Source organism: Manacus vitellinus, unplaced genomic scaffold (genome assembly GCF_001715985.3).
Source record: "Manacus vitellinus isolate BGI_N305 unplaced genomic scaffold, ASM171598v3 scaffold_18_pilon, whole genome shotgun sequence".
Lineage (NCBI taxonomy): Eukaryota > Metazoa > Chordata > Aves > Passeriformes > Pipridae > Manacus > Manacus vitellinus.
Genome location: NW_021939324.1, coordinates 10,475,000 through 10,544,881, shown reverse-complemented (window position 1 = coordinate 10,544,881; position 69,882 = coordinate 10,475,000). Strand labels below are relative to the sequence as shown.

The window sequence follows — 69,882 nt, the reverse complement described above, 5'->3', positions numbered from 1 at the left end:
GGCAGCGTCTTACGAAGCGTCTGCGGCCACCGAGTCTGCACCCAGTCAGGGGGGAAGAGGAGGGGGAGGAGGACGGGGAGGAGGAGAAGCATCGCCATCGGCGATGCAGCCTTCTCGCGACCCGGGGAGAGAGTCTACTTTCAAGCCTTGGGTATGTACGACATTTCTCTCTCTCTCTCTCTCTCTCTCTCTCTCTCTCTCTCTCTCTCTCTCTCTCTCAAAACTTATTTTGACAGTCAAAATGTGCCTTAGTCATGGGTGAGCAAATGTCAGTTGGTTGGGGGTACTGCAGGGAGCAGTTTGGAGCCACATAGCACTCACTGCAAGTTAGGAAAAAAGGCCACAATTGTTCTACAACTCTTAATGCTGTTTTTCAATTAAGCCAATATTCAGTGACACAAGTTGCCATTTTACCCTAGATGTCTGATAGCTGCCAATCCCTGTTTTCAGTCCCTGGGGAGATAATCAAGCAAAATATTTAATGCTGCAGAGACTTACACACCTTCTTAGCTTTCCACAGTGAATAGTTTCATTGACCTCAGTGAAACTATGTAGGAGGTGTAAATCTAAACATGTGGGGTTTAAGTCTTTGCAAGATTTTAGTTTAAATCTCTCTGTTTTCAATGGCACATAATAAATCCTTCAGGAATTGGTAATGTCATCCAAGCAGTACGCTGCCTGCCTAAGAAAGTATTTTATCTAACACTCGGTTACCAATGAACACTTGTGTATACACCTTTTCTTCCTCTTGGAGTGTTAGCTGATGTGTGATTGCTGTTTCTCCACCTCGTTTTTAATGAGTGATGTAAAAATACTAGAAATGTGAAGCATGGTTGGTGCAAGGTTTGTAATGTTGAATGACAAAGTGGTTTGAACATGTTATTTGTGCTCCTAATGCTCCTGAAGTGCTTTCATGGATTAGATATGAGTTTATTCAGAAGTTTCACAGCTAAAATGCCTCAGTTTAGAGAGACTTTAAGCATTTACACTGTCTCTGCTGATCTAGTTCATGGGTCATTGCAATTATGGAAATATAGACTGGCACTCAGCCATTAAGAAACTAGACTGAGATCACCAACCTGTTTGACATAGTATTTTACCTTTTCCAGTTACCACAGAGAGCCCCTGTTGCCCTGGTAATCAAATTTCTCTAAGTAATTATTTTCCCTGCTAGTTGTCAATGTTCACAAATCAAGTTGTGGCTCACATCCTGCACGTGTTTGCATGTTTGCCTGCTGCCACACTGCTCTGCTGGTGGCTGTCTTTGAGGACCACTTTGAAGGCAGGCTCAGTGTAAGTAAAATGAAGCAGACTGTGCTTCATCACCCAACCATGCAGCCTTTCTTGCTGCTCAGTCTGCAGTTCTGGATGAGACCTCACAGTCTCTCAGAGCATAATGCACCTAGTTGGAGATGAATGTGTCCTAAAAGCTCATTTAATAACAAAGACACTTGTGTGTATTCCTTGCAATATTTTCAAGTCTCTCTTCTTTTCTACTACTGGTTGGGAAATTAAAGTTAGGGATTTGAGTTACCTGCTGAAGACTACATCTGAGATTTGCACCGGAATGCCACTCAAACCCCATACGCTAGTGTAAAAAATGTTCCCCAAAAGATATCTAAGAGTTGTTGACTATATAGTTTGAGACTTTGTTCATGGGAATTTAACCACCCTGGGAATCAACAGCATTTAGAATTTTAGTAAAGGATGTGAACATAAATCATATTTTGACTTTGCAGACAGAGCTTGGTGAAAATGTTGTCACACCCTAAACTGTGTTGCTGGCTATTCACAGCCCATTTTTCTGAACTGATATCAGTTATCAGATATTTCATCAGTCACTCCATACCCAGGTTTCCTCAACATCCCAGTATTCCAGTTTCTGCCCTGTTCCTACTGAATTCTGTGACAACTTTGCAATTGATTTCAGACAGCATTGCAGGTATCTGCCCATTCTCACATGCATTTCCCTTGCTTAGGTATAACATTTGAGTTGATGTCAGAAAATAAGTTGTAGGAATAAGAAGTCACAACTCTGGAGAAGCTTTGCTAAATGCAGTCCTCAAGTAGCTCTCCCTGTACTGTTTGTTTTAGGGTAATGGGCATCACTAAAGAAGATGAGCTTGCCTGTGCAAAGTGCCAGAGCGCTTGAGAAGGCTGCAGGATGGGGAACTGTGCAGACTGCTGAAAAGCAACAGAAGAGTGGGTAGAGTAACAATGCTTTGCCTGACATCAGAATCACAGGATGGCTGAGTTTGGAAGGGTTATCCAGCCCAACTCTCACTGCACAAGAAGGGCCACCTCAATTGTTTTGCTCGGGATGGGCATATCTGGATGTTTTTTTAATATCTCCAAGGATGAAGACCACCCCTCTGGACTAACTATTCCAGTGCTCAGTCACCTTCACAGTTCCCTGATGATGTTCAGAGAAAACCTCCCATGTTCCAAATTGTTCCATGTCCATTGCCTCTGGACCTCTCACTCGGCACCACTGAAAAAAAGGCTGGCTCTGTCCTCTTTGCACCTTTCCTTCAGTTAAACATTGATGAGATATGCTCTGAGTCTTCTCCAGGCTGAGCAATCCCAACTCTCCCAGTCTCTCCTCAGAAACAGGGGGCTCAGAAGGAGCTTAGAGAGACAGAACAAACAAGTGACTGACGATTAGTGTGAGCAGAAACAGAAGTGGAACTGAGTGAGTGGGTGCAGAGGAGAAGGATGGCTGTCTCTTGCTGAAGTAGGAACTGAAGAAATGGAAAGTTAAAGATTATTTTTCCTAACATTAGTACTCTTCCTGCATCTTGCCTGTGAGAAGACAACCATGAACTTACTGAACAAGGAGAAAGAGGAAATATTTAAAACACATGCATGCACACTTGCACCGCCTCTTGTAGCACACTCAAGTCATGCTCCTGCAGTCATCTTGCTGCAGGATGCTTTGACAGATGTCCACTAAAGCAGAAGGCTTTACTGTGAGCAGCACGTGCTAATTCAACCAATGACTTACACAAGGAACAGTTGATGTAGTGCCCTCAGAAATGCATATTTAGTATGGCCCTAGAATGAAGTCAGTACATCCAGACACTGGAAAATATTCACATGTATCAGTTTTTCCACTACTAAAGAGTGTTCACTGGCTTTAACTGCAATTTTATAAATCCTAACAAATTTTATGCTCACAGGAAACCAATTTCTTACACATGACTAATTTCAGCATGATGAATTTAAGCATATGACTGATTGTGGAATGTGGCAGTGGAAACCTGAAGCATCTTGTATGTTTTTTTCTAGCACAAAACAGTGGGTATACATTCTCTATGGTGTTTACACCTGCAAATCCCTCCAAAACGAGGAATATATGCTCCTCCAAACTTTATATCCCTTCCAAAGCCAGGCATAGGTTTCTCTCTGACCTCAATATTAAGTCTTTATGCTACGAGTAGATTGCTAAGTTTATGTTGGCATTATTGGAAGTAACATCTCTAAATCCCAGTTCATTGCAGTAAGAATATACGACTTCAGAGGTTGCATTTTACAGAGACATGAAAATCTGGTACTTGACAACCAGCTATAGACGACAGTTACCTCTATTCATGGTTCATTTACTGTAAAACCAGTTTAAGAATGTATAAATAAGCCTGTACCAAAAGAAAAAAAAAAAAATCACTAGGCTCTTAGGAAACTCAACAGTTAGGAGGCTCAGTCCTTTCGTATTGGTCCAAAAAATTTCTAAACTACAGTAAAAACTAACATGCTGCATACCCAGATTAGAGCAAAGTAAATTATCCAGACTACATGCTGTGTTTTAAGTTAAACTAAATATGAGAAAAATAATAGCCATGACAGCTAGAATAGAATTCTTCTCTACATACCTCTGTTTTGTTAAAAAATCCCCACCTTTACAGTATTTGATAATTTATATTATACAATGTTAATCTCATGCTTTTACTCATCAAAAATACAATTAATGATAGCACTTGCAAAACAAAAAGATATTAAATACAGATGGTGAAGGTTATTTCTTTTGCCTGAGAAAGAGCAAAATGTGTTTTTCAGTTCACAAATCCAATGACTCCCTAAACAATGAAATAAAGAGCAACATCACTGAAAGCAACGACCTTTCTCCAGCTCAACCAAAACCATCCTATTTTCTTAATTCCTGCCCAAAACTTTCATTTCATAACTTTGAAAAATCACTTGTTGCAGCAAAACTGTTTTAATTTACCATGGGCTTGTTACACTGTGTCTGTGAGTGCTACAAATAACAGTTTCCTATTAGCAACGTCCTACAATAAGATACCATCAGGTAGGAATTGTTCAGTCAGAATGAGTTTGCTGGGATTGATTGCTAAACTCACTATAGGACTTGCCTTTGGCCTTCCTTTAACACTCAGATTATGACTGGCTTGGACAATGCCAGTTATCTCAGTTTTCCCCAAAAGTTTATAAAATCCTTTACATTATTTTGCAAGTGGGGAAACTGACTCATGGAGAAGCTTGTTTCAAGGGAGCAAAGCTGAAGAGGGAACTCAGTCTGGTTCCCTTTCCATGAGCAGCCCTTGCCACTGAAAATGTTGTGAGGCACAAACTGTGCTGAGAGTGCACAGAGAGGCAGGAGGCCTTCATTCACTCTCTACCTTCTCCACCCCTTTGTGTGTGAGCAAGGAAGAGCATTGGTTCCTGCTCTCCTCTGTTGACACTGTTTCTCCCTCTCTAAGGGTAGGGGAAGATGCAGTCCTGGGCTTTTGCTCCTCACTGCTGACAAGTGATGAGCTGCCCCAGGGATGAAGATTCCCTCCTGGGGATGGACACCTGCAGTTATTTTCTTTAGAATGGGCCAAGCTGGTATTGTTCTTAGTATCAATGTTATATTGAGAGACACAGTATACCTTTATTACACTGCTTTGAAGAAGAAGAGTAACGTATAGAAATACATAGCAACAACAGTCTTCAGCCACCAGCAGTAGCAATTGGTATTAGCATTATTACCCTGGAGGAGCTTAACTTTTCACAGCACAGTGGTCAGACACTTCTAGTTACAAGCAAATTTTCTAGGACAATAGTGATTACATTTAAAAGGCTGAGGCTGCTGCTCTCCAGCAAACCCTTTGGTTTGGATGGAATCAAGTACTTCACAGTGCTCAAAGTTAAGAAAAGCAACTGCAGCTCTCCTGCCAGCACTGAACAGTCCCCATAGCAGCACTTCAGTGGTCGTTTCCTTACTTTTCACTCTTTATTACTTTAAGGACACAACTCTGCTCCCTTGATTGATTCTACTCCGGGAATATTTGAAATATCTACGCAGCAAATCCCTCTCGAGTTGTCACCGCATCAACGGGAAGGATGACCCTTGGGCTCTGGGGCTCCGGCCACTGCTGAGCACAGCTCCTGCCAAGCCGAGCCGCGCTGAGCGGGGCCAGGCAGACGCCGCGGCGGCACTGGCCATAAGACACATCCCTTCTGATCCCGCCGCGCCGCCCGCAGCGTGTCAGCACCCGACGCCACCGTGCCCCGGCTTCGGGCGCCCCGGAGCAGGGGTCAGCCCCGGGGATAGCCCCTCCACCCCCTGACCCACCTGGCTTCCCCTTACCTTCCTCCCCGGCCCGTTCATCCTCCGAGGAGCGGAGGGGAGCAGAGCCGGCGCTCCGTGCCGGCTGCCCAGGTGAGAGGGGCGGGCGTCGCCGCCACCGCCTTCCCCGGGGCTGACCCGCCTTCCGGAGCTCCTGCGCCCGCCCGGCCCTGCTTTGCTGGAAGCGCTCCAGGAAGATGAGTTTCGCCACCGAGGCTCCAGTAGGGAAGGAGCGCCAAAGGCTTTCCCGAGTTATCCTGACCACCCGGCGCATCCCTTCGCCCTGTACATATCATTGTTTGTCCTGATCGGGAACATTTAGTAATGGGGGAAAGCTCTCGGAAAAGTCCGAGAACAAAAGTCCGGCGAACAAAGTGCTCTGAGCCTGGCATGGTTCTGTATGCTAAGAGTTACACAGCCTTTGGGAGATAGCGGAGCTGATAGCCTGTTGCTAGTGCTTTGCAGGATCCTCCTGTAAAATCCAGCCCCTCGGTCGAGGAGAGGGGAGACAAACTGCCTGGAGTTGAGAGAGAGCAGCATGACCATGATCTGGAGCAAATCTCAACTGCCAGATGTGGGACCAAAAACATACTTCAAGCAGCTTATTTTCATCTTTGAGATATTGTATTTTACAGCAAGTACCATGTAGGTGGAAAACATCATCTTGGGAATGACATCTTTGCACTTGTCCTGATGCTCTCATTTTGGTACTCTTTCCCTCATGTCTTAAAAACAGCTAATGGCTGTTTTCCCTTTTGCAGTATTGCCATTTCTGCTGAGTTCATTAATATTGTCAACGCTCTGTAGTGGTATGCAAGGCCTCAATGAGGGAACTCCACAGGATATTCAGATAACACCGCAAAAAGCAATCCCTACTCAGAAAAAGTCAAAGGCTTGCACATAAGGCAGTGGAGAGCACGTGAATGTCACAAAAGCAAAGCAACATTAAAGATGACTAGGAGCTGTGCGATAAGTGGTGGTCAAGTCACAACAACTGTCTAGCCAAAACCACAAAAAATCCCCCCCAACCACAACACAGAATAAACTCAACACACTGAACCTGTACAGAAAATTAGTTCTAGAGAGGAGAAGCAGAACCAGTGTGGGTTAGCAAGTTATGTCAGATTGAGGCTAGGGACTGTGAAGAGCTGCCCTACTTCTAGGGGAAAAGACACACAGTCAGCAAATACAATCCTTGAGCTCCCCAGAAACCCTAGACTATGCATATATGGAAATGTCCTCAAAAGCAGGTCAGAACCCCCCCCCTCCCCTTCTGTGGCTGTACCTCTGCAAGAGCTATTGTCAGGGAGCTCATGTCCTTGGCCCTCTCTCAAAGGTCCTGGTCCTGCAAGGATGAGAGGTTTGCTACAGCCTCAGCTGCACACACCCATGTTCTTGGATACATGGGACTGCAGCCCTGATATGGTCTCAGGGGAGGTATAACCTTTCTTCTTCAGCACCCCTGTACAAGCACCAGGTGTCAACCAGCCAGCTGGAAATCTCAGAATCAGCTTTGCCCAGTAATTTCAAATGATTGTCAGAGAAGCAAGCATCACAGTCTGCTCTGGGACCCTGCTTTCCCCAGGTGGACAAATTAGGTACTATTAATTACTTCTGCCATGCTGTGCAGCCATGCTGTCTTTGCAACAGAGACCCAGCAGAAGGAAGAAGGATCTTACCCAAAAACAGCATCACAATCAGGGCAGGGTGCTCATCTGGACGCAGGGGCTCAACAGTGCCCACAGCACTACGTTTTGGATATAGCAAGGTAGAATTTTTGTAGTTTCCTCACAGTCCTTTCCCTGCATTTCTCATTCATTAATTTTTTTAATCTAGTCCTCACATGCTAGCTTGGATCTAATCTCTCTTCAGGTTTTCAGGTCATCACGAGGACAAACAGAAAAAAAAATCATTGACAAGTGATGTTAGAGGCTGAGGCAAATACATATCTAACAACAGTCTCTGGTAGAGCACAGCTGGATGAAGACACTGCCTGACAGAGATTTGTCATGTGATATGTACTCAAAAAAGTATTGCTTGTGGCACTGGCTAAGAAACAATAATTTTTCAGAGAGGAAGTATCATTCAATAATAGTAATAATAATAATAATAACGTTAATAAATAATAGTAACAATAGTAATAGATTTTCATTCCTGAACAATTCACTGCCATTTTATATAAAAGATAAAATTGACAAAGCTGTGGGATTTATAGCTGCATTTCAGTGCCTGATTCTTGGACACACATTGTACTGCCAGGCTTTTCCACTGCTTAGCGCTGTCTCAAAAGCTTTCAGAGGAAATGAAGGGCTGATTTGATCCTGTACTGCCACATCTCCATAGACTTTCTGACCAGAAACAACAACAACAAAAAAGCATGAAATTGTTGAATCACTCTGAGTCCTACTTCTTGAGCCTGACCTGCAGAAACAAGGGGATGGAATGGAATGGTCGCACTTCAGAGTAAGGGGTCTCCGTTCAAAGTTTTTCCAGCAGACTTCAGAGAGTGCTGATAGCATTTGACTTTGATGGGACTGCTAGCATGAGTAAAAGACTCCAGAAGCCTTCATCAATCCTCTTATCTATAGGCTTCAGAGTGTATCAATTATTTAATTTACCCTAGTTAATCTTTTACAGTGTAATCTTTGTATGCAGTCAATGCCATAATATTTTAAGTACATATCAGCTGATGCTATAAATTGCATCAGTTGATATGTACAGTAGCTTCTTGTCTTGCCTTGGAGTGGTTCATTGGCTGACAGACAAACAATTTATTGTTGATGTGTCCTCAACTGACGGTCTGATGGGATTATTTTATGTTCTTATGAAGTAAATAAAAAGTAATTAAATATAAAATTAGGATAAAAATAGCACAGCAAAATTTGTAAACTACAATCCAGAAAGCCTCAAACATCACATGAGGCAAATACTCATGTGGGGTATCACTCCTATCCAGACTTACTGCAAACCAGAAGAGAACACTACACAACACTGTGAAGAAGAGCTATAGATACTGAAAACCCAATTCAAGGAGCCAGTCTAGCAGAATTAAGCATTCTAAGCTATTTTTGTCTAGAATAGGGAACATACACTTCACCATGTATTTCAGATGAGATTTGCTTGCTCTCAAGTATATTTAGGACACGTAATGACAGGTCTTTTTCTCAGTGAAGTTCACATGAAGACAATGTTTTGTTCTACCACTATCCAGTACAAAGCTTTTATGGACCATATGGTCCACTCCTGGCTCTGTAATAAACTGTGCCACTAGGAGAATCAGAGGAAGGAAACATTCTCTAATTCAGAAAATTAATTTCAGAAAATCTAATTTCAGTTGAAAGAAACCCAGTAAATTCCTGACTTGTACTGCTGTGTTCTTCAAAAAATAAGGCATTGCAGAGCAAACTCATGTTAAAAGTAGCATAAAATAAAAATTTTCTCCAGCTCAAGCAAAGTTCTTGACACTTTTTACTGTCTCCCACAAACAAACAGTAACTAATAACTTTGGGAATTTGCTGTTGAGTATTCACTGACATAAATTTTGCTATGAAATAGTATTAGCAGTATTCATCTTAGCCATTGTAGGGAAATTCTTCTTCTCATCTTGGCAGGCTGCATACTTACTGAAGATACTTCTATCCTGGAAAGACATGAGCATGGCTTTCAAGAGCTACAAATACTTGGCAGAATCCTGTTACTTGGATGGAGCACAAAAAAAGAAAGCAGCATGAATCATTCTGTGCCTATAATCTCTCAGGGTAATGCTTCAAACACTCAAATGTGAATTCCACTATTTTAGAGCATTCCACAGCAGGACTGTGTTGTAAGAAATCCTTTGTCAAAGATGATGATTACGTCACAGATTGTGTACTTGTGTGACATCCATGCATGGATGGACAGGCCCAGGGCTCATGCCAAGATAACTATGATGAATACAAACTTCATGTGAGTCACTGACATTTTTAAAACTCATTAGTTCTGGGACAAAAGACAATATGCCTGTGCAAAACATGTTAATACAATGTGTACAGAGGAATGCTTTGGCACCCACTAGAATACAAATATTTTAACAGGTGCATTTGAAACGTCTCCAGTATTATTGCTCTAAGAAACCACTACCCAGCCCATTGTACAGAAATAATCTGATTTTTTGATCTCTTTGCAATAATGCGATGATCTTGCACAAACACAGTCACTTCTGAACAACTACTGAGACAGACGCAGCAGAAGAATCCTTTCCCTTGCATGTTATAATGTCTAACCCAGAGCCATTCCACCAAAAAATGGTATTCAGATGTGAAAGTCATGGCTATCTACAAACAGACTCAATTTAGAAAGTTCAGCCCTCTTCTTGGCATTTTGCTTTCTATTATACATATGGATGAACTAGTGTAAACACACACAAGAAAGAGTTACTCTAGGAATGGCTGAAGTGAATTAATTTTAGAAATATCATGAAGATTTTCTAGTCCAGCAGCTGGCAGAAAAAAAAGTCACTGAACCATTCTACTTCATGTCACATTAAAATTGTATATCCTTTATATATATTTGTCTCAATGGTGTCTACAAAGTTAGCTGTAATTACATCAGGCTTGGAGAAAAACAATTTCCAGAGCTGAGGAATTGAAGAGCAGCAACACTTCAAAAAATCATAAAGAGCATAATAAAATATACTGGTTTTTGAAGGATCTGGTGGCAGAGCTATACATTCTTTTCTGATCTGCATGGTGCTGTCTTTAGTACAACAGCTGCAATCTGTTTATTTCCACAAGCAACAAAGATAATTTGTGTTGCCCTCCAAGAAGCATCCAAGAGTCTTCGCTACAGCTTAGTCTCTCTTTCCAGCTGTGGTAGTAGGTGTGTTAAAATTATATCTGCACAAAGGGCAGAGAAGTCTTTTGCACATGGCAAAACCACCACAGGCTGTGGTGGGTTCAACATATAATGCTGGGAGGGCAGCAACAAAGAGGTGCAGTGACCCCATGCACAGCAGCTTGGTGCCTCTGTCCTGAAAGCAGTCTGAAATTGATAAAACTGGGGGACATGAGTCATTGAACGGCTTGCTGCATATCAACAGTTCTACTCACAAAGTGGCAACATGATTATCTGCAAGCCAAGGACTCCCAGTCTGGTTACAGCCTGCAGCTCATCCAGACTGTATACTTCAGAGGGATATGGATAAATTGCTGGAGTGGTGGTAACCAGATCCTCCCTATCTTCCCGTGTGCTTTGCCATGGTGCTGGGTTGCTGTACATGCTTGGCATGGCTGTGTAGTAGGGGGATGTATCTGCTTCCTTCTTGGGAAGATGTCTGAGCACACTGGGCTCAGCCTCTAGGAGGCACAGACTGACTGACTGATTTGCTTACAGGCCCCTGAGGCTGGAAAATTACACCACACAGACTATGAGGTCTCCAGAAGCAAAGCACTATCTGCCAAAGTCACAAAGGCAAAGGCACTACTCAGTTGAGTGACAACTTCTGATGCAAGGACAAAGAGTATGAAAGCTGGCACTCTTCCTCAACTCGTTTCTGGTAACAGAATGAGCACATGAGATCGCAGGTCAGAGGGCAGTCCTACCTACTTGAGAACATCATCTTCTAGAAAAATCTAGGATGCAAGACCATTTGCAACAGTATACAACTATTTGCAACTTGTTTGCTGACCCAGGCTATTTTCACCCACAACTCAGGTAAAATATTCTTTATTTGCAGTCAGAAATCACTGTGTGCAATGTTTTCAGGCTCATATCAATAAACCAAGTTCAAATCCATTTTCAAATCTGACCTTTAAAATGACATAATGGATTTCTCAGTGCATTGTATGAAAGTGATTATTTTTCCATAGTGGGTAATTTCAGATAATAATGAATACCACAACTTCAGCTAAAGAAAGAAACAAGCTCCAGGAAAAAAATCATGCTGCCTTAGACTTATGACAGTACCTGTTAATTTTCATTAAAATGTGCTTTTGCAGAGACTATTCTGCCTCAGTTTCCCTTCAAACTTCCAAATTAATCTCATTACTTCTCTCTTCCCTGTATCTTTTTCCTCTTCTCTCTTTGAGCATTTTCTCTCTTGCAGTTTTTGCCCTTTTGCCCTACCTGTCTACAGGGACCCACCTTGGCTTTCCATTCCAAATAATAATTTTCCTGAGAAATAACAGTTTTTCAAACTACTGCCTTCCGTCTCTATCTTCCTCTCACCTCCAAGATTGTGGACTATGCTGTTTGCTTTATCTACCTAATTTTCCTGTAATTAAGTGGTGATCCCTTAAATCAGGTTTCTTCTTTATGCTTTCTCCCTATTCCATCAAACAGTTCTTTTAAAGGCTGATGATGTTCCCATGTCTCCGAGTCGCCCATACTGCTGGTACAGTAAATTGTGATAGTGATCTTTCACTCACAGGGCAATCACAATTGCTCAGTTGTCTGAGCTCAACCAGTATGTGATTCCTGGAGAGTATGAAAGAGTCTACACACAAAGTTCTCAAAGTCACAACAACAGCTCCCACCTGTTGGAGGTTTTTAACAGAGGATGGTGACATTACATAGCACAGTGAAATGTACTTACAGGAAGAACTGCAACACTCATCATGCATGAGGCTCATGCAAGTTCTGTATATTTATTTAGGCTTTTTAGTATGGGTGACAATGTGAATAGTTTTAGGACATGGAATATCTCCTCGCATGGGAAACAGAAGTTGGCAAGTTTGGAGAAGACAAATATGCTTATGTCTGGTAGTGGACAGAGGAGGGCATGAACCAAGTACTACAAGTTTCCCTATCCTGAAGTGGTCCTCGATTCTACCACATCTATTTTAATCACCTGGAAGCCGTTGTTTAATGCTGAATTTACATTTGTGGAGTAGTAAGTCATGTTTGGCCATGATGTGAGGAGCTACACAGTGAGACTATTTGTGCTGTGCTGACAAACGCCATTAAAATAACGTCAAGGTGATGAAGTACTAACTTGTTCAGCAAGAACCTCTCACCTTGCAGAAGCTCTAAATAAAGAGACAGAGGGAAAACAAGCAAGCAAACAAACCAGCCAAAGCAAGCAGGAACTTGAGAATTAAAGCCACGGCTAGCTCCACAGAAGCCAAAAATCTCTGAAACGATTATTTATAAATTCCCGGTAATATTGCTATCAGGGCACCCTCTGGTGGCTGAGAATAAACAGTTCTAGAGATGGAAATGCGATCCTACAGGGAAAAACTGAGCAGAAGACGTACTGTCTCATTGACTTTGTTCGGACAATTAATCACTATATGCCTGTTTTCATTTGGAAGACAGGGAAATAACTCAACATTCAAACCAATTTCATTATTTATCTTTTGGCACTGTGTTCCCAGCATTTCCTTAATTTTCATGTCATCTGACTGGTTACAGACTTCTGTTCATTTAAAACCATTCTACCAATTTGTTGTAAATTACTTTTCTTTGGAATGGGAGATTAGAATCAAATGAAAAATAATAAGAGAGAATAGTGCTACAGAGGAAGATATGATGGGAACAGAAGTAAAATCTGAACTGATTTCCAATACCTGTGGCATCAAGGTATAATTTAACTTAATTGCAGAAACATACTGGGTTTTTTTGGTTTAAAGACCAGGCCATTCACTATTTTGCACTTGTATTTTACCTGTAAAAAGAATTGAGTCTGGTCTAATCTGTAGTGATCATACATCACAGCTTTAGAGTACCATACTTTTCAGGAAAAATGTAATTTTACATATGCACAGAATATGCTTCATGTTGTCTCTTTTCCACAATAATTTTACTTACAGTCTGTTATCAGCTGCGTTCAATGTGTAAGAAGTGCACACTACTAAAAATATGGTTCTACAATTATTAATTAGTCTTACTATTAAAAAAAGAATTAAATTCATCCCAGATAGCATGAGAACTCTTATTCATATGGAAATTTCCTACAGAAATTTCTAGATCCACCAGACACTACTTCTGGAGACTTTGTCTTAGTAAAGACACTTGTAGTTAGGAAGAGTTGAACTGGTTCTGCCAGACAGAAGTTAAGATCTTGTACTCTTTTATGTCACTACAGCTTACATAACTGAGCTTCCCACACCAGGGAAAAAATTAATGAGTATATTGTTGTTGTTCCTATGGAAAATAAATATGTTCTCAGGCTTATGGATGGAGAAGAGAAAATGGAAAATATGTAGATGAAAAACATGGAAGACAATAATTCTCCCAAATAATTAAAAAATCCAACCTGGAAGGTGGAGATCTAAATTCTAGAGTATTTCAGACAGTTCACAATATCTTTTGACCTGTCCTTGCTGAGTCCTGAATACAACCATGATAGTCCATTAAAAATACATATTCCGTCTTAACCAGTCAACTACTGAGGAAAAAATCTTAAGTCAGAACCCAGCAAATATGTCTAGTTACCAATTATCCTATTACTCTCCTTACATACGTGAGAGACATAATTTCTACCTTGATCATGATATGCAGTCAGAGGGGTCATTTAAAATCTTTGGTGGAGCACCTATTTGAGGAATACAAGTAGGAAAAAAAAAATCTTCATTACAGTTAATTACAGTTAAAATGGATTTGGAAGAGAAACCACTCATATTTTAGAGGCAGCCATGAAAAATGTAATGAGAGTCAGACCCTGATCTGCACTTACCACAGTTGCATTGGTGTAACTCTGCTGCCTTTGAAAGACTTTCTCTCCCTTTATACTTCTCCCAGCGAGATGAGAATCCGGCCTGCAGCCTACTTGCCCACCCTTGCCATGATGATGATGATAACGGTAATGAAAAAATTAATGGACCTGGAGTCAGTATTAAAAATTGCTTGTACCTAATACTAATTTTCCTCATGGCTGTGAAACCCTCTTTTTGTTGAGAAGAAAAACAGAACAGTTACCAGCTGTTCACATAATGGCTAACACCAATAAGGGAAGACATGCATGTTAATGAACTGGGGGAAGGGAATCAGAAGGGGCACTCATCAGTGTGCAGCTGTAAGTGCAAATCCTTCCTCCGAGTATTTTTGAAATCTGACATCACGTTATGCTGGCAAATAGGCATGAGACAGAAATCAGCCCCAAACAAGGAAAACAGCACTTGCAGAGTCTACTTTCAGCCCTGACCAGGTGAACAGCCTGTCTTTCACCATGCTGTTAACAGTATTAGGACAGGTATTTTCACCACATGTGGCATCTTCTAAAAAATTATTATTGCAGTCACAAATGACCAGTCAAACTGAGATGACCTCACAGGTCCAGCAGAGAATAACAAGCGAAGAAAGACATGTGTGGATTAGAGCTGGTGAGAGAACAATAATGCCCTTTGTTCTGTCTAGTCTGTACATCACACAAACAAGTTGAAGCTTAAAGGCTTGCCTGCATGCAGAGTTGGTCTTCTTTCCAAGTTGATTTAAAATGTGATGTAGTTGTTTCAGTTCAAAAGCCAGCAAAACCCAGTTCTCCCTTATTTTAAACCCTGCTTATTGTCATCAGGTTTGGATCAGAGAAGCACAGACTTTTGCTGAAATATGCCATTTAGCCCAAAGTATTGTCTGCATCTAGGCTTACAGTACTCTTAACTAAGCCACCTCAGTTTTGGGAAAACAGGACAGGAACTGCTCCCAGGTCTCGTAGATGCAACAGACATCAGGCTACCATAGGTGCAAATTCCCTGCTTGTAATTCGCTTCCTCTGAATTTTCTGCAAGCAGTCTGAAGAGGCTTTAGGTCCTTGGAGGACCTCAGCAACTTTATCAGAGTCCTACAGAAGGTACATTTGTTCAGCTTGTTCACACTTAACGATCTTGGGAGGCTAAATCATCAGAACTGAACAATGTGGCCTGCTTGAAAGAGAAGCCACATCCACAGGTGCCAATCTACAGATCTATGGATTATAATTCTACATAGCCAGAGGTAAAATTGCCAATAAGAAAGGCAGTGTCTAGTGCAAAACACAATAGGTGATGCAAAACTGCATAGCTAGGAGTATCTGATTTACATCTAAATCTACATTTACACACTAAAAATGCCTTTGAGTTTTTAGATGTGTAAACAGGTCTTTACAAAAGGGTTAAGATTTTATGGAGGGATGCTCACTTACTAGGTTTTTATTTCTCAGTAACAGATGTGGCACCGAAATCAGTACTGCAAGTTGTTATATCAACCTCCATATCGGGCTCAGATTGAACAGGAGCTGCCAGGGACACGTTCTCTCCTGTTTAATATGAAGACAGTCTTTTTCTTTTTTCTTTTTTTCTACTATTCTAGCTGTGTTTCTACAAGAAAAATGTATGCTGCACAGCAGTCAGCACTTCTCAGCAGGAAAAACTAAGACCAAGAACACAGAGATATATGAAATCAGAGAAGAAATGGAAAATATGAACAAGAGACATAAATTAGAAAAATAATTTAGAAAAAATCAATTTTCTAGTAAGTTCTACTTAGTCTCACAGAACACACTGAAATGAAATGCAAAACAGGGAGTCCAATTTCATCAAGATGCAAAGGTTGCACTTTATGAAAGCCAGTGGCATTGCATGAATTCATTTAATTCTGAAAAAGTGTTCAGAAAAGTAATTTCAAAAAGTAAAGGTTTCTGTTGCTTTTGCAAATGTCTGTAGCAGCTGTGTCTGAGAGACGGACCATTAACAGGATGAGGTGTATGCTTAAAAAAAGCCCACCCAAACACGTGTTCTGAAACTTACGGTTGAAGGCAGAGAGAGCACTTCAAGAGGCAAACTGATCTGACCTGACCTGACTGACCAGCTGATCCCTACCTAAGTGTTCCAACAACATAGCTAGGTTGCTCCTGTATATGCTTCTTGCAGCACACAACAGCAGCCAGAATAGGGCAGGAAGAAGCTCCTGAACATCTATCCTGGCCGCCTTCTTGGAGGCAGGACCTTGTACAAAACAAGAACTCACTGGGAACAGCTGTCCAGCTTGCTATTATAAACGTGCACTCAGCCTGGAGATTTCATGACACTGACCCATGAAGGGGGAAAGTTTTTCAAATCCAGTTATCTTATGCTGTACATTAGGCTGATTTGTACTTGTTTCTCCCCTCATAGATTTCATAGATAACTGCTTACCATCCTCTTCAACATCATGCCTGCAAACACTGTCCATGCAGTCTTCTTTTTTTTTTAGGACTAACAAATCAAATTCTTTAGCTTGACATCCCAGCCATGTTTTCCAGTCCTCTAGTCATTCTTGCTATGGTCCTCCAGACTACTTCCAGCTTCTGTCACATTCCAAGTTGGTGGTAGGGATAAACAGAAAAAGAGGGTTCTAAAGGCCAAACGAATGCTCAGACTGTTTAGACAAAGCTGTAAATAATCAGGAAAACCATGGCCATTTACTTGAGGAAATCAGCCTTTGCAGAATTTCTAGCACTCTTCCTACATGCAGATCAATGGCTTTCATTCTGTAGAGGCATGAGGGCAGAGGTGTGTAATTCACTCTTCCAATCTGAGGAAACCCAGGTCCCTTGTTCCTCTGATCATCAGCCAGACAGGCAACCGAATTTTCAGCTGTGACTTCAGTTATAAAGGGGGTTGAAGCCACCAGCTTGGTAATAACGTATTCTCTGCACACCTTCATCTGCCTCTGCCTCAGCTCCCAGTAACAGCCCATGCCAGGCCAGAGCAGAAATATTTTCTGCACCTGGGAGATGTTGTGCAGGTGTGCTCCTCTGTGCCATTACTCTGATCATAATCCCCACTGATGTGGCCATGCTGGAAATAAAAGTCTCCACCTTTTGCACTCCTGGTGATAGTGTCGGTGCCCTATAGGAAAGAGGTAATTGTGTGCCAGTGCATAGCTGCTGCATGATCCCTTTTGACATGAAGCAACAAGGAAAAGCACAGAAAACATTCAGCGCAGGGGAAATCTATCCAACGGGAGTTGCAGTTCTCAAGGTTGGAATTTGGTCAAAATACATCCATGTGTCCTGAAAACCTTATGGAAACTTTAACAGCCCAAAGAAGTTAAAATCTTGGATCTTCACCTCTTCTGGAAAGATTGCAGCACAGTAAGACACTGGCCATTTATTGATCAGAGCCTTCAAAGATTGGTTTTGTACATCAAAGCAATAAAGCGAGTTCATTGATTTTAAACACATGAAGAACTAACAGGATGGTCAACCGGGCTTCACTAAGGGCATATCATGCCTGGCAGATTTGATGGCCTCCTATGATGAGGTTACAGCATTGGTGGGTAAAGGAACATCACTGGACTTGTGCAAAGCATTTCATATTTTCCTACACATCTTTGACTCTGAAATGGAGAGACTTGGATTTGACAAGTGGACCACTCAGTGATTAAGGAATTGACTGAATGGTCCCACTGAAAGAGTTGTGGTCAATGGCTCAGTGTCCATGTAGAGAGGAGTGAGGAGTGGTGCCCCTCAGGGGTCTGTATTAGGACCAGTATTATTTAACATCTTTGTCAGGGACATGGACAGTAGGATCAGGTGCATCATCAGCAAGCTGGCTGATGACACCAAGCTTTGTGGGGTGGTTGACATGCTGGACAGGCCCCAGCATAAGAAAGACATGAACCTGTTGGAGGAGGGCCAGAGGGGGGCACAGAAATGACCAGAGGGCTGCAGCACCTCTCCCATGTGGAAAAGATGAGAGAGCTGGGGTTGTTCAGCCTGGAGAAAAGAAGGCTGTGGATATACCTTCCAGTTCCTAATGGGGGCCTCCAGGAGAGATAGGGAGGTTTTTTAATCAGGGAGTATAGTGACAGGACAAGGGGGAATGGCTTTGAACTGAAAGAGGGTAGGTTTATACCAGATATACGAAAGAAATTTTTTTACTGTGAGGGTGGCGAGGCACTGGCATAGGTTGTGAAGGGAAGTTGTGGATGCCCCATCCCTGGAAGTGTTCAAGGCCAGGTTGGATGGGGCTTTAAGCAACCTAGTCTAGTGGAATGTGTCTTTGCCTATGGTAGAGGCATTGGAACTAGGCATTTGAAGATCTTTAAGGTCCCTTCAACCCAAATGTTGTCACCACTTGCTGCAGCTTCTTCAGCCTCATGTTCACGCACTAGTTGTAACTGCATTGCTGTAGCAAGGGTGGTGCAGTGGAAATAGCATGGGAATCCCAGTCATGAAAAGGGCTGGTCCAAGGAACAGCATGGGAGTTTTGATGCAGGCCAGAAGATGTGAATAGGAGTTGTGAGTGGGAAAAGTGAAGACAAAGAATCTGACCCAGTTGCTTGCTAGCTTAGGACATTCCCTCCTGTGAAGGGAGGGAAAAGCTAGGGACTCTGGAAATAAAGAGGGCATGAGAATATTATGATACATTAAATCATGAAGCATGAAAACTTCATTGAAACAACACCATTAGCATCACGCAGTTAAGCATTCAACAACTGGAAACTATAGTTCTTGCACTTCTGCAGCACTTGAGAGCCTTATTGTAATGTTAACAACATACTCTTCATGTTGATTTTGTATGTGATGTAGCAGTGTGCTCAGCCACGTTTTGGTCTTGGTTACTATATCCCATTCTGAGAATCTAGGGCTAGGGACCTATTTCTTTTCTTTTTAATGCTACCATAAATTCCATAGCATTAAACTCAAAGAGGGGTCATCATAAAAAACGCCAAAACCAAACAGATACAAGCATCAATGAAATAATATCCCGTTCTTATAAAATTGAAGAAACTTAAAAGTGGCAAGTAGCTAGGAAAGCTTAAAGTGAAGACTGCTATCTTCACTTTGAAGAAAATGATTTTTTACTCTAAATAAGCCTTGCGGATTCCAAAATATACTTCGTAAAATCATTGCTAACTGTCAGATGATTGAGTCATTCCAACTGAAGCCAGTAAAAAAATAGTTGTGGCACTGCAGCTGATGACAAGAGTTAGGTGTTTCAAGGCTCTAGACTATTTTTAAAAGTATGTAAAAGAATATAAACCACATAATTATTCAAATAAAAAATACACAATCTGAAATATGCAGTGTTTTGAAAATAAGCAAGTATCCTGACACCTGTAACATTGCTGCAATTTGGCTGGTAATATGATTATGCCAACTATTAGTGCAGTTGTCACCTGAAATGCTGAATACAAACAGTGGGTAAATGCTTAGTTTAAGTGAGCAAACATAGTGGGGCTTCTAAATCAATGACAATAGAAAGATCTTCCTTGGCTAGTTGCTGCGATGCCACACATATAGTTTGGCAGGAGGATGGTGCTGTGAAGGAGGAACACATTTCTCAGTTTGGGATCATGTTGTTCCTGTAAAATCTGACACAACCATTTTAATTTCTCCTCCAGCTTGAAGAGTTAGAGAACGTGTATATGTGTGTAGACTTCTGTACCAACACCCATGCCATTATCTATTCAGTAACACTGGCCTATGAGCATCAGAGGCCACATGCACTCACTGAAGTCATGGTGACATCCCAGTTGAGATTCCTATCCTTACATTCCAAAATTTGTAGGCTGCTCCTTCAAGCTGTCAAACTGAGGCACACTGTCTATATCCACATCTCAATAACAGAAATTTCTTTCTTTCAAAGAAAAACAAATAAAAACTATGGTGAACCAAATGACATGATTCATTAGTTAAAATCCCCCAAGAAAACACACTCTACCTAAATCAGTTGTGACAGCTATTAATAATCCTGCCAGCTGCTACAAGAGGCCTTTGAAATGTACTGAGATCTCAACTTAAAGGTCTCCTGATAATGCATCCACTGCAGCATTTTAGAAATGAGCCTTACACTCAGTTAAGCCTTTTTAATCTTTATTTGTAATGACTAAAGTGATTTATCTAGGCTTCAACAGTTCATTAGTTTTAATGGTGGATATTGGGAATTGGCATATTACCACAGCCAGGTGTCAGCAGTATCTAGGGGAAAGAAAATACTTTACTGAATGCAAGTCACAGGACAGTGAGGAAAGAGATGAGTATCATGTCACATGTTGTAGACAGTTGTTGAAACATTTTTGCAATGTTCCACCACCACTTGAATAACTCCAAATAAACAGTTTTGGAGGAACCAGCTAACCTTGGTTTTTGCAGAAGGCCTGAGGAAGAACAAGTGGCAGCTTGTTTGTACTTTCAAAGTGTGAAGATTACATGCTTAAAACCAGGTTCAGTTTTCATTCAGCTCTGGCTATGGCAAAATTCAACGTAAATGGGCATTCAAACAAGCAAGGTGCAGATTTCAACCATCATCCCAGTGTCAGGGTCTCTGCAGGGTGTCACATGTACAGACGTGGGAAAGAAGATAAAGCTGAAACTCACAGTCATCTTTCACATGTACTTCTCTATCAAGTCAAAACATACAGAGGACCTCTCAGTTTGTAATAAAGCCCCACATATTACAAATTCACCAGAAAATATATCATTCTTTAAATATCTCCCAAGTCTGACACTAAAGACATGCAGTGGATAAAGCTATTTTAAGGAACTTGTGATTTTCCTCCTCACGGGTACTGCAAACACGTTCCAAGTCGAGTCTTTACTGTATAAAGGCACGTCCCAAATGACGCATTTATGGCAAAATGAAAAATGGAGCTACTGTGCAAAAAAAACAAAAATCATTCTTTTCAAGAACATTCCAGTTGTAGTCTCCTTCTTGTCAAGCACTTTAAACAAGCTCTAAAATGCTGGGAAACATACCTCAGATACACCTCAGACTTTTCCCTGCCACTGTCTTTGTGGAGGATCAGTGCACCTACAACACACTAAGCAACTGCCTATGTTGCATGCAGACCTGTTTCTGAGCAAGAATTTGGGGACATCAGGACTTTGTACAACAGAGAATACCTCTTTAAAAATTATGTGACAAGATGTCAAAAAGCCAAAATGGTCCACTGCTGTGCCACTCACTGACTGTATCACTTTTCTTTTTAACCTATTGTTTCTTTGTTATGCTCCATAGAGAAATGCTGGACTTGTAAGATTGCCACCAAGCCAAGTTTCCAAAACTCCTGTTTAATATTTACCATTCAGACTCATCACATGCTTGCAGTTTTCCTTGCAACTTAACCTCTGTTGGGTCATGATTCCCAGCCTCAAGGATAGCTGGTGGAGGGTAGAGTGGATTTGGACAGCAGATTTTTCCTTGTTGGCAAGTCTTAATCTGCCCACTGTTCTTGGGCTTTTTGTTGGTTTTCTTGCTATTGTGAGTTCAAGACTTTTTTCTGCCTGCCTAGATGTGCCTGTGGCCTCCATCCCTGTAACATCCAAATGTCAATCAGTTCTTCACCGCACCTTCTATGGTTGCAAAGCAGCTGAACCTCTTGAACTCATCCTGTCCAGTACCCTGCTCAAGCAGGGCCACATAGAGCTAGTCGCTTTTTGAATATTTCGAAACAGAGAGAGAAAATAAATATTATTATTTCCATTGTGTAGCTAAAGAATCAAACAGAAATATTAGGGATTTGCCAAGGAAGTTACAGAACTGAAATTCTATAATTTTGATTCACAATAAGCCTTATTCAACATCACTGGGCACTTATGACTGTTCTTGCCTACTGGTGGTATGGACTGAATAAAAAGGATAAAAGGCTGACAAAACAAACAAACAAAACCAAAACAACAACAACCAGTGAGCAGTGTGGTAACTCAGATACACATCACAGTTTTACTTAACTAGCACTTTGTTTGTTTGCTTTTTGATGGGTATAAAGTGGGTAAATGAAAAATCTGATAATCTAAAAGAAGAAAATTTAGCCAGGGGAAACAAAAATGAACAAATAAGAAGAACTGTAGGGAAAAATACTGAAGATGCACAGGTGTTAGCGCAAGACCCAAGGTACTACAAAATCTAGGTTGACAGTCTGTGCAGGCTTTTTAATCTCACAAAGTCCAGCAGTTGAGGGTTGGCCAAAGCAGTGTTTGCAGAAGCAACCAGGCTTGACTGAAGACTGCCAAGACAACGAACGCCAGTCCACCATTGTCCTTGGATAGAAAAGGGAGTGCAGAGGAAGGGGGTGAAAAGGAAGGGAGAGCAGGGGGAGGCTGAGGAGTAGGGGCTGTAAGGCATTTCCAACAGATTAGAGGGAGTCAGCTCTTCGCGGGATGAGGTCCTCTGAGGCTACTGCTGGGCCGGCTCCTCCTGGCATGCCTTTCTCGGCGTCACTCCCGAGACTCCACTCGTTCATTCTTAGGATCACTTCTGACCCTAAACGTTAAAAAGTCATGTGGGTGTATTTTTAAGCTAGTATCTATGGCTCTCGTTTTCTTTTGTGTCTGTTGAGCCTCTGGTCACTGACGGACTGCCTACTTCTTCCGCTCCTCCTGAGCTGCAGCCTAACTACACCCGCGGCCACCTCCGGGCCACACGCCCACTCTGTGCCTCCTTCGATCCCGCCAGCCGAGGGACGGCGGGGCGGACGGGGGAGGCGGTGCCGGGCTGCGCGGGCCCCACGCCTCCCTCACCGCCCCCGCGCCGTCAGACGAGACAAGATGGCGGCGGTCGGGCCCAGGCCGGGGAGCGGCAGCGGGCTCGGCTGCCCGGTGTAGCGCGGGGAGCCGGGCCGTAACCCGCGTGTCTTCCCTGCTTTATTAACCACAGAGCTCGAGGAGCAGCAGAAGAGGCAGCGTGCGCCCTGTTTGCAGCCCTGAAATGACACCGAGACACTTGAACGCGGGCGGACGGGAGAGGATGGTGCCCTGATGCGCTGAAGGGCTGTACCAGTATCAGTGCTACAGAAAGCAGCACGCAGGTATGTGCATCAACAGAGAGGCAGTGTTAGATTAAAGTAAGACGCAGATGAAACTCGTTTATAAAGCAGAAACTTGATGAGAAGAAACCCCCACATTCAGTGGTCACGGCACTTAGAAAGTCCGTTGGTCGGCACCTTTCAGTACCTCTTGTTCGTAACAGGATTCTGTTTTTGTCATCTCTTCCTGCTGCTCTGGATTTGTTACTAGTTGGCAGAAAGCCCCAGTCGGGTACCCTTCTTACAGCCACCTACAGCAGCAAAGGGCCTGTTCTTGCTCAGACAAACTCCAGTTTCATGTACAGTATGTTTGGTAGTAGTAGTTCCCATGTACATAGTTCAGCGCCCCCACTGGCATACGTTTAGTCCAGTGGTTGTCATACAACAATGACTGTGCTCCCTGTTTTTATGTGCCAGCTGGATTGTTCAGCACTTAAGATAAGAATGTGCCTACTCTTCTTAGTTTACTTTAAATTTCAGAAAAATGTTTGGTAAGCTGGCAAAATTTTCTGTTAGGACTCCAGGAAACTGTTTATATAAACTTAAGAACTTTAAGATTATATACATCAGTAATATTTATATATAAAGCAAACTGCTAAAACTTTTGACTTTAGATGTATCAAAAAGCAAGTCTAAGTATTGTAAGTTAGAAAAAACAACAGGACAGCTGGAGGACTGAGAAGGTAAGACAGCTAAACTTCGTGCTGTATTTTACCGGTTATAGCCTCCAAAATTACAATAGTGCAATGGCAACTCATGTTCCCCTCCTGACATGAGGGAAAGCAGTACTGCATTTGCACATAAGGCTTGCGCACAACACTGGTAGCTTTCACCTCACTCGTTTATAATTAAAACTTTCTAAGAGGTCACTGAGGTAAGAGATTGAAAAACCCTGTTTAGCTCAATACATGTCTTCCTACTCAGTAAAGGCAACAAGTCATTGATTACGGTTAGTGAAATTTTCAGTTGTTTTGTTAACAATCTGTGTATTAATGGCACTGCTTTTTCCACTTTCCTAGGCAGCAGCAGGAGAGAAAGAAATTTATCATAGCAACACTGAACCAAGACTACGCCTCAGCTCTTCATGTGGAACTGCTGACAGAGGAAGCTGCAGAACTGAAAGCAGTCAGTCCTTGACTGCATGAGACCATGCCTCTCACAGAAGGCAAATGATGTCTTACTTAAAAATATTTATGAAATGCAAACTTATTGATTCAGTTTTCTTAGAGCTGTTACACTTGAATAACTGCGCAAGGTTAAGCTTCCTACTCACTTCAAATTAAGATTTATAGTTTGATTTGCTGTGAAGACTACGGAGGTCAAATAAAAAAAAACAGCAAAAACTTTTCTTTTAGCATACAGGATCTTTCTTTCTCCTACTACAGGAGAGCCTTTTTAGATACATGGTGAACTAAAACTTAACAAGTACAGAACAAAACATACACAACAACATTTTTTCACAGAAAAAAGTAGCCTCTGAAAACGTGAAGTTGTCAGTAAAAAGGAATACAACGGCAAAGTACATAATAGAGCAATACTTTTATATTATTGCAACAGCAATAATACTATCAGTAAATACTATCACTAAATCAGTAGAAAATTAACTGCTTACCAATGCAAATACTGACCTAATATTAATTAATAGTGCTGCAGGCATTGAGTGTGGATAACTGTATTTTCAGCTTTGTAGTGCAGAAGTTCTGGTTGTAAACTCGTGTGCTCTAATGATTTAAATAACAGTTTGGACCTTTTGCTTTATACTGTTTGTGTATAGATAAATGGCTGGTAACTTGTCCTGGGTTTACTCCACAGTGCTTGAGAGTTGCCTGTGTGATCGAGTAAGATAGTGGGACTACCAAGTTTCCTTTATTTGAACAAGTATCGGAACTTTTGACCAAAGTGGGATTAAGTTCTACTCAAGTTAGGAGAGCACTCCTGTCCAATACACGCACAAGAAACTATCAAGAAGCACACTTCTTAAATTGACACTGCTTTATTGTGTTTAGGAACATTTAATAAATACCAATCTTTTGGCTTCAGTTTGGCAATCCTTTCCCACCAAAAATCCATTGTGTTGGGTTTTTTTCTGGCATAAACTCCATTGCCAGCAATGGATGTATCAGAAAAAGAAGTTAATAAATACAGACAGCAGTTCTCTAAACATACGTCTTCGTTTAAAGGCATGATACAGATTTACTAAACAAATGTCAAACAAGTTCTTCACAGAAGAAAATTTTACTACAAGCTGTCTCTGAACATTGTTTTCTTCACTAATGCTGGTAGTTTATTTCATTGAGTACAATATTTTTGAACAGTACTGTTGAATCATTTAAAAACAAGCTTTTTCCCCCTTTTCCTCAGCTTAAGGTAAGCTGAAACATGTAATTAGTACTGAACTGTATGAATTTAAGACTGGTGTACCTCTTCCTGAGCATTTCATGACAATCATGAAGAAACAGCAATATAAGACTTTGTTAGTATGGGCCTGGGGAATTTTTTTCAGTTGTTTCAGCTTGCTTTTAAACCACTGTTCAAATGTTAAAAGTATCATATTTAAGTTTAATAGATGTTTTGTGTAAATTTTTGTGAAGTTTAAAAACATGATGGAAGATTCCTGCTTGTGATGAGAATCACTTTCAAGTACTTAAATTTGAATATCCCACAAAACTCCATTGCTTATTAAAAATGTGTTTTTATAAAAGCATGAAGACTACAGAAAACCAATTAACATAACAGAGTTAATCTTGAATAAATTTTTCCACAACTGTATTTTACATATAACCAAACTCCCGCTTTAGCAAAAGCAAAAAGAATAAAAATAAATTCTCTTCCAACTATTTACACTCAGGAATTACCTTTCTGAGGGACTAGATACTTTACTCTACAGTCCCTCTAACCCAAGATGTATTCTTAGGTGTATCCCCTTGTGATTTCGGGTCTTGGAAGTTTTCAGCAAACCTCTCTCTTGCTTTGTCCCAGTTCTTTTTATTCTTGCTCTGGATGAGTTGAACATCTTCAATTGAGATTGGTCTCCTAGTACCGAAACCTGCATGCTTCTGATGTAACTCAAGTTGGATCTGTCAAATGCATTAAATTTTTTGTAACTGCAAGTTAGGTATTCTAAATACTTCATATTTTTCTAATACAAATTCCATCCCCCACTCCCAAGCACTTCTCTTTCAGGTTCTAATACACCTAGATCATACATGAACAGTACCATGGAAATGATGTGTCAAATCACCACCTCTAGAACCATGATTTGGAGTGCTGATAGATGTCACCTGCCCCTAACATTACTGTGAAATACACCTGAGTGAGCAGCATATGATCCTGTGCTGGCTAGTTTGACAGTACAGGGCATGCTGTGGCTCTGAGCAACACCAAAAGCAACACATATCTGGTGACAAAAATGGGGCTACCGTGCCTGCCACAGAGGCCTGCAACTTGGTGGCTACAGTGATGTCAGCTAGCTTTTCCTCTCTTCTGGCCCATCCTCTGATTTTTGTGCCACAGCAGCCTCAGAGAAAGTGAAGAACTCTACCCTAAGCTCATCTGGAATTCACATCACTTAAATGATTTCAATCTTCCTCCAGACTATTGTATTCAAATATGACGTTATTAATTCAATGGCTAGAAGCTGTCTGTCCTCCTTTGCATAGTTTCCTAACAAACACAGACATTTCTGGCATTTTCTACTGAAGGGACAACGCTATTGAACAATTTCAAAATACCTCATTAGTCAAGAAAAAAATTATTTGAGATTAGTCTGACTGAGATTATTCCTTCCTAACCAGGAGTTTGAAATGTTTCAAGTGAATAGTGGCATACAATTAGATATTTTTCACTGCAAATAAATTATTATTTTTGTTTCAAGTGAAAACCAGAAAGACGTACCGGATTCTTCATACCACCACCATCCTTTCCCAGGCCTTCCCCCTTCCTCCATCCCATCTTCTCCAACATTTTATGTCCTTTGTTGCTGTTGCTGATTTCACTTGGAAGAAAATTTAAGGTAACTGATAACCAAGAGTTCATATAAAGAGTATGCCCTCAAATACTGAACAACAGAAATGTGTGTGCATATGCTGCTCTGGAAACCACAAATCAAATACTGTGCTGCTCCTACTTCCATCAAGAGCTATCCAGAAGATCCTAATGCTACCTTTTACAAGTTCCTCCAAGAGTATCTTTGGTTAACAAAGCCATTCCAAGCATCTGGTGACTATCAACTTTCTTAAAACTGCTTCTGAACTATTTGCTTGCTTTAGGAGCTAAAATCTACATCATGGGTGGGTGGGAATGGACTGCACTAGGGAAAAGGCAGTATCTGTGCCAAGTCATCCTAATGCATTTATTTCATTGTCTCACACTTCCTTTTACTAATTTACCAGCATCTAGAAGGTCATGTTTCTTAAGAAAACCACCCCAACTACAACTACAGAAGCAAAGGAATAATTGAAGAGGAACATTATATTAAGTATCAAGATGTATGTACATGTTTTATGACAGGCTGGATATTGACAGTGAAAGAAATTGCAGGTGAAAAATCTGCACGTGTACTATTACTGGGACTGAATAGAAAAATAAAAATTGAGCCTCTTGAAAAATAGACACTACAGAAAATGTCAGTAGTGCAGCTAGGTCTTTGATTTTTTGAGTTGAGAAGGAAGTGATCTAAGCATCCTTACTGCCCAGTTGAATTCTGCATGGAAAGTGATGAGTTAAGAAGAAGACTATGTGAAATGGGATGTATGAATAGCTTACAATTTTCTAGCTCGCCTAACACATTATATACAGGTAATTTGTAATCTAAAAAAACTATATGCTAGTAACAAATTGATACTTTATCATATTTTTTTTAAGATTCACAAGAAAAGGACATGGGGGATACCTCCCCTGCCTTTCCAACTTACATATGAACGGAAGCTGAACTGTCATCTCTCTGGAAGGTTCCTTCACTTCCAACAGTCTCTCTGCGTTTTCCTGCTCTGTCTTTGTACTTTGGATTCTTCACTGCTTTGTTGTCTTCATACTCTGTATTCTTTACAAGCAGATTAAATTCCATCAAGACAAAGAAAGTGGGCTTTAAATTCTGCACTTCTTCCCTCCAAAGCAAGGCAGCTTCAGCCTACTTCATTAATTCTAAACCTTATAACAATAAACTACAGTCCTCACTTAGTTTACAGCCATAACCTGTAAGGCATATTATTGCCATCATCACATAATGATGTAATATTGCCAATTTCAATAATTTCGCAGAAGCTGTAAATAAAATAACAGGTTCTCTTGAATCTTCTCTTGGTATGAAGAATCAATCTCTTCATATCAAGCAGAAAACCAAGTGGCCATGGCACTGGCTTTTTGTATAAACATTTAGCCTGTTCCTCAGCAACTGTTTTTTTCAGAATAGATGACAGAACTAAGCATGTCTACAGATTCTCTATTAATATTATATTGGTAGCTGAAGAATCTGAAAGAAACAATGGCATTCTGATTTGTACATGAATATTTAACTACAAATGCTGGATGTAACCCCACAGTTAAAGTTATATCTAAAACAGAAGTAACTTGAATACATATATACTATATTGCCCGTATGTTCACGTTGGCATTCTTCTATGGACTTAAAAACTTGAAAAACATTCCTTCCACCATTTTTTTCAGTTGCTCATTATTTTTCCTTTCCAAATAAAAGATAGCACTGCAATTCAGTGAAAACTTAATCTGCAGAAATAAAAATAAAAATGTCTTGCAAAATCTTAACCTCAAAAGGATTAAGAATCTTGTACCCATTGGAAAGACCTTCTTTTCCTAAACTTTAAAAAGAATTTTCACGCCCCCTTACAATCATCTCTCTCAGTACAGGTTTGTTAAGAATTATTATTTAGGGTACAAAAGACAAGCTTGAGTTATACTAACAGGCTCAAGTTTGAGCACATTTGAAAACTTCTCTAAAAACTTAAAACAGGAATCACAAAGCATTAAAAAAATAGAAACCAGAAGATTAAAAAAACTTAATGAACTTCCTACTCTAAACTCACCTGTAAACCATATTTTACCCGTATTTGTTTTAATGCTTTTCTTCTGACTAACTCTCTCTCTTCTTTGCTAAGTGCTGGGCAAACTAAAAGGAAGAACACAGGATTGAGTTTCTAATTACTAGTGTAACAATGTTTTGAAACATGACAAGTGTGAGAATTTTTGTTCTAACATTGTTATAGACACACATACCAAGAAGAAAATACATCATGTACAACTATTTCCAGTTGACAAGAAAACTGTAAGAAAACTAATTACTATGTTTATATTATAAACAGCTATAATAAAGCCATAATAATAAACATCTCCTGTGATAACCTGACTAACCAGAGGATTCCTTTTTCCTGTCCAGGCGAAGATGTGCTCTGACTTGTCCTGGTTCACATCCATCACAAGTATCACTGCCGGGATGTATATGAAAAGAAAGCACAGTTTCACCAATCTTCACTTCGTCTCCATGCTCCAAGATGTAGGGATCACATATAGTTTTAGGCTACAGCAAAAGAAAGTTTTGGCAGTCATGTTAGTTACTCATGAAGGACACAAACTCTATTTCATGCATGCTGCTTACAGTTCAGTAATTCAGTCTGGTCTCACAAATGCAGGCAAGTATTTAACTACAGTAGGGATTTCACTCTTGCAACTGCAAACACAGTGGATTTTTCTTAGTATAACCAAACATTATGTACTGTAAGTGGCCCTAAAACCAGAAGGGAACCAAGGCAGACAGTAATGTATGAAAGAACCCATACAATGGCATTGTTAGTGATTTGCCATAACATGTTTAAAATGTCAAGACTACAGTTTTCTGCAGTGTACAGAGCCTTAAAACAATAAGTACTCACCTGGAGAATCTGATTTCCATTAACAACTGTTCCATTCTGACTGCCTTGATCCACCAGAACATAATTTTGCAAATCATGGTCAAAATACACTTCTGCATGAAACTGATAAATAGAAGCTTAGGTTAAATGTTCTTGTTAAGCAAATACTTCACAATTTAAAGGCTACTTAAATTTAAGTTTTTGGAATATATTTTGAGACCTTTAAAATGAGTGCTTTGGTACTCTAAGTTAATAGAGTATTCCATACCTTATGATTTCATCCAAGTGAAATGTAACTCAATGGGCCACAACACCACGAGCTAAAGTATACTATTAATAATGTAACCTTTTTGACCATAAACTGATTCAATACAGAAAAACTATATACTTCTAGTGTGGGAACTATGCTTTATTTAAAGAACTGTGAGATTCAGTAATACAGCATTTTTAACTGTTTGTATAAATAACAGGCTTTTTGCTTTTAAGGTAAGTTACAACACTCTCAATTAAAAAAAAAAATCTGGTCTCGTTCTACTGCTTTAGGTTACTTGGTCTTTCATATCTGAAATACCTCGCTAAATGCCATGCTTTTGTAGCATTCACATAATTCAGCTTCACCTGCATCTTAATACTCAGGACACAATGACTAGCCATCATTTGCTGTTTCTTTTATTTCTTTTCTGATATTGAGACTAACAATCTATTTATGGCTTTGTTTGTGCTGTTGTTACCGCTCTTTATCGGTATTGTTCCCATGCCCACACAGAACACAGAAGACACAACTCCTGGCCAAACTCACAAAGATATACACTACCTCCAAAAAAGGCCACTGAACAAACCAAAGTACCAAATTCTCCAGCCTACTAAGACTTCCAGTAACAGCAGTAAGTCTAAAAAGGCGACTGTTTCAAATACGACAAGCGAATATCCCTTTTGCAATAGCAGAATAAAAAAGTCATGAGTCAATCTGAGAAGAAAAGTATTAAATTAAAACCAAATCTGTTCTCTTCTTTGAGCAACAGCAGTTGTTACGTTCAGTTAAAAGAAAAATATTCTGAAGACTGGTTAGCATTTCCAACAGGAATACTTCTGCAATGGTGGAGACCACCTGTTGATTCAATAGTTTAATTTCTACCTCTGTTCTATTGAACAGAACTAACCCAAACTTCTTCTAAAGAGGCTAAATCTGCAGGGTGTAGCATTTTTTTAAATCTCACTTTCCACTCAAGAAAAGCAAATGCCAAAGTTGTCCACAGCTATTAACTGTGAATAGTGAGGAAAACAAACTGGTACATAACTTTTTTTTTCCTGCAGATATGTCATTTATGTTTCTGCCTTTCACTCCTTACCTGAAAAGTGAAGTAACTTCTTATTAAACTATCAGTACCCATGAAGTACTGAAATGGTAACATTACAGAAAAATAAAAGCCTTTTGACTTCTTTATTCACCCAGTTTCAAATACATGCCTCAAAAAGTCATAAGTAGCAGGAAATTACTCTGGAAATTATTTAGTATGAAATATGGTACATGGCTGGTTAATCAGAACTATAATCTGAAACAGACATAGTAAAGCATGTTTCATGAGACACTTGCATTTAGAGATGTTTTTAGCAAACTTTTTGTTTGGATGACATGTCTTTATCAATCTACATTTTTCATTTATTAAGAGTGCTGCATTTAGGGTCTGCGCTAAAGTATTTAGCAAAACAGAGCACAAAATTTATCCTTAATCTTTCTAAACCAGAACAAAAAATTTCCATTCAATCTACCATTGAAAGGCATTCTGTTAATTTTTCAAACTCCCTGTACATCACATTTATACGGTTGCCTTGATGAAAAATAAAATAAACCCTTTTGCTCTGAGCATAACAGTGAGGATTGCATTACTTTGTGACAAGATTCTTACTAGCTGACATCAGGATTTTATATACCGTTAAGTACTTAACAGAGTAGTAAGTTTTCCTCAAGTTCAATAACTATGAAATTAAAGATTCAAAATACAGGTTTTTTACTGTGCATTACAATGTAAATTAGTAAAACTCCCCTTTAAAAAAAGTACTTAGCTTTTCTAGACTTTGAAAACACACTGTTGTTTAAGTTCCCATTCAGTAAAAAACTAGTTTTTTCCTTTTTCTAAATTCAAATGTGGCTAAACCCACATCTTATTCTGAAAGTTCTTCCAAAAAATCAACATGATTTTCCAAATTTAAAGCTATAAAACCTAAAGCTTCATTCATACATTTATGTCTGCTGATCTACCTTTCAGCAGACATAAACAAGAATTACCTTACTGACTCCAACTTCAGGAATCTGAAGTGTATGTCCAACATCTTTTTCTCTGTAAAAGCAAGTTAATATATAAATGACAATGAAGTAGAAAAAGGTCTATAAGTGGCTTACAAAAGGTGTATTTTAGTTGAAACCTTAATATCATGTTTCTCTTGTAAGCTATTAGGAATCTTTACAGATACAAAACACAAGGTCCCTTCTCCCATTTTTACACACTATACGAAGTAGACAATGCATAAATGATAAAACAGTACCATTAAATTCTTATCTATAAACCTGACATTTCTACCTTAACTTTTATACTCATGCAATGCCTGTAAATAACAGTCTGAACTCTGCATCCTTCAGGCTCTTCAGTGCATCTTGGCATCAGTCTTCAATGCGGAAGTTGAATTCTTGATAGCATTAGGCAGGTAATACAAGCAAAGAAAAAGTGATCTGTACAGGGTGTTTTTTTTGTTTTGTTTTTTTTGTTAAAAACATTACAGTTGGACGAAGGGATTTGTGTATTACATTCTTATCCTTAAGCGATGAAGAAGCAATGCAGCTAGCAAAGGACCTATATGCTAATTCCAAGTAGAACTGTCTTGTGTTGATCTTCACATAAACGTACACAGAAAACCCCAGCTCTAAGAGCAAATCAAAACACATCTATTACTGTTAGATAGAAGGAGCTTTTCAGGGGCGAAGTTTTCAGTAAGCTTGGATGAAAACATTAAGTCATCATTAAATTCATCCTCTACAATGAACCAATCAGATTTAGAACTGTAAGAATGCATACAGCCTAGTACAACCCCCAACTTATTATCTAAAACCAATGAACAAACCCTACTGAAATGTGAATGTGTGAGGAAGTCTGCGATATGCTTCCTTGTGATCCTGAATTTCTGAAGGGTGTTCTTCCCTTTCTGAAAAAGTTACTTTAGTTGCCAAGAACAAAGTTTACTTACTTTCTAAAAAACAATTTTCAAAGAAGGACTTGCAGCTATGCTGCCACTAGGGCTCAGATACAAGATCAAGTTATCACTAACAAATTTTGAGGGCTGCTGAGCTGCATTAACTATGTATGCTGTTACATTATCACAGCAATATGCTGTTACATAACCTGATTTGAACCTCTTATTGTGGACTAAGCTAACTCACAGTACCTCACAACTGCTGCAGGCTAGGAAGACAAGCATGAAGAGCAGGGACAAGCAATCCAAAGTGCTTTCCATAGCTTTCAAAGCAAGGTAGTTTTAGATATATATAGAATATTTCATTTGGTTTTACCTTCCAATTGTAGCAGGTTTCACAGCTGTGATAATATAAAGTGATCCAGTCTGTAGAACTGGTGATCTTATTACAATTACTCTGATACAAGGAGGCCATATCTTTTCTTCATCTATAATTATATAGAAAAAACCACCACCATTATTATCAATAAATTACAGTTTTACCCCCACAGTCCGCAGTTTTCAAAAAACTGATATACATTCAGCCATTACTTGGCTGAATAATATGCAACTTTCATAAAAAGAAATGCACAACTGCATATGAGAGAAAACTTTGATGACATTACTATTTCAAAGGCTTTCTGACTGCACACCAAAGTGTTACAAACGTTTTCCTAATGCTGCTTATTTACATGCGCACTACTCTTTATAGCAATAAAATATAAATACATTCGCAGAATTTACTAGTATATTATAAATGTATGGATCATTAATTGTAATATATTAGGATAAAATTTACTTCGAGAAAAGGCAATACCTTTTTGTTTACATCACAGACCTAGTGCATACAGAACTTTATATTTGACAATTTCTTTGTCAAATATTTTTACCTGTTATTAGCACTATGCATCAACACAGATAAGAAAAATAATAGACAGAGCCTACAGATGCATATGCTTTTTTATCTCATTATATTTTATTATATTCTAACAGATGTATGAATTCTGTACTTGGCTGTACATTTGCAGAAACATCTCCAATAATCTTAGCTAGGAATAGACATAAGATGAGAAGACACTACCTTAAGAGGTACTAGGGGAAAAGAAACTGTCTTCAGTTTTTATTACTCCATTATTACTGCAGAACTGAATAGTAAAAGAAGGAAATTTAATCTGAAAGTCTGATGATAGCAAGGACATTTTGATTGGCATTAATCACTTAGGATCTGAGTAGTTAAGTAAAGTAATGAAAACATAAGAAACAAACTATTTAACTGTGAGCAGGGCACAGGCTACAGTACAGTCTTCATTCAGGTTATATTTCTTTCTGGGATTTGGAATATCCTTTGCATACTGCTCGCATTAAGCTTTTCACAGGTTACCTTTATTTTTTTTATTGGCAACAGACCATTCACTTCTTGAGGAGTTCTTAAGGACCTTAAGGACCTAGGAGAACGTTTTCTTTGGTATAAAACAGTATACAGGTTTCCTCTCTACACCCATTTCTTACAAGTTGTCACTGGAATACACACAAAACAGCATTTCAACCAGTACTGACTACTCCACATTCCTTTTCATAACTGTGGACTCGAATTGAATTATACATGACAGTTTATGAACAGTATCAGAAATACTATATATTAATTTGGGAGAGTTAATACACTGAATTATTGTGAGTTCTGTTCTACAACCTCTATTTTAGCAACAGACTTTCTTTTCTCCCTTCACTGTCTTAATCTAACCAAATTTTATTCAATCGCTGAGGTTTCTACAGAAGCACAGGATGTTATACTGGGAAACAGCTTTTTATAAAAACACTACTACTTACATCTGACTACTGTGCAAGTGAAGAAAAGAAAAGAAATCCTGGTAACATACAGCACTTTTTAATTGAAAGTATCTCAAGTCACATGCTTTAATATATTTTTTAAAATTATCCAAACTGTCATTTGTTCTTAACAGGCTCCTGGAAAAATACAGTAATACCATATATAATCCACAATAATTCACCTTCATTTTCTGAGTCTTCTGAATCATGAGTTTCTTCACTCGTTAATTCCTCCTCACTGTAGGTTTCACACTCAGAATCTGTAATTTCACCTTCTTCTGGCTCACTCTCTGTGTCTGCTGTTCTACTGTCATCTGTACATGCTGCAGTGTCTGGTGTACTTTTGCATGAATGTGAATTTATACTGTCTGTAGAAACCGATTCTTTGGCTGTTAGACTGTTTCGTGGTTTTGTGTCCATTTTAGTCTTCTTTCTTATATTTGAAGATTCATCTTCTTCAGTAGAACTTACTTGCTCAGTAGTGGAAAAGCAATTCAGACTGTTAGATGATTTCTGCTCTTCTGTGTCCAAATCCTGGAGGGGAGTTTATATAAAGTTACAGTATTTACAGATCGAGTTTTTCTAAAGAATGCTATCATCCTGGAAGTAAATTCTTCGCTAGGAAGAATTATTTTTACAGTTATCAAGAATTGGTCAAATTTCCAGAAACTTTTGCACAGGCAGTCAACAGAACATTTGAGTAAAACCATTTTCACATTCTAAAAAACATGACTGAGACCGTCATCTATTTGGGAAAGTGTGACTGCCCTCCTCTTCTAAACTTCACTTATTCCTTCCTCTTTTCTCACACAAAACTTAAGAAACTTGTACTCACTTCCAAACTTGTACAACACTGTCTTGAATATTTTCATATTTTGCTTTTATGACACTCACTTCTGTCCCTCTCTTACTCAACTCTTGCAACTTGCTTAGAAGTTCTTTAGTTTATCTTCATTGTTTCTTCCTCCTGTTTTTGTCTTCTCATTTTTTTCTACCATGGTCCAGAATATCTGGAATGCCCATTTATGCTTGCCTAATGACCTGTTCTTTCTCCTTTCAAAACTGCATCTTTAACAAAACCTTTAATCAAGATAAGAGATAGAGACTATAAGCTTAATTAATGCTATGTAAAACAGTTCTAATGAAAATCCATTTTCTACTGCAAAAAAATTTCTCAATTTCTTTACTGAATATCAGACAGACTGGATCATTGCAGGTGCTTCCACTACCACTTATTTCATCAGCAGAAAGAAATAGCCTGACAACTATCTCAAAAAAAAAAGGAAATAAAAAGAAAAAAATGAAAAAAAAAAAAGAACACAAGTGGCTTTAAAAGCTAAATAAAATTTCAAATTTTAAGTTATGTGACATTTTGAGTTCAGAATGAATACATTCAATTACCCTGAATTGTATCAAATATTGCAGCACAGTAGTTAAAAAAATACATCCTTGATCTTTTCGTGTATTTCCACGAAAGAGCATTTTTCATTCCAAGACACATGAAATAATGTGAATGCCAACATCATGGAAATTAAAGCACTTTCACTTTCAGAACTGTAAAAACACATCAGTGCCACAGACGTAAGACGAACACGAGAATTCGCCTCAACTGTTGGATAGGACAGTGCACTTCTGAAACATGTTTAGTAAGACAGCAGATTCTCAGGAAAAATCAGCAATTTTAAAAATATTTCATGTTATAACTGAGAGACTATTTGTTTAGGGTTTCTCCATACTGCAGTGGCCCTTTTCCCTGAATTCTCTAAGTCCTGGAATAGGAAGGAATAGGATTACAATGCCACTGTGTAACACTGTTTATTTTAAACAAAAGATGTAGTAATCCTGCCAAAAGTAAGACTACACAGTTCATTCATGTCAAACACATAAATTCCATTAGAAATATTTTTGGAAAATTTGATTTTTCCTTTTATGAATTATATTTTTCAGTATATTAATATTTGTCTATATTTATGTTTGGTATGGATACTGGATTGATACCAAACATACCAAAGTGTTCTGCAATCCTAAATGTAAACTAAGTAATTTAGAGTATTCTAATCTAATCTAATCTGAAAACAGAGAAACTAAATGGTCCACTCAAATCACAGTCGAGGCAAACAACAGATGACTGTGATGCACTAATGCCCAAGAACAATGCTTCAACCACTCAGCTCCTTCTCCACAGTGAATCCAGTGATACTCATTTTTGGCATCACTTCAGATATTTTAAAGTAAAAAGGTGCAGTTTCAAAGCCTGGCTACTAAAGAGAAGACTCTCAGTTCTGTGTTGAAAACAGTAATTTTTAAAAACACCCTAATAAACAGACCACAGAGTCCATACGTACATTCATTCTATGATTTTGCCAATATGACCATTAAGCCTATTCTCAGCAGTTTCTGTATTTTTCCACAATTGCTACGTTCAACTACGTTTCTTGAACTATGTTCAAGAAAGCAAATAAATTAAATAGTTCTGTTAAGCAGTGATAAAAATGCAATCTTTACATTTAGAAATCCTTGTACAAAACTGAGGATTTTAAAATTGGATTTTGGATCGAATATGGATTTTGAGCACTTCATGATTTCATAGATCTGCATTAAAATACACATCTTGATGAAGTTTATAAACTGATACTGAATGTATCTTAGAGCATTTGAGAGGGCCTTTACTTGTGGTGAAGAGATCCTTTTTCATTATGTAGGACTATGTACTGGTTTTGGCTAGGGTAGAGCTAATTTTCTTCACAGTGGCTACTGTGGGGCTGTGTTTTGGATTTGTGCAGGAAACAGCACTGATAACACAGATATGTTTTTGTTATTGCGCCACTTGGCCAGAATGGAGGCTGGGAGGCAACACAGCTGGGATAGCTGACCCCAACTATCCACAGGGATATTCCATGCCATTTGGCATCATGCTCAGCAATAAAAGCTGGGAAAAGGAGAAGGAACTGGGAAGATGTTGGGAATTAAAGCCTTTGTTCTCCCCAGTAATCATTATCAGTGCAGGAGCCCAGCTTTCCTGGGATGGCTAAACACCTGCCTGCTCAAGAGAAGCAGTGAATTAATTTCTTATTTTCCTTTGCTTGTGTGCACAGCTTCTGTTGTATCTCAACCCATAAATTTTCTTACTTCTACCTTTCCAATTCTCTCTGCAATCCTGCTGGTGGTGGACTGAGCGAGCAGCTGCCTGGGGTCAAACCACGACAGAGTACTAGTACTAACACTGAACACATGTAGCATATATTAAAGTGTGACTACACAAACAGCACCTAATACCTTGCTTCCGTATAGTCACTGCTTCAAAACCAGGAACTGGCAGTAAACACTGAACAACCCAATACATTCTAGCAATGCACTTCATTTCTTGATTACTTTAACTCTTCATCCCAAACTTACAAGACACAAAGGATGCAAGTACATGCTCATTATAACCACGTTTGTTACACCACGATATTAGGCACATATGTTCCTCTGCATGTTGCTTTGCCTAATATATCTAAATAGTAGACTGATACCAATAGTCACATGCTGGACATGGACTGACTCTACATGATCCAGGTTTGAAAAACTTTCTATCTACTGGGTATATGATCTCTGGGATTTTTCTCACTAAGCTTGAGTAAAGTTGAAGAGTGCAATCAATCTGACTGATAACAAACCATTTTTTAACTACAGAGTTAAGTCAATTCATATTTCTGCATCCCTGGCAATGTCAGCCAAGGGTACGAGTGAAATCAGGATTTTTATGTATCCCATGAGAAGCAGTCTTACAAAAATAACAAATCATGCTTGTGTAAGTGGAATTGATGGGTTTGCTTTAAAAAGAATAGGCCACAAACTACTGATTACAATGACCTTTTGAAACGCAGACTGTCCTACTTAGAATATAATGTCAGTATTATTGAAGTGTTTTTAATGAAAAATTCAAAATATTTTAAGCATTTAACTATACTTTTTGCTTTACTGTGACAGAGCAAGACATTTTGTCTCTTAAAACTTCAGTTTTTCTGTATTAAGCCTGATCAACATTCACATTCATGCAATTTTTGAGCATGTCTACAAATTAAAACAATTCTAACAACTGCACAGTTTAAACTATTTTTTTCTCAATTTGTTTTATACAAAACATAGAAATATGTACAAATATAATTTTTCACAAATGTAGTCTGTTGTTTTTTGGTTTGCTATAAGTTCAGTAGCTGACTGAACAGAATCACTGGTACTCAACACTCATCTACAGGGATGAATAGTAGATGTTTAGCATTGACTCTCTCAATTTGAAATATTAATCTGACATTCAGTATTTCACTAAAAAAACATTTTCAAACAGTTAAAAATAGCTCTTTCACTCAGATGATTAAGCTTTCACTTGCTAACACCATTTCACTAGTACTTCAGTTACTCTCTTCTACCCTACACAATACTCGATTTTCCAATGCAAAAAATCCAATCAAATGCCAGAAAAAAAAACGTGTAAAGCTCTTCCTACATCATATAGAAGCCATGTTATACACTGGTGGACTGCTCTGAAATACAGGAAACAGAAATCTGCCTTACCTAAAGAATGTGTAGTTTGTTTAGTCCAGATGCTTTATGTTATACAGTGATGCTAAATACTTCTCAAATATTCTAGAATGCCATCAAAGTTTTCTTCAGATGTTTATCTTACACAGACTTTCAAATATATTTCAAAGTTAGTTTGCAGGCGAATGGATTTGGATTAAATAGCTTAAAAAAACTTGTTAATTCCTTCAGAAAAAAGGTATCTAACTATCAGTTTCTAGTTATTATTTTTTCCTTTAATAAAAATACCAAGGTTAAAGGTAAACATCCATGGACTAATGTGTTTGTTGTCTCAACTCTACCTTTACCAGAAGCTGCCAATCCAAAAGAAGAAATCTTCAGATTAGCCGTGGTTTCTGTCAACTGACGTACCTAAAGATGGGATGAATATCAGCAAAAAGTAAACTACATGTAATAAAAAAAAGTAAAAACCACTGCTTCAAGAGTTCTATGGGAAATACTACTAAAAAAGCTTTGCCTCTCCTACAGAAGCAGCTAGGATGCATCTATAATGGAAGAGAATATGGCAGAAGTTAATTTTTTGGAGCACCATACTGAAATAAAATTAAGTGGGTGGTAGTTTAAAAACAAACAATTTTTAAATTTAAAAACAATTTATGGAAAAAATGGCATGTGTCAGTCTCTGCTTCTAAATTTTGCTATGTATTTCTAATGGCCTCAATACAGCAAGTAGAACTGCATGATCACTATTGCATACAGTCTATCCTCCAATTTGTATGGAAGCCCTGGATATAGATATTGGGCCAGGGATCACATTATCATTTATGCCACTTTTTTTTTTAACTTTTCCAAATTTACTTATTCAAAGGTTTTCTTCATAAAGAAGAAAATACAGTGTTTCTTGCCCCAGATTTTTTTTGGCCTACCCCTATGAAAAGACATCAGAACTGAACTATGTGCCCAGAAGTTTCAAAGTATTCTACCAATCCTTTTATGTGAGCTGCACAGAGGCTATGTAATAATTCATCCTGGCAAAAAAAAATTCCTGATTGTCTACTAAAAGCAAGCAAGCAGACAGCATACTTTGTTTCACAAGTCAGAAGAAAACTATTTGTAATAGAGAAGCTTGGTGACTGAGAAGAAAGGATCTCTTTAAAGAAAGTTCTTGTATAGATTAGGAACTTTCCTCAGGTGATAGTAAGCACATTAATTCCCCTCCCCTTTTTTTTTTTTTTTTTTTGCAATTAGAAGTACGTTCATTTTAGCAGATGCCTACGAGTATTTGCTTGTTTGGTAATTCAGCCTGTTAAAAATACAATAGCATTTTAACAGATTAATTTTATCCTTTACATCTGCAGAATTATATTGGATTTTTTTCAAGAATGCTGCGATATTTGTGAACAATTCACCTGCCATTTCTGTAGTGTTAGGCATCCCAATTTACTACTTATAAATAGATACTATATGTAAGACAGCTGAGAACATCAAATTCTTCACAATAGCTAGAAATTAAACCACAACTAAAAACCCCTGCTGTGACCAGAAAGTTAACAGACTGTAACTGGAACAATATTTTTTAAATTAAAAAGGCATAAACTCTAGTATAAATTAAGTCATTCAAAAAAATCAGATGCAATTTGATTGCAATCAGTACCATCTACATAGAAATATATGCTGTGATGATCTACATACACAGCTGTTAAATTTCCTTATTTCTTGTATTTTGGCAATATAATAAATATAAATATCTATCAGTATGGGTTAACATTTAACCCTTTAACTGGAGAAGGAAGAAAAGTGTTTCATGTACTTGAGAGTGTGTAACTACTGCTCGCTGTTTTCCCCTGCTTCACATTCATATTCTTATAAACCACCTTATCTTCATTCAAGAATAATAAAGTTCAGTGGGTATACGACACATTCCCAGAATTACACTCTGGTATTGCTTTTTTAACACTACCAGTGGTCCACAGACCAGGCACTAAACCAAACCCTTCTCCTACCTGTACCAGCTACAGAAAAAGAAAGTTGAGTAAAACCTACTTTGGTCAAGAAATGTGGCAATGTTTGGAGGCCTTTTTCACACTAGCAGCACAATTTAATAACTGGCTGGGAAAAGCAATAATGAAGTACTAGTCTTGAAAAGAACTGTCACAACGTTAATAATTTAAATGGTATTCAGGGAAAGAAAAGAGAGGAGGTTGGATACGAGTGTGGAGAAATGCATTTCAATAGACAACGTTTCAACTATGAAGTGCTACTTAAAACCAGACATTTTTAGTTTTGTTCTAGCATGAACTAATTACTGCCTTTGTCTATATCAGACTAAACTGAACAATTATATTGCCAAAAAAATATCATGCATCTACAAATGTGACTGTGCAGCTTATAAACTATTTTTTCAGTTTTATAGCAGAAAAATATAATCTTTTATTCTGGTAAATCTTAATCTTTTATACTAATGTAACATACATTTTTTTAAAATAATCAAGGAATTCCTTATGTGATTAATAACCACACTACAAAAATAAAGTATTTTAACTCAGCTATGCAAAATACGACTGTAAGGTACTTTGGTTTTTCTAAATCTAACAGTGCATTTATAAATAAGTGCACTGACAAAAGCTATTCTTTTATTTTTGAAGTCTGAAATGGAAAATATTTAATGTTTCACTTTGTATTCTCCATTTTTTTAAAAATTAAAAAAGGCCTTGTTTTCTTCTATGACATTAACGTTCACTTCCTGTTCACAGATGCAAAGATCTGGGCACTACAGAACACTTCAGATGTTTTTCCTATTATCTTATTTATCAAACAAATTAGTTCAAAAATAAATTACTCAGTTCACCATCAATAAAACACAAGCAGAAATGGATGTTTACCTTCTACCTTGGGACTATGAAACGCTCACACAAAAGATTTGTTAACAACACCATCTAAATAAAAATATGTTATTGATATAAAATAAGCTAAAGACAAATCAGAGGACAGAAGCAGACTGTGATGGGATCCCAAAAAGTAGTCAACATTACTTGCTAGGTCAGAGCTATAGATGCCTCAGAACTTTTAGAGAGACACTTGTCAATATGTAACAGTTCATCACAGAACTAAATTTAAGAGACCTATTAATTAGTTTAGCATGAAGACTTATTCCTACAAGCGTTTCATGATCCTTTCCTGACACATGATGAATAAAGCTCTGTGTTAACAATGCCTTTGCAGTGTGGCAGAATATTTGCACACAGCATGCCCAGAACCTGGATGGTGTAAAACTGCACTTCCACTGCATTAGCTCCCTTCTCTTAATTCTAAAGGATCCTTATACTTAGTGTTGCTCAAGTGTCCAGCTCAAGCTTTCAGAATGGAATGGTTCATGCGAAGTTCTCTCAAGGAGTAGAAATTTCTGCATTAGCCACAATCTGTTTATAAAAGGTGTAATCCATTAACAACCACTGTCCGTTTAACATAACTCCACTTGTTCTTAAATGTAAATAGTTTCCATTTTCAAATATTTCAGAAGACCTCAATCCTGATTACAATTTTTTAACTGTGCACAGATGCTGCGTAACTATTATGTAAGAGTACCTGTACCATATTGTAATTAGTTCAGATTTCAACCAATATGCTTGTCTAAGGCCTACATAATGAAACTATGCAATGATTTAAGCAATAGCTTTAAAAAACATAAACCAAGTAGCACTGCAAACTAGAGAAATCAATATATTCAATTATATCCTAAATAATGAAACAAATTTGCAGAATAGGACTCAACATGAGTAAGAGTGTTCATGAAGGAAATACTTCTTGAGGTTTAATAACTGTTATAATAGAACTTCCTGATGTCTATGAGTGAGTAAAGTTTTTCAAGGCACTCACTAAGTACATACTATATGGTATGCCTTCTTAGCACTCAGAAAAACAACAGAAAGGAAGTCATGCTTTTCATAACTTAAAATACCAATTAATTGCAATGGGCATTTATTAAGCTTATCCACACCCTAAGGACAATGAAGATGTATTAACCAAGCAGAGTATCAATAGCAAAGCACAGTATGCAACAAATTAGAACTTTAAAGACATTTCCTCAATCCCAAATGATAGTAGAGATACAGTAATATGCCAATGGAATGAACTTTGGAATACAGTCACAGAAAAAGGGTTATTTATGTCAGTGGATTTTCAAAATTTACATTTTTTGATTCACCATGTGAACCTGAAAAAAAAACACAACCAAACAAAAAGAACAAACTACAAGCCAAGACCCCTAAACCAAGACACTGAGGTTAACACTGAATTTTTGATGTAAATCCAGCCCACCCAGCACCTTGAACTCATTCTAGTGTGCTTGCTTATCAGAAAACTTCACTGACACTTAATATTAGACTTCACAGTTGCATTGCAATAAGAGTCTTGAAAAACTGAGAGGATCCAAGTTAAAAGTTTCATCCTTAATCACTCAAGGAGAAAGTTATTTGAACGCTAACTACATGTTAACAACCTGCTATATGTAGTTTAAATATGTTTAAACGGTTTGAAAATAAGCACACACCTTCTGCATAAAACCAAGCCCCTTAACCTATAAATTATGAAATGGAAAAAAAACCAACAAGTTTTGCATTTTCTGTCCGTCAGTTCTGAAGTTACCTTATATTCATCTGCAGTAATCCTCTCTGGCTCTTTTCTCTTCTTTTTCCCTTTTTTATCCTTGGTGTGCTTAGTACCGGAGGCCTGGTAAGACTGCAGATCCACTCGTGAATGAAACTGGTATCGTCCGCTTTCCACATCACAGTAGTAATAAATTCCAGTTGTTGGGTCATAATACAGTTGATTTTCCTTTATAAGAAATGAAGAACAGTGTAATCATCACTTCAATAAATACACTGTTCAAAGAAACACCTTGTTAAGAAAGAACCACATTTGCAGTTTAATAAAATGTACTCAAATGTACTAAAGAACTGTAGTGGCTTGATCCTGGATGGCTACCAGGTGCCCCTTCAACCACTCGTTCAATCTCCCTTCTCAACAACAGTGGGAGAGAAAATAAGATGAAAAGCTCATAGGTCAAGACAGAGATCACTATCATGGACAAGCCAGATTCAACTTGGTGAAAACAGGTTATTTACTACCAGTTAAAACAGAGCTGGAAGATGAGGAGCAAATAAAAAACATCTCTCCCTGTCTCTTTTTACACTACTTCTACTAAGCCCTTTCATTCCCAGGTCCTCTACCACATGCATGGTGTGGGGAAATGAGGAGTAGGGGGCTGAGATCAGCTCCAAAAAGTCCCTCTCTGCTGCTACTTCCTGCTTCAAGTACGGGTCCTCCACAGGCCACAGCTCCTGTCAGGGAAACCTGCTCTGGGCTCTGGCATGGGCTCTCCACAGGCCGCAGTCCCTTAAGGAGCTGCTTCTGTGTCGGGTTTTCCATGGACTGCAGTGTGAATATCTGCTCCAGTGTGGTCCTCTTCTACAGAGGAAGAGGAGAATCCTTATTCTTTGACCTTGGTGTTTGCAGGATTGTTTTTCACACTCATCCTCCCCATACACACCCCACTGTGTTTTGCCCTTTCTTACACATGCTTTCAGAGAGGCACCACAGGTCCTCTAAAGGCTCAGCTGTGCCCTGCAGTGCAACCATGTCCAGGCAGTCCTTGGCCTCTTCTCACACAGGCTGCCTCTGCAATCCCATGCTTCACTATCAAAACCTTGCCAGTAAACCCAATACAAGAACATTTCCTGTAATTCAGAACAGTTACTGAACAAGAATTGCCTTGTGTACTTGTACCACTGTAATCTATAGTCCCAAACACTTATGTATCTAACTAAATCCACAAACTATTTCAAAAGCAATGGTATAATTTAAAACCTTAAAAATTAAATCCAGAAGCATTCCTGAAAACAAGCAGTTGTGTATCACATGCATTTTTTAAAACTTAGTTGAATGCAGTGCTGCAAACAAATCCTCTGTTTTAAGCACAGCAGCTCCCTGGAATTTCTGACAGTATATGTATCTATCTAGATGTGTATACATATACACACACCTTACAGGACAGAAAGAAAACATCCTCAAAAGCTTTTATGAAAAACATATAGCAGAAAGTAACATTAAGAAATTCTGATCCATCAACTATCTCCTTTTTTTAAAGTATGTCCTTTCCTATAACATTAAACTAATTGGTAACGCTGTACAAGTAAAAGTACAAGCATTCAATGTATCTTCTCTCAGCACTCTTTTCACTGTGGAGGAGCCACTTAGTTCAGCAACCTGTCTTTTTCTAAACAAGTCATCTTTTAACTGAAGCTTTTGAGAGAGTTACAGGTCAGCTTTATAGTAAAAAATTTCTACAATGCTAAGTATCTTAAAGATCTAAGGAGATCTTAGCCTGCTATCTTTAATTTGACTGAAATAATTAAAAAATGAATTAACAAACAGCCAATACTAATAATCTTCAAAAACCTCTTTTTCATAACATAAAATCACCTTGGATCTTAGTTTTTTGCTCACATCAACTTTTACTAATAAAACTTCTGCAATAGAGAAAAAATGCCAAGGATTTTGGAAATGATCCTTACCGAATTATAATAGAATCCAGTGCTGTGGTCATAATACAATCCTGTATTTTCATCATAAATAAATCCAGTTTGTGAAACAGCTGCCTCTGCAGCAGCTCTCAAGCTCTCTGCCAAAGAACCCTCTGGTACTGAAGTATCTTCTGCCTCCTGATACCAGAAAATAAGAGATTAAATTTTCTTCTAGAAAGAAACTGCTCTGTGAACTTGGGACTGTTTCAGAAGGCAAAAATTTGGCTGCGATTTACTGATAAGCTCCTACTGATTTCAACGGGACCGAGACTTTATCCCGTGTCTTTCGTTTTCCCCCATCTTTATTCAGAGTGGTTCACATAAAAAATACACACAGTGAGTATCTTTCAGTGCATTCCTAAAACAGATTTCTGCTCTCTGTCCCACTTCTGTTGCTACATGCTAAGGCACAAACTCAGTTGAGTGACCTAAGAGAAGGCTGTATAGCAGAGAAGAAAGCCAACCCACAGCAAAATAAATAAATAAACTCCACCAACAACTTACTTCTCCCTAAACGTTGCCTCCTTATGTCAATGGAAATAAAAATAAAAAGTACTATTTAAGAAAGTCAACATGGCCATATTGAACATACTCTGCTTCCAGGTCCTGCTTCCAGGATATGTAGGATATATATGCCTTTTTAAAAAAATAAACGAATACCAAACCCCAACTCTAGGAATATGCTACACTTGGAACATACTACAAAAAGAACTAGTTTTGAAGTACAAGTCTGCTAACACCAGCACCAGATTATCATGAAAAATTGTTTCATAAAAAGACATCAGGACCAAAAGCACATCTTTTAGACGGAATAGTAACAGTGTACTGACTTCAAAACTGGTAAAACCCCAGACAGCTCAAAAACCTGTAAATTCTGGATGAAATTTGCCTCTTCTCCATCTTCAGCAACTTCGGTGCTATCCACTCTTAGAGGAATATTAAGACCTGTCCCCGATTCCTCTGTGGCATTATCCTCATTGCCTTCAGTCCCAGGATTGTGCTGCACTGGTAGTTCAGATGCAAAATCTTGAGTATCGGTGTGATTGTAATAATTTTCATAGTAGTAATAATCTGGGGGGAGGGGAGAAGGAAAAGTTGAAATTGCGTAAACTAGCAAAGCAATATTTTACTAATGTAGTTTAAGGATGCTAAATCTTAAACAGGAGATTTACACAAGTAAGTAATCTAATGCAAATTAAATAGTGCCTCTATTAAGTAGTGCCTCTGCTTTGAATTTATTCTACTCCTAGTGAACAAATTATGTCTTATTTTAATGTACTTTAAAAATTGGTAAAACACCTATGTTTGTAACATATAAGATTACTACATAACAGATTATTATGGCATGAATTCTGCTAGTCCATGCTACATTTTATCCTGAACAAATGGCTTGAAAAAACAGGAACTGGTCTGAAAGATAATGCCAGGTTACTAAGTGTAATTCAGCAGAACATACAGACTTGAAATGTATTAAGATGCTGTTCCAGATCCCTGTTTAAACAGTCACCAGCCAGCCTCTCTACCTGCTTGTGACCACACGGCATAGTTCTCTGTCTGTACTTCTACGCTAGATGTATCTTTCTCCTTCCTATTATGGATTTCCTCAGTGAGTTCTTCTACCTGAAAGAAAAACAGTATGTTACAGAACCCAATACTGCATTTTAGTGCACCAGAAAAGAGCGTCAGCCTATTTTGCATTCCATAATTCAACCAAAACATAATAGCATCACAGACATTTCAACTGATTTTGTTTGGTAGGAGACAATTTTGTACTTGAATAGTTGGCATAATGGAAAACTTAGTTTCTGATCACAAAGGGAGCAGAGAAACTTAACCGAAGTTACTCCTACGATGCCCACCCTGTAAAGTCAGATTTCAAGCAATAGCCACTGTTCTGTGTTGATGTACTGTGGCATTTACAAATCCCAGACTTGCAGAATATTCTGAACTGGAAGGGACCCACAAGGATCATCGAGTCCAACTCCTGACCCTGTACAGAACCATCCCCAAGAATCACACCATGTGCCTCAGACCATTGTCCAAATGCTTCTTGAACTCTGTCAGGCTTGGTGCTGTGACCACTTCCTTGGGGAGCGTGTTCCAGTGCCCAACCACTGTCTGGGTGAAAAACCTTTTCCTGATTTCCAATCTAAACCTCCCCTGACACAATTTCAGGCCATTCCATCAGGTCCTGTCACTGGTCACACACAGAGGACGGATCAGTGCCTGCCCATCCTCTCTGGATGGAAGCTGTAGGCTGTGATATGAGTCTCTCCCAAACTTGCCTATTTGGCGGTAAGAATCCGTGGGGTAGTTTTCCCACTCTACCTCACACCTTCTTTAATAAATATGTTTCCTTCTGCTCAATGTAGTTTTTCCTCCTGACTGTGAAGCCAACTCTGTGGCAGAGAAGGCAATACCGTTCTCCCCACCACCGCCGCCGCTGACTCGGGACCCCACTCTGGCATTGGTCTCCCGCGAGCCGGGAGAGCCCGGCGGGCTCCGGGAAGCGCGGGACGAGGCGGAGGGGGCAGGCGGAGAGGAGGCCGAGGGGCCGCAGAGGACGGCAGGGCCTGGGGCTGTGGTTCCGGGGCGTGGGGGCCCTACCTGTCTCTGCAAGGCCTCGCTGTCCTTCCCGCGCCCGGCGGTACAGGGCGCTGGGTGCGGCGCAGCCGCCGCCGCGCCCGCTCCAGCTGTGGCCCGGCACTCGCCCAGCTCCGCCTGCAGCGCCGCCGCCTGCTCGTCCGAGTCCGCCTGGCCCTCGCCGGCCGGCGGGGAGGCCATGACGGCCGTCCCGCCTGCCGCTCAGCGCCCCCCGTCGCGCTCGCCCGCCACCGTCCCGCGGCGCTGTGGCAGTGGCTGCACTGGCCGTCCCGCCGGCCCCGGCCATGGCCCCCCGGGCGCGGGGCGAAGCGGCGGAGGGCGCGCACCGCACGCGCGCCGAACGCTGTCCGCCGGGCGCGCGAGGACCGGCCGGCGCGCGGGAGCGCGCGCGCGACCCGGAACGCGACCGGGGGCAGCCGGAAACGGCACGGCGCGGCAGCGGAAGTGCGTGTGCGCGCGGCACAGGCGGGGGGGGCCGGGGTCGGAGTCAGCGGGGCCGGGACTGTTGTGCCGGGGAGGCAACGCCGAAGGAAAGCTGAAGGGGGAGCAGCAGCCCCCAAAGAGGGGCGGTGTGTGAGCTCGGGGCCCGAAGCGCTCCAGTCTCTTACCGAGCTCCACTAGTGCCCGCACTTGGCCGCGCCAGGCGGAGTTTGCTGGTGGTGGTGGGCGTCAGGGCCTCACCTGTAGAATATAACAGAGCGAAGAGTAATTGTAGCATGTACTTTTATAAAAAACTTTAAAGTACGTCACTTTTTTGTTTTGTTTTTTGATGCTTTTATTCTGGGGAGGGACGGGGAAGAAGCTTTTTGAGAGTGGAAGAGTACATCATATCCTGGCTGGAAACGGCCGTGGGCGCTGCAGTTGGAACCATTTAAGCAGCATTCGAGGCTGCTGTCAGTGCTGAGAACTGCAGCGCTGCAGCCCTGTGTAAATTTCTGTTGCTGGGATTTCTAGAGGCAGTTGCTGAAGTTTTTTGGGTTTTCCCCCACAGCCCCATCTCAGTATAATAATTTTTAACCCTTCATCTCGCAGGCTTCATTTTCTGAAGTGAACTTTGTCTCTGATGACCACAATGCTTTTCAGTTGTTAACTCTGTGATATGCTTTGTCACTTTCGTGCTTGGCTCCAGAAAAGAGAAATACATCATAGAAGGCTGTAGTTTTTAGATAATAGTTTTTAGATCTGACAGTAGTGAATGTATTGCATACATGGGCATCTATGTCTGCTAGCAGGTATGTCCTGAATGGTGCACCACCTTTAGAGGAGGTTTTCACCTGATTGCTAGAAGTGATGTATATATTTCATATACATGCATATATTTTGAATATATTTCATGTATATATACATATATATATATATATGAAATACAACTTTTTAATTATTATTTTGACTTTTCCTTGGTTGCAGTTGCTTGCTATGCCGAAAGAGTCTCCAAAGGCAGGAGGCTTTAAAGTGTGCAGTGTGTCATGGTGCAGACACAAAGTTGTACCTGTACTTCTGTGGCCTGAGTTTTGGCTGCCAAATACAAGGAGTTGGTTTATTTCCTGTCAAACTTTAGTCTCAGCATCAAATTAGTTTTGTCACTGCAATCTATCTAGGTCCTTCAGAATGTTTTTAGTTTGGCCTCATGCTGTTATTTACTAAAACTTGGTAGCAACATGGGAGTACAAATAGGTTTTGGGTTAGACCTCAGACAGCACAAGCTTGAACCTTGTGTAGCTGTTGCAGAGAACTGATAATATACCACTTTCAGTCTGAGAATTAGAATCTGGGGTAGTGCTATCTTTATCTTCCTTGTAGCCACTGAAATAATGACCCACTTCCAGTAAAAAGGAAGTCCAAAGACAAGTGAATTCAAAAATCACAGTAAGTTGCAGTGTTAATTTAGCAGGAATGCTACTGTTCGCTGCAAAGTCATGCACTTAAGTGCCGCTCATTAATTACTGTTCTGATTGGAAACTCCCAGAATCAAATGCCTGAACTCCGGAGGGGGGGCTACGTGAGCAGGCAAGAGGCAGACCTTCATCTATTGCTGTCTGACTAAAAGGAAATGGACAAAAAAATACATGCAGTTTGTCTTCTTTAAGCATTTGGTAAAAGAGAGTAAAGCTGTAGTGTGGACTCAGGGTTCTAAGAGATATTACAACAAATAATACAGTTTCAGACCTCAATTTTGCTCCTGTGTAGTTTCTCATTGGAAAGGTGCGTCTCATCAATTGAGACAGTGTATTGTCTGTATCAAAAAGTGTTTCATTCTGGGTCATGCTTCTGTTTGAATGAAGACAGTTTTACTTAATGTGTATAAGTAAACAAAGACCTGAGTTTGAGGAAGATACTTCTTGAAAGAGTGAAGATTTCATCCACTGCCTTGTATTAACTTCAGGGAATCACACTCTTCTTTTTAAAAGATTGGCCTAATCTGAGGCCTTTGGCCTGCAAGTTTAATATTCAATTGTAAAAGTAATGGATTTTAGAGCTTAAGCAGGGAAAAGAGGGTGAAAAAGGATGCCAGCACTTCAAACACTACATGTTCCTAAAGGTTTGCAGCAGATGAAAATGGAGAGGAGGGAGGTGATGAGTATCCCTGCCACCAACCTGGCAGTGCCTCTGAATATGCCCCTTTCCTGCCTATGTTCTTGGTGAGCCCTCGACATGGTCTGATCAGCTGCTGTTGCACTACCCTGTGCATACTCTTCCTTGATCCTCTGGGGTGGGGTAGTTACTCTTGCAAGTATAGGTGGCATCGCAATCCAGCTAGACAAAAGCAGATGCCTAGCTCCTGCACCTTCTGTACTGAAAGGAGGAGAGGACTTTGATTGCAGGAGCACTTGCCGCCAAAGGACGGAGGATCGTAGAAGGAAGATGAAATGGCTTGTACGAAGTGTGGACAGCAAGGCTGTTGAAACACAGACTGTCTGGCTAAGGGCATTGTCTCTAGGAGAGCTCTCCTCACCGTGCAGCTATCATAAGCCCAAACCTGCATGAAAGAAATGTAGAGAGAGTGAGGAGGCAGAGGTCTATTACTGCCTGGTGTTTCGCCAGGCTGCTGTCATGCAGGAACAACCATGAGTTGCAGGGACATTTGCCGGCCCAGCGTGCCTGGCTCTCCCTGCCTCATTCCTCTACCCCAGTAGAGGATGTTGTCCTCATCTATGGCTTTTTCCAGGTTTCTCCTTCTCCTGAGAGACAGTGCAAAGAGATGGAGGGGTGCTCGACACCATCTTTGCCATCACAGTCTTCGTGGTCTTGTGAAAATTGCTTTGTCCCACCTCTGAGATGTTAAAGGCTTCTGCGAGTGTGATTACATGTGTGTAAAAGTGAGCTTAAACATGCTGATTTCAGATTCCTCGTGATTTGTAAGCTGAATGCTGATAATCCTGTATACTTTATATAGAATCAGTCAACTATACCTGAGTGCTTTGCTTGGTACTGCTTGCTACAATCCTGCTGCAGCAACTTTGAACCAGTTTTAAGATAGCAGTATTAAGATGGCTTTAAAGTTTCTGCATTTGAAAGTCCTTTTGTCCCTGCACCACGGGTAGCCATCTCCCTTCCCAGCATCCCAAGGCTTCTGGCATCACTCAGAGACCAACTGCATGTAATAGACTTACCTATTGTCCTACTGCAACTTGCAGTAGGTTCCTCAACTTGCAGCTAGGGATCCTGCTCCCATGTTGAGGCACTGGAAAGTGAGACATCACAGCACACAGCACTGCAGAGTTTGAACCCTGTGAACATATTTCCAATATTCTAAAGCTCTTGACCTTGAGACATTCAAGAGTAAGAATGTGAAATCAGAAAATCCAAGTAGGTCTAACTATGACTTCACACAGTGGTCCTTTTCCACTTGTGTTTCTCTGTAAAGCAAAAATGTTAAACGAAACTAGCTTTTACCACTAGATGGCATTTAAGTATTATAGGTATGGTTGGTTTTTCTTTTTTTTGAGTGTCTTGAAACACAGTGCTGAAAATTGCCTAAGTTGGCAGAATGGATAGCTAACCTAATTTTCTTCCTCTCTCCTGCTGTTGTAGACAGACACTGAAAATGGCTTGTGGCTGTTCCTTGGGATGATCTGATCTGAAGGCTGCCAGCACAGCAAAAGAGCAAGGCTTGCCTGCTGCATCTACAGTAATTGATACCCCAGAGAGAGTCACCTGCTTCTAAGAGATAGTCAGCTTCTTTCTACCCTGCCCCTTATGAATCACAACTACTGGGAAATCCTGTGTCCTTGCTGATTCAGAGCAAACAGACACCTTAACACAGAGACCCAAGTTGCTCCAAGTTGGGATGTTCTTCTCTGAACTTATTATGCAGTAGAATAAACATGGATGCCCCTTTCTTGCTGTGCAAGAGATAGCATTGCCTGCTTTTTATCATTACCCCCTGAGCAACTTGCCTCAAACAGCACGTGCACATACAGAGCTGTTGCTGTGAATCACCATCCACCTGCCAGCAGGGACAGTTCATGGAGACAGCATCAACCTAAACTCTTTGGTTTTGATACTAACTTTGCTTCCATGTTTTATAAAGCCTATTAAACTCTTTTTTTTTTCAGTGGCATAAAGCTGCCAAACATCTGGCATCTTCGCTTACTGATTGCAAATAAACTCTTGACATCTTTGCTCAGTTGCAAAAGCAAAAACAGGTTAATGCAAGTAAGAGTCAAAGTAGTAAATATAGGTTGTTCTCTGAAGACAGCAGAGCTCGGTATCTGGGTTCAGGCTGAAGATCCCAGAAAGAACAACATCTGATGCTAATGATTCCGAGATAGTTGCAGCTAACCCTCTCTGCAATGCTGCATTCTACTCCAAGGATCCCACTGGCATAACATTGAGGGTGGATTTGTTAGCTTGTGTCATGTGTGCCCCAATGTCAGCGCAAGAGCAGGGGAGTTCTTTCTTTTCTTGGGGTATGCTGTTATGGTGTCCATTGCCTGTCATATGCTTGCACCCAAGTAGTGTACCTTCCCACTCTGCTCTTTACAGGTACCTATGTGCGATCCCACTTCATCCTCTCCATCTACACTTCTGCACCAGCTCTGCTGACGTTCCTCCTGATCCTCACCCTGGCCTCTGGCAAACCTTAAGCTCACAATGGCCACAATGACACAGAAGTGTATGTGTAGTGGTTTGAACCAGGTTTTCCCCCTGAAGCTAAGAAAGTGGTAACCCCCAGGGGGTGGTGATACTGGAGATTTGAACCAATCTGCGCTCCTGCGAAATATAAACATACCACAGGCAAACGGAAGAGAAGTTAGCTGTAGTGGTAGTTGGGTGATAGAAGGGGTAGCCGTGTTGTAAGACCACGAGGAGAGAGGGCAGGAGCCCCCCTGGGGGGGCTCCAGCCCCCGGCCCCTGGCTGGGGGGACTGCAGAGACTTGGAACAGTGTTAGACTGGGCTAAGTGTCTGTAGTTAAGCTGGGAGATGTTTCTCCACTGTGGGCAGCGGCAGGAATAGCAGTGGCCAGCGTTGACTGGAGAAAAAGCGGCGGCACAGAGCAACAAAGAGAGCAGCAAAACAAGCATGCAGCAAGAGGGAGAACTCCTGGAAGGAGAGCCGAGAAAGAGAGCTAGCAGCAGAGAGACAGAGTTTGGGGGGAAGAACTGCAAAAACTCCCCTAAACTTTCTTTGAGATCCCTCCAAAATGGAGGGGGGTGGACTCTTACTGATTAGAAGTCCTAAATGGAGTAAAGGAGCTAAGAAGCTCGGTTGTCCTGAGAGCTCAGCCAGGACAGTGTGTAGGAGGTTGACCTTAGGGGCCCTCCCTTGCTGCAAGCTACAAAGAAGCTCGCAGCCATCTTGAGGCAGAGCACAGGAGCTCTGCAAGGGGCTTGAGTCCCCTGAAGATACCAAACTGTCACGAAGACCCCCTGTGCTCGTGATATGACCGTGGTGGAACGACCTTTGTCTGGGGTGAACATAGCCCATGGAAGACCCCTTTGCCTGCGTCGAGGGGCCGAGAGGGGCTTGGAGGCCTCCCTTATGTGTGCTGGCAGAGATCCAGCTCCAACTGCTGCATGGAAGACACAGAGAACCTGCTGCCTTAGAAGATACTGCTGCTCAGAGACTAGAGGGATCTTTCGTTCTTCCCTCCTGGACTTTTATTTGGAGGGGAGAAGAGATCTGATCCATTGTAAATACTTATGCCATGGTAGAGATAGTTGAGATCGTGTGTATAATGTATTATAATATTTATGTGTACAGTCATTGTAATATATATTCCCTTTCCCCCATTCTGAGTCTCGTGTTTTGTCTGAAAAAAAAATCATCCCACATTAGGTTGAGATGTGGGAGGGGGCTTAGACTAGGGAATTAGATTTTTGGAGTTCTCAAACCATGACAGTATGGTTTGCCTGCACGCTGTGTACAGGGTCTTTCCCTGTCTGTAGCATGCCCCAGAAATCAAAGATAACTGGTTGCTGCAGGCAGCCAAACAGTTACACAGGCCCACAGAGAAGCAGATGGCTCAAAAGAAAGAAAATTGCCTCTGGCTTAGTTATCATGTGATAGCAGGGGACAAAAGTGTGACCACCTCTCCATGACCAATCATACAGCAGAACCATGCAGCTTTTATGCCTATTTGATCTGCAATACTTAAATATTAGTAATTACTAGTAATAAATGTTATTACTTATAATATTTCTTGTTATAAATAGTTGTGCAAGTTGCAATCTTCCTACTTCCTCTCATCATGGTCATGCTACAGGTTGCATAATTTTTAAGTTCTGGTTTTAATAAAGAATCAAAAGGAACACAGAAATATTGGATTATCTGCAGGTGTGAATTTGCAACACATTGTAAACAAACTGCTGACAATTAAAAGGCTGTCTTTAAAGGAATTTTTCTTCCAAATGGAGTCCTTTTCTATCTGGGTCATTGTGGGGAGAGTCAAAAAAAAAAAAAGAAAAAGCAAAAGAGGTGGTTTTGTGAGGGAAAATAGGAAGCAAAGAAAGCAACCTCATCAGCGGCTTAATAAATTGGCAGCTTTGTTTACCTAAGTTATATTTCATGAGAAATTCTATAGGTGTATTACCGGCTAAAAAATAGCTGGAGAAGTGATCACAAAACTGCTGTAGTCATTTATAGCCGTGGACATGTAACTTTTCCTATTGCAATGCATTGCATTGAGACTCTAATTAAGAGCAAATCAGGTGTGACCTGTTTTAATAAGTATGTCATATGAATTACCCAACATTCCACTGGAAGCCTGATGAATTAAAATGATCTAAGTAGCTTTATTATCTGAATCAGAGCCAAATGGAATTTAACCTAGTTGAAACAAATTTTTTTTCAAGTTTTAATATCAATTATTAGATAATCAAATGAGAACCAAATGCAACTCAATGTCCAGGCTATCAACGGTTTTGATATGAAGCCAAATTTTTAATTTTTACATTTCACTGTGCTGAGACATAGGCAATATTTCTGATTTTTATTTAGTATATGCTTTTTTTTCCTGAAAAAAATACTGTCTTTTCTATCCTGTGATAAAATAACATTTAAGATTGTGGTGTTTTAGCTCTTTTTTCATTCTCAGCAGCCCCTTGAGTCTGATTCATTCCTCACATCCAGAAGAGCCTCCATCTCTTTGGAATGGAACAAAAGTTGTGTCAGATAAGCAATGTTCAACATGATATCCTGTTCCCAATTATGCCTCTATGATTTTCTTGTGCTTTCTCCTTCTGGGGGCTGGTGTGTCCTGGGAGAGAACATTCAGGCTGTAGTATTTTCAGTTTTCTGTCTGAAACAGGTCCTTCAGTATAAACTTTAAAAGGGTATTTGTGGATATTCTGTAGGAGTCTGTATCTGCATTTAACTTGTATTTTCATGTTACACACACACATTTGAATTGAAGAGAGTTTAGAACTTTTATCATGCAAAATGTAATTTTTTGGAGTCACTGTATTTAAAGGTACATACTTTATTTCCCCACTTAATCCTCATTAGAAATATCTGTATCTTCTTTCCAATATATTCCATCAAGTTCTAAAACAGATCAGGAAGAATATTTATTGCAAGGAGGACACACAACATGACTAGGAAGGCTGTGCTCTCGAAGGGACATGCTGTACTTTGGGTCAGTACCTAAAGTTAACTCAATTCCAAAAATGCTGCTGAAAAGCCAGAGAAGAGGGGTGTAGCAGGTATTTCAGAGGGTTCATTCTGCATTGTGGTGAAATTTGTTGTGTCTTTCTTTTCTCACCATTGTGCTTAATTGGCTTCCCAAACATCAATAAATCACAAAAATCAGTGTTTCTTTAGTATGAACAGAGCCCTGAAAAAGTTCTTTTCTTCCTGTGTGTTAGAGAAGTGCAGCAAGTAAGCAGGAATGCACTTGTGTTTTGAAAGCAGGAAGGTTAACAGTGAAAATTCCACCAAGACCATGGTCTCAAAGCAGTTCTCAACCCAAATGGTTTATCTTCATCAGAAGCTATTACAGTGGTTTCTTTCCACACGGAGATTCTTCCTGCAAACCAGCTGCTTTGAAACCTTTAGGTTAACCAGGCCCTTCTTTTAGTTGGCAACTCAGGATGAGTGTGAATAAAAATATGTAGGAGAAAGTTGTTCCTCGGGTTGTAATGGCCACTTTTGTCTCTGTTCCAACACAGATACACTAAATTCCTTTCTTAGAATTATTTTGATATTTAATGGCCTATACTGCTTGTTTGCTACTATATTATTCCCTTAAATCTCTGTTGCTATTTACATGTGCATATACACACACAAGTCACCACAAAATTTCTGTTTAGATCCCCATCAGTTGCAGAGCATTACAACTGCCTCTCGTTATTAACCACACCAAACCTCACTATTTGGACTTTTGTTCCAACTCCAGAGTGCTGGTTTGCACACGGAGTTTTTAAAGAGTATGAGACTGACTACAAGTGAAACCAACAGAAATGAAACTTCTCACTGTTAATGCAGTGTTTGATACCTGATCCAGCAACTGAATTAGCGATGACAAAACAACTTTGAAATAGTAGCAAAACCAAATGAAGACCTAAATTATATCCAATGCTGCCTCTTTCTCCCCTGTTCCCTGCTGCTGGTATTGCCTGTGCCGAGTCATTCAGCAGCCCTCTTTTTCACTACAGATGGAGCACAAACATTTCTAAAAGTTTCTGGTTGTGTCCATAATGATGTTCAAAACCCACCTACTCATATCAGGAATGCTGTAGTATGAAAGTGTAATGCTACTCACTCTCATGCCTCTGTTCAGGTGACTTCTTGGTATTAATTAGCCCCAGCATCATAATTCTGGGACAAACATCTAGATTTTTCCTGTGCATAATAAGAGGGTTAAGGACAGAATTTTTTACTACATTACCAATATAAACTAATCACCTCTACCTGAGGAACATACTAATAGCATTCGAGATAAGAGGAAAAAAATCTGTCCTGTGCTGGCTAGATTTTTCAAGATATTTTATCATAAAATAATTTAACTTTTACCAGCGTAGCCAGAAGGGACAGAGATATAAAAACACTCCTTAAACCTGGGTAAACTTGAATGTGAAACTGGGCAAGAATTGGGAACTTAACAGCTATGGTGTACTGAGAAATTAATGTATTCTCAAACCATTAAAATTCCCAGAGGGGCTGGATGGCTGCCAGTGACAAGGGTCTGCAACTTTGATAGAGGCCCCCTTGTTTAATGGCTCTTCAGAGAAAACTGGAAAATTTCACAACACAAAAATTCATCCTTATAATCAAGCATTTCAGACCACTTTGTGCCATGGGGTAGTGAAATTTTCCCTCACCACTTTGATTCTTTTTCTCTCTTCAGTCTTTCTGAAACCCAACAGGGTTATGTGAAGGATTGGGGAGGTGGACTGCCAGGCCCGACTATGGGTGGTTACAACTAATAGAAAAGATCTCTGAAATGCTCAGGGCTGACACCTGGGACCAGAGGCTAGTTCTTTCAAAAGTCATCATCAGGAACTAGGAATCCAGGCCCTCAAGCCAGGATTTGGTGAATAAAAACTGAACAGAAAGTTAGTCCCTCTTGCAGCAGAAATGGAGAACTGACAGAGGAGACGAAGGCCACACCCTACATGGCTCCAACCCTCAGTCTCTGCAGAGTTCTGTGAGGGCCTCTTGCGTATGTACAAATTAAATGGGGAAGGGAAAAGCAGATCCTCGGTGGTTCTATGACTCCTGTGCTCACACCTCTGCCATGGCCAGAGCCAAGAGGCACCAGCTCCTCTGCCTTCTGCCCACCACCCCAGGACAAGGGTGGCCAGTAGGGTTCTTCCCTTCTGCACAGGAGCAGTGGGACCACAGGCATTGTCAGTGTGATGTGCAGAGGTGCTGTCCTGGGGAATTGTGCATAGGATATGTGTGCACACCATGTGTGCTTGAATTTATTAGTGTTGATGCAACTGTGCTGTATCACTCTTCAGCCCCTCACAGCTTCTGCTCAAATTCTGGAGTTACACAAGCAAGCCTGCTCCTTTCCTCCCTTTGCATAAACATTCAAATACTGAAGATATATGAGGGGACTCTTCAAGACCCTTGTGACTCTCCCTTCTTGAGACCCACTGTCTTGAGATGTAGTGGTAAAATTCTGAGATTTATGAGGGATTTTTTCAGGGATTTCTAACAAAATTTGTAAAAGAGGAGTATTTGAATACTCATATGGGCTGCTGAGATGCTCTGTCAGAGGAAAGTATATTGCTCCTTAAAGCTGCAAAATCTTACCATTAGGGTGGTGTGTAGGATCACAGCTAAGGTCTGAGCACAGGTTGGTATGTTTGGTACAGTAAGGTTGTATGTTTGGACTGGGGGAGTATCTTGTCTCTCTGCTTCATCCTTCATCTATTACCAATCCCCAGCTTTTAAGTGAAGAACTACAGTTCTCCCTAACTTTTTAACCTCAAAATATTACAGACAAACCAGGGACTAACTTGCTTTAAATAATTATCATATTCTTGTATGCATGTATTGCAGGTCTTCATCAGGGAAAACCAATAAATTACCTATAGCTGGACTTCAAATCCTTTAGTGACAGATTTAAGGTAGAGCTAGGTCTTGCTGCCTGCAATGTGCTTGGATCTGGTCCATGCACAGAAATGTAATTTAACTTGTGCAACTATCACAGTACTATAGCTGAACCACTCCTAAAACTGGTAACAGGCACCACCAGGGCTAGCACTGTGTTTTGTTAATAAACCTGTTTGCTAGCAACCACTGTATAAATTGCCAGTGCAAGTCACACTGCACAGCACGGATAAAGCTTCAGAGGCAGATCTTACAGAGCATCCAACACCCACAAGGAACAGGTACAATACCTCTTCAGTTGCTCCCCTAACCAGATTAGAAGGCCCATTCTAAAGTGTTGAAGACATGTGACAGACTGTGTCTGTCCTCTGCCTTTGCCTGCTAGTTTAATCACATCATGGAATGTTCTGCATACTTCTTTTCAAAACAGCAGATGGAGTATGAAGTTACATATATGAATCTTATTTCTTTAAGTTATCTCTAACAGAATTGATATGTAAAGATGGTGATATTCACAAAGGATTGGCATTCAGAGTTGTCCTGTAAATAAAATAGAAATTTTTTTAGTATGTAAGTACATGGCAATTCTTAAGATACCTCAGAGATACCTGACTACAGTGGTTGAAAATATGGTTTTTAGAGTCTGTTCAAAAAGGTTCTGTTCTGTTGGGTGCTGGTAGACTGCAGTTCAAGCATGTGCTGCTGACAGTATGATTTTCCAAGGTGATGTGAGCTTACTTAGCTGCTCTGGATGAACCCTAGCCCCTCGCCTGTGAGCCCAAGTAGGACTGCAGCAGTTCTAATGGGTTCACAATATGGTGAGTCATTTGGTAGTCAGGCTTGCATCTTCTATGGTAGCCAGAAAATCTTGCAGTTACTGATTGAGAGAGGAAAAGAGGAAGCTGGGACAGGGTTTGGAGGGAAAAGAAGTTTTCTATTTGTATGATTGGTGGCCTTTGCTGTGCAAAGATCTTTCAGGATTTCTTCACAAGCAATCAGAAGGAACAGTTCCTCTGAAATGCCCCCCACAGGCAGGAGACTGGCAAAAACCCAACACAGCAATATGTGGAAGAACATATCAGTGCTGGGCAAAGGTGTCGCTAGCTGAGAGAAGGCATGCTCTACGCATGTAGGGCATGACCAGTCACTGCACACTTTGTACAGGACAACATGAGCCAATGCAAACAGTTCTATGTGTACTAAGTTCACTGAAAACATTTTTCTCCATTATGTAAGATTTCAGCTCCAGATTGTGGAGTTTTTTTCAAAATAAAAATGCAGGGCAGCTTGGAATTCATCTTAACTAAAGGACGCTGCAAATCTTTAATGTTCAGTGCTCTATGCAGAAGTTATCAGTGCCTGTAACTCATCTTTTCAGCCACCGTGGTAATGGGTCATGGTAATGTCCCAAGTTATGTATTCTTTCCTATAGTTGAGAAGAGGATATCAGTAACTTTGCTAATAAACTCTTCATAGATATCCTGGAAAATCCCAATCAAGTAGACATGTACAAAGCTTTTTCTTCCAGTGGTCTCTCTGTGAAATCCTTTGAAATAATTTTTTTAAAAATTTAGAGCCTTGGGGTGTTCTTTAGATGATGTTTCTTTTTGGAATCCAGTAAGGCAGCATCTGCATTTTTCTGAAAAGGTTTTCAGGTGAAGTGAACCATAAGATTGCTCCCAAGTAAACATTCATCTCCACCTAGAAATGGCCTCATTACTCAGCAGGTCATACGTTCATTACTGGTTCTCGTCTCAAGAGCTTGCAGAGTCACCTGGAGTCTCGTCTAAGTGTTTTAGCACTGGCAGAAATGGGTATTAGTGATTGTGCCTAATAGGGCCACATTGTAAGGTTTGACTTGAATGCCACAGAGTAACTGGGCCATCTGGATCTGACCTGCCCAAAAATGTCAGCACAGCATGTGACTAGGTGGTCACATGCTGTGCTGACACAGGAGGGCTAGGTGCTGCTGTTTCGATTAGTCATTTTATTACTCTGTCTCTAAATCCATCTATTCAGCCTTCTTTGGGCTTAAAGCCAACCCCAGCTGCTCAGGCTGAGAACGGCTTTCTCTTAGGAAGACCAAAGGAAATGATTTGTGCTGTGTCTATTTGAATCAAAGATCAACAGGGAAGACTTTCTTCCCATCACAAGTGAATTCAAGGCTATGGTGACAGGTAGGCCACGAGTGTAATTTATAATTACTCTAGTTAAATCCCCAGCTGCATACTTTAATTGCAAGTTAAATTAGGATATTGTACAAAGAGGGTTATAGATGTAGGTGTCTTCCTTTCTTAAAATAATCCTTAAAAAGCAGTCACATATCTAACACTACATGGTAAAACTTTTCTGTCATGCTGTGACAGGTACCAATGGGTTATGCAGTATTTGATGCAAATCTGACTCCAGCTCTAATATTTGAAAGATGCTGTCTTTTGAGACAACCATCTCTGGACTTATCACTTTTACGTGGAAGTATAGTTAAATATAGAGATCAAAATTATAAGGAAAGTGAATTGTGCGACTAGAGTAAAGCCAATTATAGTGACTGATTTCAAAAAAATGTGGTGGTCTCCACTTTTCAGCAGTAATACTTATATAATCTGTGTCTGATCATGGAGTTTGAAGGATAATTCAAGTCATAAAGTCTTCAGAGGTCATTAGTGCAACCTCCTGCCTGAAGCAGAGTTAGCTATGAGATCAAAGCCAGTTACACAGGACTTGTCATGTTACTTCAATGTGCATCAGTTTCTACAAGAGTTTTGTGCAGCTCATCCTCAGTTTTGATCCTTACCCTCACCTTCTTTCCTCCTGCACAGTCTGGTGGTCACATAGAGGTGTCACATTCAGCAAGACGGTTAGACCTGATGATCTCAGAGGTCTTTTCTAACCTTAATGATCCCATGATTCTAAGACAGTCTCCTAAGTTTGCACTAAATTTTTTAGTGTACATGTTAGCAAAATACTGGAAAACAGAACCTAAAATGCCTCTGTACTCATTCATACCTAGTTAAGTTAGTTCAGTTCATCCTTAGTTTTGATTCTGGTCTCACCACCTTTCTTCAGCCTTAAACAGGATCTCACAGAATAATTTGCAATTTCTGCATTAAAAAGTGTTTAGAAAAATGTGCTCTATTTTTTGGCATGTAGTTGTCACTATAATATGAGTGCCTCAAAAGAATTATATTTCTGAGCTGCACACTAGCAGCAGGTCTGCATTAATTGTCTTGACAGCTCTTTCACATATGTCTTTTTTGTGTTGTCAGATACAATTTCTGTGTGATCAGAGATGTCTGTTGTTGATACCACAGTCCAGCTTGGCAGTTGATTACAAGGTTGTATGAACTTGCTAGCCTATTTCACTACGTTATTAATTTTCCTTGGAAAGATCTTAAACAGATGTTCTTACACTTTTAGGCACCTTGGAGAGATATCTCCATTTATTAATCTATGAATGGTATGTATTTAATGTAATACCAGCAGAAACATTTCCAAATCAACACCAGTCCTTCCTGTCTGTGTGGGAGCTGGTCTTTGAACAAAATGGGGAAGGAGCTCCGAATTGGATACCCTCCACTCACACTTGGCTCCCAGCTGCCTGCAAGTAGTAGTGCTAATGCTGGAAGTTACCAATGCTGGAGAAAGCAGTCCCACAATTTCTTTTGCCTGTTCTTCAGTTTCTATATACCAAGCACACTTCTCCTCTTGGACTTGAAGCATGACTCAGACCTACGTGTGTAAATATTTCAAGAAGCTCATGAGCCTTAATTGTTATCCTCCAGCAGATGTCAGGGAGCTCTCAAAGTTTTTCAGAGGCAAAACTCCAGTTCTTATCCATCTGCTCAGAGCTAATTAAAATATGGTCTGGACAAGACCAAAATGTACATTGAATGAGTTAGCACAGGAAGAAAAAGTGATAGCAAGACAACTTCTGTGAAACAATTACCGTTCTGCAGGTGACAAACATTCAGAGCTGTTGTTGCCATCCTTTTGCACAGTAACTTTAGTAACCAATCCTTTTGCCTCTGTGCCTAAGAGGAATCTCTTTAAATGATACAAATACCTTTATTATCTATCTACAGGCCCAACAAAACCATTTTGGACAACCAAGGCTGAGCTGAGCTGTGTTGGTGATTTTTGCATAACTTTGCTCCATCATGGTGCAGGCTAGTATGATAGTGTGCAGGCTAGTGTGATAGGTTGGTCATTGAGCAAACGAAGACTGCGTTTGTCATCATTCCCTATTGTCATCATTCCTTAAAGTCAGGAAATGTAGAAACACCATCCAGGAAAAAGGGAACAATTGCTGAAACAATTAATCTATAGGAATTGCATTCAACAACAGAGTCACAAGGGGATAAAGTTTTTCTCTAACCAGAGTTAAAGAAGAGGCTTTTGTCTTTATTTGTTAGTGAGAAATTAAAAAAAAAACAAAAACAAACAAAAACACAAAACCCAAACGTTTTTGTGGATACCTGAGAGACTAAGTAGTCATAATAGAAATCCTTACAAAAAATCCAGCTTCTAAGTACAGAAATGTAAAAAGGCTTGTTTACCCTGGAGAAAAGGAGGCTCAGAGGAGGCCTTATCACTCCCTAGAACTACCCAAAATGAGGTCGTAGCAAGGTGAGGGTTGGCCTCTTCTCCCAAATAACAAGCACTAGGACGAGAGGAAATGGCCTCATGGTGCACCAGAGGAGGTTTAACTGGATATTAGGAAAAATTTCTTCATGAAAAGGGTTGTCAAATATTGAAATAGGCTTCCCAGGGTAGGGGTCTAGTCCCTGAAAGTATTTAAAAGACATGTAGATGTGACGCTTGGGATGTGGTTTAGTGGCGGGCTTGGCAGTGCTTAAGATTTCATCATCTTGAGTGTCTTTTTCAACCTAAACAATTCTATTTTTCTAAATAACTATTAAATAACTAAATAACTAATCAAAGTGAAAACGATCTGCATTTTTCCATTCAGTGGGCTAAGAAGAAAAATATAAGTCATAGAGGATTCATGCTGAAATCTCATTCTGGTAAGATAGTTGTTTCCAGAAGAAGTGCCTACGTAAAATATATGATAAGAGAAACATAACTAATCACTTTTAAAACCTGTAAATTGTAGTCCCCTTCCCCTTGTTATCTGCTTCACCAATGCCATCACAAAGTTATCACCTAGCCAGCCGAGGAGGTAGCACTGCAGAAAATATGTGCAAGGAATTGGAAAGCAGGTACTTTGAAAAAATGTAATTATGCTGGAGGCATTCATATTAAAGATTTCTTTAGAGACATTCATATTAAAATGACAGCTACATCCCAAGAAATACAGTAAATTTTTTTAAAAGTTTTTCTAATGTGGAAGTTGAAAGTTTCTGTGCAAGATTCTATCTAAACCTGACGAAAATGGGCTTGATTTCCAGACTAGCTGATGAGCTTATTGTAGCAGTTTTCCAATTTGTTCTGTGGAATGGTAAGGCTCTGGTATAAAAGAGCAAACATGAAAGATGTATTCAGTAGTTCTGGGGAGAAGCTGGTGTGAGGGCCAAAAAAGGGAAATGAGGGATAATCTCTGCATTCCTGATGTGAGCCCTAGGCCCTTTTCTTTGGATTCTCACTGATCAAGTTTCATACTTTCTACATGATCTTTCCTCTTAAGGTACAAGTTGTTAAACCCAAAGGCTTCACAAGGCAATAGATAAGTAAATTATGTCTTTAGCTGTAGAACTGATGTGATATATTTAATTATGTGAAGTTACAGCCTTAGCTAGTTAGTTGACAAAATACAATTTTTAAAGCCTTTCATCTGGATTTTTTCATGGAACTGAGGATATTTGTTTCTTTTTTCTTTAGTTGCCTATTAATAAAAGGCTTTAGAAAATGTTCACCAAGAGAATAATGACTATTTGGAATTTGCATATTTCCTTTTGAATGATCTTTTCAAGGGAGACTTACATATATCTAAACAAAACACTTCCCCTGATTGCTCTTGGGGAAAAGTTCACTGCTGCATGTGCTGGCTGAACACATTTGTTTGTGTTTGGGGAACTAAACACTCTTTGGGGAACTAAAACTGAATAGACCAATTTCAAGGATACCTTGATGACTGATAATGCATGAATAACAGTAAATACTGTTCTGATTAATTTTTTTGTCTTAACACCTAAGAAAAAGGCAGATATGTAAAAACCCACACACTATGAACTTATGAACATTTGGGTGCATTCAAGAGAGGATACTGGAGAGGTGGGCCTATATTATATTGGCAGGATGTTATTTCATTTCAGTCCTCTTCTTTTCTTGACTCTTCAGAGAACACATCAGCTGGGATCTGAAGGCTTTGTCATACCTATAGCTAAGTGATTAATTTGAATTTTGGAAGGACTTTCTGGTTGAGTCATAACTTCCAATGACATCTCTTCTGCAATGCCAGCATAAAGCATTTCTAGTTTCTACATGCAGCTACGTATTACCATAACATTATGAATCTCCTGTTTGAGTCTGTCCAACATTTTCTGGCAATAGCTGGGAAAAAAAACCTTGCTTTTATTCTGCCCCATTTTCTTGTTCTGCTGTACAGTGTCACCCCATGAAAACCTGTGTTAGCGCATCTGGGTGGTGGGAAGTAACCAGATGAGATCTCCAGTACCCAATCACAGGGGATAAACTCAGTCAAGCCCTCCTTCAGCAGAAAAAATGGATTTCAAAATGTTTTTCCCTAACAACTGCTGCTGCTGTGATGCAGCTAGACAGGAGCTTAGATAGGTGGCTGGACCAGTTACCAGAAACAAGGATTGCAGGAAGTCTCAGCATATGCCTATGTTCCCCAGGAGGGGATTTGGATTTACATCCATAGTCAAGTAAAATGCAGGGGCAGGTGCAGTGGCTTTTAGCTCAGGGGACCATGCTGATTGTGATGGGACTGGAGCCAGAGGCCTGCCTTGCTTGCCAAGGGTAGGCAGAGAACTCCTTTGGATCTGGTAAGGCTGGGAAGAAGCTGGAAAGTGCAGTGGTTCTCAGCTCTCAGCAGCTGCCTCCAAATATCATCCCTAATTTCTTAAGCCTTGACAGTCTGTCTATTCATTAAACCAATTTTATTTAGCCTTAAAATGTAACTAATATTAACATCTATATCATGTGCAGAAGGTAGCAGGTCCCAAAAGTTGCCTTAACTGGGGAAGCACAATTCTGACACAGAAAAGCTGGTTTCTCTCCTCCACCAAGCGCTTCTTGCTACATACAAAGTTTAGTTTGCAACCCAAGAAGATGAGATGTTGGTCAGAAACAGGATAAAATGGCTGCATTCCCATCACTAATGACAAGGTCACAGTTAACATTTCCACGAGTACCCCTTATTCATGTTCTGTTTCTTTTCTATGTCAGCTCTATAACTATTATAATGGTGATTTCTGTTACTTGATTAGTGACTCAGTGTCTTTAAAATGAGAATCTTAACTACAGTTAATGCTATACTATATGCTATACAGTTAATGCTATGCTATACTAATACAGTGATGCTATACTATTTTCTAATTCAAAATGTTTTAATTGAGTCTTGAATTGTGTTGACTTTTTAACTTTACCTCTGACTCAAATAATTAATACAATAAATGGGCATTGAAATATCATGAATAGCCAATTTAGAAGTAAAGTATTTTAAATTGAATAAAAGTTAGAGCTAATGAAACATAACATGTTTTAAGCAACTTGAAGTAACAGTTCAGATGCACTGAATACCAACCCCCTTTCTTTTCCTGAACACAAAAAGTGTTTGTTTCTTCTAAAGACCAAAATGTCACAAATGTGCCTTTCAAACACATTTGTTAAGAAACTCATGGAGAGGTGTTTAGAAGTAAATAGAAGTTTTAAATATTTTTAATTGTTTATCCTTTTCATTGTACGGTCTTGGAGCTTATTCATCCCACTCAAGAAAATAAAAACCAGTTATTTCCATGACTCACAAGCACTGAAAAATATGGAGCATTTAGGTACTAAACTGAGATTTGCTTGCTCCTTAAAGTAAAAACACATTCACAGCTAGTAAAAAACCACTTTGGTCATAGCTCTAATCATAAAGGAGTAGTAGTAATTGCATTCAGGAAGTCAAAATGTTGATGCTGCCATTAGCTCTTTCTCTTCTTGAATCTCAGTCCTGATCTTCACCACATGATGGACAAGACATGATCAAGACTTTCAGTAAGATAAATTAGCCTGACTTGATCTCCTCCTTTGAAAGTTAAGTAAGATTTAGGGGGTCAAGTAGAGACCTTTACCAGCTTTGTAGTTAGAAAACAATTGCCATTAATTAACAGCTTTCTTATGAAACACACAAAGCACTTTTCATTCCCATTGCCTATTCTGCCAGTACAGTAAAAGGCATCTAAAATGTCAATAATAGGTTTCATTTAATCAACATTAATACTGATTCATCAGTTGAGAGATTTAGCAAGGACTTGTCTCTAGAGAAAAGATGAGGGAGGCAGCTGATGTATCCTTTTGTGAAGTCTGAGACAAGACAAACATGCAGAGAGCATGAGAAGAAACAACAGAAAAGACAAAAACCCCAGCTCCATTTCTAGTGATAAGTCTCTTATTCTCATCTTCATTGCAAGTAAAATTCAGGTGTAAAACACTTAAACCTGTTAGACTTTTTGTGGTCTCACAAGGTCTTATGGAGCTTTTAAGGTCACCCATCTTATGGGTTTCTGGGTCACAGGCTCCCAGCTCATTGGCAAAAGGTACAGACTAATGCAGAAGAAGAAGAAAAACAACTAACATGATAAAGGAAAAAGATCTGAGGAGGGGACAGATCTCCCACCCCACTGAGGACATAGCTGTCTCTACAGGAGCTGTCAGCATCTTGCTGACCACAGTGGCCAGTTCTGGGTACTTCTGTAAAGTCACTGAAGTCACCCCAGTCTGGGACCCCCCAGGTCACCTGGGTCTCCAGATCTTGGGGCTCAGTGACTTCTCCAGAGTATACCAGGTACCCTCCACCATATTTTACATACTTGCCTCAACATGTGACATCAGCTGCTTCAGCATTCTCAGCGAGACTGGTATAAAGGGAACAGTATAGAGGTAGCACCTCTTACTGACCTCAGCTGGATGAGGTCTTTCAGCCACTTATTTGCTTTCTGTTTTACTACTGGAAATGTTAGTTTGACCTGCAATCATAACATGTTTTTACAGCTCTGTGTCCCTTGCGTCTGAGAAATGTTGAGGGTACAAATCCTGCTGGAGCCTGATTTTTGGCAGAGTAAGCAAGTCCCATGCAGGCTGGTCCATGCTGCTTTGGGGGGATGGGTCCCTGGAACAAACTGCTCTCTAAAACATACCCAGGTTTTGTACTGAAGAGATCTAGTCCAGAACAGACGCATGTGGTCCCTAACATCCTCTTATTAGATGATATTTTCAGTGAATCCCAAGAGTCAGCATCCAGGATAACAAATCTATGCTATTCCTTTCACATATCCTCCTGCTTTATTCACTTAACTGAATTGCCCAAAAAATGGGAAATTACTTCTCTGTGCTTTGCCCACCAAAACGTAACTGTATTTCAGCATATAGTTTTGGCCCATAGATTTTCCCATCTTGCAATTACCTCATCTAGGGGATGAAAACTCAGGCTTTGATTTAGAGTAATTCTATATTATCTTCCTGAAACATCTTTGCTATTAAAATCCTGTATCATTGGACTCCAGTTCCTACATACGTCTTAAAGTACTATCTCCTTCCACTTTATTCAAATATCAGCAAAAATAAATGGACTAAAAACCCTAATACCATTACAGCTAAAAGGTGATCTCACTATGTATCCCTGGAATCATTCTCTTCAAGTCAGTGTGGAGGGAATAAGGGTGAGAGATTTTGAACCCTTGTTATTAAAGACCAATTTGTTTTTCATTATTTAACAGACAATGTTGAAAACACAAATACCAGTGGGATAAAAAATGGTTTATGTAAGTAGCAGTGGGAAAACTCTGTGGTAAACCAAAGGTGGAACTAATCCCTTAACAG

The 69,882-nt window shown here is 39.8% G+C and overlaps 1 protein-coding gene, 1 long non-coding RNA gene and 1 other non-coding gene across 3 annotated transcripts; 2 read left to right on the top strand and 1 right to left on the bottom strand.

The window, feature by feature from the left end:
• Positions 1-22,991: 22,991 nt before the first annotated feature.
• LOC108639261 lies at positions 22,992-25,850 on the top strand. Its single transcript, XR_001920359.2, has 2 exons — positions 22,992-23,254; positions 24,271-25,850. It is a non-coding gene; the product is annotated as an uncharacterized LOC108639261 (long non-coding RNA).
• On the top strand, positions 23,920-24,048 carry LOC112841010. The gene has a single exon (XR_003212664.1). It is a non-coding gene; the product is annotated as a small nucleolar RNA SNORA47 (small nucleolar RNA).
• Positions 25,229-49,055, bottom strand: AGGF1 (angiogenic factor with G-patch and FHA domains 1). The gene is given in 17 exon segments (XM_018070304.2): positions 25,229-26,328; positions 27,146-27,245; positions 28,165-28,292; positions 29,293-29,375; positions 29,618-29,783; positions 30,136-30,237; positions 32,402-32,453; positions 33,677-33,788; positions 35,349-35,700; positions 44,335-44,523; positions 46,263-46,409; positions 47,137-47,342; positions 47,795-47,891; positions 48,879-48,902; positions 48,904-48,924; positions 48,926-48,967; positions 48,969-49,055. Coding segments are annotated over 17 exon segments (2,109 nt in total). The 3' UTR covers positions 25,229-26,127.
• Between the last annotated feature and the right edge of the window lie 20,827 nt (positions 49,056-69,882).